At 41.0% G+C, this 57,747-nt stretch overlaps 2 protein-coding genes and 1 long non-coding RNA gene across 3 annotated transcripts; all 3 read right to left on the reverse strand.

Annotated features, from left to right (window-relative positions):
* Nucleotides 1-846: 846 nt before the first annotated feature.
* Nucleotides 847-40,107, reverse strand: LOC141014238 (protein NLRC3-like). Its single transcript, XM_073487951.1, has 6 exons — nt 39,994-40,107; nt 38,933-39,012; nt 36,951-38,820; nt 17,806-17,979; nt 1,859-2,032; nt 847-1,191 (listed from the first exon to the last, which is right to left on the reverse strand). The coding sequence occupies exons 1-6, from the start codon at nt 40,059-40,061 to the stop codon at nt 966-968; spliced, it is 2,592 nt and encodes an 863-aa protein (XP_073344052.1). The 5' UTR covers nt 40,062-40,107; the 3' UTR covers nt 847-965.
* LOC141014883 (protein NLRC3-like) lies at nt 19,380-21,603 on the reverse strand. Its single transcript, XM_073488821.1, has 3 exons — nt 21,599-21,603; nt 21,330-21,409; nt 19,380-21,217 (listed from the first exon to the last, which is right to left on the reverse strand). The coding sequence occupies exons 1-3, from the start codon at nt 21,601-21,603 to the stop codon at nt 19,380-19,382; spliced, it is 1,923 nt and encodes a 640-aa protein (XP_073344922.1).
* Nucleotides 22,762-25,596, reverse strand: LOC141014286 (uncharacterized). The gene is made up of 3 exons (XR_012180490.1): nt 24,868-25,596; nt 22,949-23,099; nt 22,762-22,825 (listed from the first exon to the last, which is right to left on the reverse strand). It is a non-coding gene; the product is annotated as an uncharacterized lncRNA (long non-coding RNA).
* Nucleotides 40,108-57,747: the final 17,640 nt, after the last annotated feature.

The following is a 57,747-nucleotide window of genomic DNA, read 5'->3' on the forward strand; positions in this document are numbered from 1 at the left end:
GAGACAGTAAAGTGATAAATGAGTGTTTACAGAGACTCCCTCCATCAGCTGTCAGTCAGAGATATAAAGACCAGCAGGACTTCAGTCCTGTTCAGACCACAAGTGGAGCGGCTGTGTAGCGTAGCCAGCTTCCTTTCAGCTCTCATGTTAACGTGTTGGAGTGAAGCTCACAGACCTGCAGACACTTTGGACATCAAGTCTGTTTACTCTGCAGGTTTCACTGAAGGACACAGTGGAAATAAACTGCTGACAGTCCCTGAACGCATCATTACTGCAGGAACAGAGAGATACTCACAGCTCACTTTAATGATGATTTACTGCTGTTAAAAACCAGAGTCTCACTCACATTTAAATATTTCATCTACTTTGGAAACATCACATGACAAATATGTAAATATGGAGTCTGTTATAAAAATATCTGGACAAATCAAATGACACATGGGCAGATATAAATATAACGTTAAAGGTCCTACACTGAACAGTAAAACATCAGCTGTGGTTTGTGGACTTCAGCAGAGGTTCTGGTCCGTATACAGACCACATGGTTACTAAATGTAATGATGGTTCTCTGAAATAAGAGCCAGTGATTTGCAGGCTTCAGTCAGACTGATCTGAGAGCTGTGACAAAGAGGAACTGATCAGTTGTTCAGAGTTGAAATGAGAGAACAAACACTTTGAGATCAGATTTGATGCTCCGACAGTTTGATGAATGAGGACACTGTCTCTATACATCCTGTGATGCTGTCAGCTGTGATCCAGCTTTATTTCCTGTAGACATGAACACAACAACAACAGTCGTCTTCACATCAACTCAAACACATGATCGCAACAAGCTTCTGGCTCGTCTGATTGGCTGACTGCTCTCTCTCTGTCTTTCTGTCCAATCATGAAGCCTGTCACCGTTCTCCTCTCACAGCTTCACTGAGGAAAGCAGGAAATACTGGATCTTTACTTTGATACTGTGTTTAGTACAATACTGCTGAAACCAGCATGAACTGACTCCAACCCTCTACTGACCTCAGAATCTCCAGTCTACAGTCTGGACTCTCCTTCAGATCACACAGCAGCTTCACGTCTGAATCCTGCAGGTTGTTTCCCCACAGGTCCAGCTCTCTCAGATGGGAGGGGTTGGACTTCAGAGCTGAGGCCAGAGAAGCACAGCTGATCTCTGACAAACTGCAGCTCATCAAACTGTATAAAGAATAAATGATGTAGACAAAAATTAATTTATAATCCAATCAGGTGTGTTCAGGTTTTAAATGTGTAGCTCAACATCACTGTGTCCTCATCAATGAGCTTTTCTCTAAAATGAGTAGAGTAACTTTGTCATTGTGTTATTGTGGATCATCATCAGCCTTCTACAGACATCATCCACATGTCAGCACAACATTCATACAGCTGTTCATGTCAACACAGATTAATAACATGCTGCTGATCTCAGTCAGGTCTGTTATTAGAGGAGAAAAAACTGAATTTTCCTCTTTTGAAAATATGCTTTGATCTGTGTGTGTTCTGTAGGATCAATATCAATGATCAGACATTATTTGTGAAAACACATTGACATCAACAGAAATCTAAATATTTCTACTTCAGCTTCTCAACTTTATCAATTTAAATCAAATGTTAGTTCAGTTATTCTGTTAACAGATTAAATTATAAACATTAATTAACTTTAACAACTAACTGAACATTTTCTACAGTTTCTTGAAGAAACAGAAGTCTTTTGTGACTGAAGAAGAAATTTAGTTCAAGAAAGTTGAAAATATGAACCAAAGGAAATCTATAACTTCATCAATGTAAGTTATGTATGAATGTAAACTCAAATATTAGTTAGCAGTAACACAGTCAGTGAACTGACCTCAGAGTCTTCAGTCTACAGTTTGGACTCTGTAGAAAATCACACAGCAGCTTCACTCCTGAATCCTGCAGCTCGTTGTTGTCCAGGTTCAGCTCTCTCAGATGGGAGGGGTTGGACTTCAGAGCTGAGGCCAGAGAAGCACAGCTGATCTCTGACAAACTGCAGCGCCACAATCTGAATAAAGAATAAATGATGTAAGTTTAGGAGACAATGTTCCTGCTTGAAATCATTCAGTGTTTAATAATCTGTTCAGAGCTGAAGAAGGTTCAGAATGTAGAAGTTTAGAAAATGGAAACTCCAAACACCTGAACCCAACAGGATGCAGGTTCAACACTGTCAAATACACAAGTGACAAAACAAGTATATGGTTACTCAAGGTGCCTAAATGTGTCCAGTTCATTACTGAGGAAGTCAGTGGTAGAGTTTATGATTTGAATTCTTGGATATTAGAAAAGCTGGTGTGCAAATTTTTATTATGGTCCCAGTAATATTTGTTGTTAGCGTGCACTGAAGTAGCAGATCACATGATATTTTAATGCAGTTTTAATCAAAAAGGTTATATCCTGACACGTCAGAGTGAGTAAAAAGACTTCAAAGCACATAAAATGTCTTTCACTTAAATTCTGCTCCTCGGCTCTTTTCTAATTCAAGGTTTCAAGTTTTTATTGTCAATTTCTCCACATGTACCAGACATACAGGAAAATACATTTCTCAGTATCCCACGGTGAGAGAAATGAAGTGCACAAGTACAACAAGATGAATGCAGACATTTCCTAACACTAAAGTATCAATAAGGTGCTCGACAGAAATAAAGACATTTACTAACATTAAATAGACAAGAAAATATATTAAAAGAAACTAAAAAAAACAAAACTAGTCGTACACGTAGAGCATCTTTATAATAAAGATCATGAATTGATAACATGAAGCCTTTTATGTGATAAGCAGGACGCTGCTTCTTCTGTAACAATGAAGTTAAAAGGACCATAGACTTGTGTGATTATATGTGGGGAGGGGTTTTCTTAAGCCTGTGGTCTGTGCCTGTGTGTGTTTGCTGCACATCTCTGAGGAACAAATACAGAAAAACACAATCACAAACAGCAGTGACACTATTTCTAGTAAATTACCAGTGTTTTGTCAGATTCACTCACAGAATCCTGCCAAAATAGGACAGATGGTGAAAGGATATGGAGCCAGATCAAAGCCAAAAGGTTTGTTCATTTGGAAAAAAAAATGTATTGAAAAAATAAAATTTGAACTAAAAAGTTCAAGTTTTGATCTTGAATCATAAAAAAATCAAATACATTTTCAAAATAAAAAAAAGTGAAGGAAAAGGTTCATTTCAATTTAAATATGATTTGGATTTAATTCTGATATTCTTTTGAATAAATTATTTATTTTCTATTTTCACTTATATCATTTCATATTTGAGGTGTTATTTTTTCATCTGGCTCCATGAAAGGATCAGTAGAAATCATAAGCTGGCCATGGAGGACCACAGCACGGGGCGCTCGGTCTGGACAGCCCAGTTGGACACCTAAAACAAGCAGGTAGCACTTGGCAGCACGTCAGCCTCCTGCGTGTCCCACACAAGTGAGAGAGGAGACAATTATCAATAAAGGGGAAAGTTTCACACAAAGTTATGTGAATTTTGGAAGCAATGTTTTCTTTTTGGCAGCTGTTTCACCCATTTTCAGGGGCAAAGTGAGTGGAGCAGAGCATTAGTGACACAGGGACGAGTGGCAAACGTCAGGCAGGGTTGTTGGCACATGCTCAACTCTCCCTCTGAGTTGGGTTGCCAGGTACCACGACACATACCCCCACACAGGACCTGAGAAGACCTTTTTGATTTGTATCACTATGAAAATGGGAGATTAATAGAGATGTGACGATACACTCAGCTCACGAGATGAGACGATACACGATATTGGGTTCATGAGAACGAGACATTAACATTTTTTTAAGTTACAAAATGCAAAACAATGCAGGTCCATTTTGAAATGTTTTAACTAGTAATCATCTTGTAATGAATGTGACTTCAGCTCTACTTTGTGACTGAGTATGAATTATCATATGCAGTAAAAGACACAAACAATATGTAAGAACTGTAAAAGGTTTCACCACAAACTCAGCTGACTGGCTTCTCTCCTGTATGATTTCTCATGAGTCTCTTCAGACCTTATAACTGTGCATGAACTATGTGTGAGCTTCTAACTTCTAATTGAAGCTGTGTGACCTTCTAACTGAATTCCTCTCCACAAATTGAAGGTGAAAAATAAAAACAGTATGAATAACAAAAATGAATAACACTAAGTTTTTCTTAGTCATCTTGTTTTAAGTGCAAACAATAATCAAAGTAGTTCTCTCTCAATACTTAAAGTGCAAACAGAGACTGACATGATTTCCCTCCAAGCATGATACAGAGCTGAGAGCTGGCTACAACTACACTGCCCAGCCTAAGATATGGTCACGTTCTTGTTCAAGAATATGAGCATGTCTACGTTTTCTGGCAGCAGTTGAGACCTTTGGGCACTAACTATGTCTCCTGCAGTTGAAAAGACACGCTCACTTGGAGCGGAGGTAGCAGGGATGGAAAGGTATGCTATCTGTGTAGAGGTTCAGGACCACTGGGATGGTGAACTTTGATTCCCATGTGTGGAGGAGTCGCCAGTTTTCCACCATGGGAAATGGCCTCATGTCAGCTGCAATGAAAACGCTGATGTCTTTCGTTATTGCTGTGGCTCGAGCACTTGACTGTGGAAGTTGAGATGTAAAAGCATTTGTCAGTGTTGTCCGGCCTTTCAGTGTTTTCTTCACAGGCACGGTTGATTTCAGTAGAGAGCTGTGGTGGTTCTGTAGGTGTCTTTGCATAGTGCTCGTGTTAGCCGCGGTGTACGGCACTATTTTCTTACAGTTCTTACATATTGTTCGTGTCTTGTCTGTCAGTCTGTCGCCGTTTATTGTTTCCATCAGGCACCAAAATGCTGCCACACAAACGATTTGAAAGTGGCGGGGGCATCCTCTATGTTAATTTTGAGTTCAACGTCAGACACGTTTTAATATCATGAGATCTCGTGCCACAAGATCTCGTCACACCCCAAGATATTAACAGGAGAAATTACGAAATGGGAGAAATTAATTTATAATCCAATCAGATGTGTTCAGGTTTTAAATGTGTAGCTCAACATTACTGTGTCCTCATCAATCAGCTTTTCTCTAAAATGAGTACAGATAAGATGAACCTTTCTTGATCCCTGTAGGAGAAATTCAATTTGACACTGCAGCACAAAGGAACAGTGTGCAAACAATAACAGATAATAGCAGCTCGAGGTAGGAAGTGACTAAGAGAAAAATTAAATAGAATGAAATGAAAACATACTCCAAACACACACACACACACACACACACACACACACACACACACACACACAGTAACTTTGTCATTGTATTATTGTGGATCATCATCAGCCTTCTACAGACATCATCCACATGTCAGCACAACATTCATACAGCTGTTCATGTCAACACAGATTAATAACATGCTGCTGATCTCAGTCAGGTCTGTTATTAGAGGAGAAAAAACTGAATTTTCTTTTAAACATCTTTTGAAAATATGCTTTGATCTGTGTGTGTTCTGTAGGATCAATATCAATGATCAGACATTATTTGTGAAAACACATTGACATCAACAGAAATCTAAATATTTCTACTTCAGCTTCTCAACTTCATCAATTTAAATCAAATGTTAGTTCAGTTCTTCTATTAACAGATTAAATTATAAACATTAATTAACTTTAACAACTAACTGAACATTTTCTACAGTTTCTTGAAGAAACAGAAGTCTTTTGTGACTGAAGAAGAAATTTAGTTCAAGAAAATTGAAAATATGAACCAAAGGAAATCTATAACTTTATCAATGTAAGTTATGTATGAATGTAAACTCAAATATTAGTTAGCAGTAACAGAGTCAGTGAACTGACCTCAGAGTCTTCAGTCTACAGTTTGGACTCTGTAGAAAATCACACAGCAGCTTCACTCCTGAATCCTGCAGCTTGTTGTTGTCAGTCAGGCTCAGCTCTCTCAGATGGGAGGGGTTGGACTTCAGAGCTGAGGCCAGAGAAGCACAGCTGATCTCTGACAAACTGCAGCCCCTCAATCTGAATAAAGAATAAATGATGTAAGTTTAGGAGACAATGTTCCTGCTTGAAATCATTCAGTGTTTAATAATCTGTTCAGAGATGAAGAAGGTTCAGAATGTAGAAGTTTAGAAAATGGAAACTCCAAACACCTGAACCCAACAGGATGCAGGTTCAACACTGTCAAATACACAAAGTGACAAAACAAGTATATGGTTACTCAAGGTGCCTAAATGTGTCCAGTTCATTACTGAGAGTCAGTGGTAGAGTTTATGATTTGAATTCTTGGATATTAAAAAAGCTGGTGTGCAAATGTTTATTATGGTCCCAGTAATATTTGTTGTTAGCGTGCACTGAAGTAGCAGATCACATGATATTTTAATGCTGTTTTAATTAAAAAGGTTATATCCTGACACGTCAGAGTGAGTAAAAAGACTTCATGTAAGTCTTCAAGTCAAAAAAGTCAAACTAAGTCCACAAAAGTGATCAAAAGTCAACATGTAACATTTCAAGCACATCAAATGTCTTTCACTTAAATTCTGCTCCTCGGCTCTTTTCTAATTAGACGTACAAATAGAGCATCTTTATAATAAAGATCATGAATTGATAACATGAAGCCTTTTATGTGATAAGCAGGACGCTGCTTCTTCTGTAACAGTGAAGTTAAAAGGACCATAGACTTGTGTGATTATATGTGGGGAGGGGTTTTCTTAAGCCTGTGGTCTGTGCCTGTGTGTGTTTGCTGCACATCTCTGAGGAACAAATACAGAAACACACAATCACAAACAGCAGCGACACTATTTCTAGTAAATTACCAGTGTTTTGTCAGATTCACTCACAGAATCCTGCCAAAATAGGACAGATGGTGAAAGGATATGGAGCCAGATCAAGGCCAAGAGGTTTGTTCATTTGGAGAAAATAAATGTATTGAAAAAATTAAATTTGAACTTGAAAGTTCAAGTTTTGATCTTGAATCATAAAATGTTTTTAAAACATTTTCAAAATAAAAACAAGTGAAGGAAAACGTTCATTTCAATCTAAATTATTTGGATTTAATTCTGATTTTCTTTTGAATAAATTATTTATTTTCTGTTTTCACTTCTATCATTTCATATTTGAGGTGTTATTTTTTCATCTGGCTCCATGAAAGGATCAGTAGAAATCATAAGCTTGCCATGGAGGACCACAGCACGGGGCGCTCGGTCTGGACAGCCCAGTTGGACACCTAAAACAAGCAGGTAGCACTTGGCAGCACGTCAGCCTCCTGCGTGTCCCACACAAGTGAGAGAGGAGACAATTATCAATAAAGGGGAAAGTTTCACACAAAGTTATGTGAATTTTGGAAGCAATGTTTTCTTTTTGGCAGCTGTTTCACCCATTTTCAGGGGCAAAGTGAGTGGAGCAGAGCATTAGTGACACAGGGACGAGTAGCAAACGTCAGGCAGGGTTGTTGGCACATGCTCAACTCTCCCTCTGAGTTGGGTTGCCAGGTACCACGACACATACCCCCACACAGGACCTGAGAAGACCTTTTTGATCTGTATCACTATGAAAATGGGAGATTAATAGAGATGTGACGATACACTCAGCTCATGAGGACGAGACGTTAACACTATTTATTTATTTATTTTATTTTTTATTTTTTTTGAACTTTATTTTTATTAAAGAGAAACACAAACATTCCTTGACAACATCACAAATTATGTATGACAGTGCTAAAGACAAGAAAAAACAAACAAAAAACAAAACCTTTTGGGCCCAGAAAGCTTAATAATACACATGAATGAAAAATAATAAATACATAGATAAATAAATAAGTGGACAGTTAAGACATTCCAGCATACTGTGGGGTTCCCCTCAGTTAGAGAGGTATCTTGCTATAGGTAGCCACCTCCTCACAAAAACATCAGACCTTAATTGTAATTTAGCAGTTAAAGCCTCCATTCCATACACCTCCCTCAGCTTCTGTTTCCACTGTGCCACTGTAGGTGGCTGTGGATTCATCCATTTTATTGTCACCATTTTCCTAGCAGTCATCAAGAGTATATGTAACAAGTGCTTTTGGTCTCTAGTGTACATGCCTTCAGGAGTTAGATCGAAAAGAAACTGACTTGGGATAAATGGTATATTAATTCCCAGAACTGTATCTATCCCGTTCTTTACCCCCTTCCAAAAAGGAAGCATCACTGGGCAGTCCCAAAATATGTGTGAGTGGTCGCCAACCACTCCACACCCTCTCCAACAGTATATTGCAGCTGGGTTATCTACAAATTTAGAAACCACGGAAGGCACCTTAAAGAACCTTGTCTTCGTCTTCCAATCAAACTCCTTCCACATGTTACTATTGATACCTTTATGACATCCAATGCACATTGTTTCCCACTCCCCATCCTCAATTATAATATTTAACTCCAGCTCCCATTTGTTTTTAATATAAAAAGTATTGTCTGGTATATCTAGTAACAAATTTCTGTATATATGGGAAACATGTTTTTTATTGGGTAGTTGATGTTTAATTATATTAATAAAGTAAGTTTCTATATTCGTTGGAGCATTTTTAATTATATTCCAATCTGTATGGTTTGTGATGTAATTCCTTATCTGAAAATACCGGAACATATCACTTTGGGGTAGAAGGAATTTGTCTTGGAGATATGAGAATGGCTGTACACCAGTGTCACATAACAACTGGTCAATAACCCTCAGATTTCTACCTGCCCACCTCTTAAAAGTGATATCTGTTGTTGAGGGGGGGAAATCCGGATTTCCAGTAATCTGCATAGCCCTTGAGAGGGCAACTGTTCCTCTAATTCTCTTTTGGACTGTCGACCATACTTTTAAGGTGTGTTTCACCCATACATTTTTAATTTTTAATTTCTTCTGGGACTGCTTGTTTAGAAACACTAAAGTAGATAAAGGTATTGCTGGTAACGAATTCTGCTCTATGTTCACCCATCCCGATTCTATGTCATTGTTAATCCAAGCTACCACTGCTGTCAGTTGTGCTGCCCAAAAATAATATTTTAAATTGGGGAGGCTGAGTCCACCCTTATCCTTCCCAAGAGTGAGTGTTTTAAGTCTCACTCTTGGTCTCTTATTTTGCCATATAAATTTACTTATAAGCTTGTCCAGCATATTGAAGGCTGATGTTGGGATCCCGACTGGGAGAGACTGAAACAAAAACAAAATTCTAGGAAGTAGATTCATCTTAACAGCCTCTACTCTACCCAAAAGGGATAATGGTAGCACATCCCATCTTGCCAATTCATTTTTAAATATCCCAAATATTTTTTTATAGTTCGCCTGGTATAGTTGTGTTACCTGGGGAGTGAGTGTGATCCCTAAATATCTGAAACCCTGTTTAGATCTGCGAAAGGACACTATATCATCAAGTTGGCTAGGCCATGTCCCAGACACCATCATCGCTTCTGATTTACTAGGATTAACTTTATAACCGGATACTAGACCATATTCATTAAGACTTTGTAGAAGAACAGGAACTGAGTGGACAGGATTTTCAATAAATAATAATATGTCGTCCGCGTATAGGGATATTTTATGTTGGTTTCCACTCTCATCCCTTATTCCTTGTATAAGCGGGTTACTTCTAATCAATTCTGCGAGCGGCTCAATGCTAAGAGCGAACAGGGCTGGCGAGAGCGCGTCCCCCTGCCTTGTCCCCCGTCCCAGATCAAAGAAATCGGAGCATTGGCCATTAACTCTGACTCTTGACTGCGGATTCATATAAAACACTCTAATCCAACTCAAAAAGGTTTCGTTAAAGCCCATATGAGCCATTGTTTGCTCCAAAAATGTCCAGTCCAGTCTATCAAATGCTTTCTCAGCATCTAAGCTGAGAAGCATTGATGGAGTCTTTCTACCAGAAGCAATAGATTGTAGATTTAAAGCTCGTCTGACATTATTAGTGCCCTGCCGTCCGGTTATGAACCCTGTTTGATCAGAGTTTACTAATTTACGGATGTGTTTTTGTATTCTATTTGCCAAGATAGAAGTCAGGATTTTTAAATCCTGGCAAAGCAGACTTATCGGCCGATAGCCCGTACATAGAGTGGGGTCCTTTCCATCTTTGTGTATAACTGTGATAATTGCCTCTGACCAGGTTTTTGGGGGGTCCCTTTCATTCAGTGCATAATTATATACTCGACATAAAATTGGGGCTAGTTCGTTAACAAAAACTTTATAATATTCCCCAGAGTACCCATCGACACCCGGGGATTTACTGTTCTTTAATTTAATAATACTATCTATTATTTCCTGTACTGTTATGGGAGAAGATAGCGTCTCAGCTTCATCCTGTGACAATCTATTCAACTGGATCGAGTCCAGGAGTTTTGTTATTTTCTCCTCCTTCCCTATTAATTCTTGACCTTCATATAATTTTTTATAGTATGCAGCAAACGCCTCTGCTACTTCTTTCGGTTGGGAGGTAATTCTGTTTGTGTCAGGGTGTTTAATTTTAGGTACCACACGGTTCGACTGAGCTTTCCGTAACTGAAAAGCCAATAATCTACTTGCTTTATTCCCCATTTCATAATATTTTCTTTTCACAAATCTGAGCATTCCCTCTGCTTTATATGTGAGTAAATCATCTAATTTTTGTCTCTCTTGTTTTAGTGATTCTAATGTATTCCTTTTTCTCGATATTTTGTGTTCTTTTTCTAACCTAATAATTTCAGTCTCCAGTTCAAGTCTCCTGGCTTCTCTTTGTTTTTTTATTCTTGATGTAATTTGAATGATATGTCCCCTCACAACAGCTTTGGCACCATCCCATAAAATAGATGGAGTAACATCTCCGCTATCATTTATATCAATATATTCTTTTATCTTGTCACGTAATTCCTGTTGGATTAGGGGGTCATTTAATATTGAGACATTAAGTCTCCAGTATCTGAATTGTTTTTCTTGACCTAAATTTATTTTCATCTTAATGGGACCATGATCTGACAAAGTTATGGGTTCTATCTTGCACTCTGTCACTCTATGCACATCAGCCTTTGAAACAAGAAACATGTCTAATCTGGAGTAACTTCCATGAACTTGGGACCTATATGTATAGTCTCTGTCTCTGGGATGATGATATCGCCAAACATCAATCAGGCCCAATCCCTCCATCATTCCCAGAACAGTAGCTGCTTTTCTAGTTCGAGGTCCCTTCTCAGCAGGTAGTCGGTCCATACTTAAATTTAGTACACAATTATAATCCCCCCCAACCACTATGATTCCCTTCCCTTCATCTGCCAGTTTGGAGGCTATTTTCTTAAAAAAAAAAGGACAATCCTCATTTGGTGCATACAGATTCAAAAATGTAAATCTATTTTCCCCAATCGTACCTATCACCATAATATATCTGCCTTCCTTGTCTTTCAATACTTTTTCGCAGTTAAAAAAAACATTCCTTCTAAATAGGATAGCAACCCCCCTTTTCCTCCCTCCTCCGTAAGATGCACTGTATATTTGTTCCACCCAGTCCCTCTTTAATTTCAGGTGTTCTGCCTCAGAGAGATGTGTCTCTTGTAACATTGCGGCTGAACATTGTAAAGCTTTGAGTTGGTTAAGTATTTTCTTTCTTTTAATTGGATTTCCCAGACCCTTTATGTTGTAGCTAACTACAGTCAAACCATCCATATTACACTTCTTTTAATCATTACTGTCATGATGCTTTGTAGTCAACTTATAAATGTCAAGTGCACCATCACCTGTTATAAAAGTCCTATCAGTTGTCAAGGAAGAAACACAAAAAAGAACAGAAACTATGTACAATTTCCAATAAGGAACATCAGAAATCGAACACAACAACCTGGCTTCCAAGTCCTCAACTGGCCTGTCTCCAGTAGTGGCCAGTCCCCGTGTAGAACTGGGCAGAGGGTGGCGGGAACCCTCCGGGATAATGTCACATTGTGCGGCAGTCCCACTCTGTAGGGTTAGCTGCTGCGGCCCTACAGTGGCAGAGTGTAAATCACTCATAATGAGTCAATTGCAGCTGATGCCACAAACCAAAACGACCAGATAATATACTGTTATTACATTCTGGACTCAGCAAAGTGTAAATAAATATTAATAAGAGAAATATAAACTTGAAACAAGGTTTCAAAAAAAAAAAAAAGATGTATATAAAATATATAGCCCAACAACACCACTGTAATTGGAGGGTAATAAGACCATTTAACTTTAGCCCATCTAAAAGTGAATTATTCACAGCTGCTCATAGCTGTCTAAATAAAATGGAAAAACCTTACTTTTTGCACAATATTCCCAGTCACTTCAAGGGAAGAAAAACCTGCATTCTTCTTCTGTAAGCATGTTGACATTCCGCCCTCCTCGGTTGGCGGCCCGTGTCTCCCACCTGTGTCTGGCCAGCTCTCGCTCTACTTTATCCCGCTCGTCAACTCGGACCTGGATGTTGAAATCCTTAAGCACCGGCGCTGCGTCCATCACCGTCTGGAAAGTTTTCTCCTCCGATCCCACCATCATCCTCAGTCGGGCTGGGTACATGCACTTTGCTTTAACGTTTTTCTCCTTCAGCTGTTTCACAACGTATCTGACCTGAGCGCGTTTCCTCTGCAGCTCCGGCGAGTAGTCATTATCAAAGTAGATCTGCTTTTCACCCATCTTCACCGTGCGCTGTCTCCAGGCTTGCTGCAGGATCTGTTCCTTCACTGTGTAGTCCGCGAATTTAATCACGATGGAGCGAGGCGGGTCATTTTCTTTTGGTTTTGGCATAAGTGCTCTATGCGCCCGGTCAATCCTGATGTCGGCTTCAGTTAGTGGCAGATTAGTCAGCACCTTCGGCAGTAGTTTTTTAATGAAGGAGACCATGTCTCTCCCCTCGCTTCCTTCAGGAACCTGATACAGCCTTAGGTTTTGCCGTCTGTGTCTGTTCTGAAGATCCTCACACCGTTCAAATAATTCCGCCTCACGCTGCAGTAGGAAGGCGATGGCTTTTCCGTGGGTTGCGTTGGTCTCCTCCGTCGTTAATATACGCTCCTCTGCGTCAACGACCCTCTTTTCCAAGTTTGTTAGTTGTGCACTCAAACCTCCAACTGATGTTTCAAGCCTTGTGAATGATTCCTTGGTTTGGCCTTTAAATTCCTTTACGTCCATACTCATCTGCATAATGTCCCCTCGTATTTCTCGGTTTGACTGGGCGATAGCTTGAAGCATCTCCTCCAAGCTATTCACGGCAGTATCATTGCTAGCGCTAGCTTCGTCGGGATTAGCAGGCTTGTTAGCATCAGTCGGTTCCGACGATTTCTCATCTCCTTCTTTGTTTCTAAAGTGATATCTGGCGAGTCTGTCACTAGCGCTCGTCTTTGTGGTGTCGTTAGGCATGTTTTTGCTGAGTTTTGTTCATATATCGATTTGGTAAGTTGGTTAATCAGCAGAGCTCAAACTTTTGCGTCCTACATGAACATGGCGCCGCCGGAAGTCCCCTCTAGTCCTCACTATTTATTTTTTTTAAGTTACAAAATGCAAAACAATGCAGGTCCATTTTGAAATGTTTTAACGAGTAATCATCTTGTAATGAATTTCACTTCAGCTCTACTTTGTGACTGAGTATGAATTATCATATGCAGTAAAAGACACAAACAATATGTAAGAACTGTAAAAGGTTTCACCACAAACTCAGCTGACTGGCTTCTCTCCTGTATGATTTCTCATGAGTCTCTTCAGACCTTATAACTGTGCATGAACTATGTGTGAGCTTCTAACTTCTAATTGAAGCTGTGTGACCTTCTAACTGAACTCCTCTCCACAAATTGAAAGTGAAAAATAAAAACTATAAATAACAAAAATGAATAACACTAAGTTTTTCTTAGTCGTCTTGTTTTAAGTGCAAACAATAATCAAAGTAGTTCTCTCTCAATACTTAAAGTGCAAACAGAGACTGACATGATTTCCCTCCAAGCATGATACAGAGCTGAGAGCTGGCTACAACTACACTGCCCAGCCTAAGATATGGTCACGTTCTTGTTCAAGAATATGAGCATGTCTACGTTTCCTGGCAGCAGTTGAGACCTTTGGGCACTAACTATGTCTCCTGCAGTTGAAAAGACACGCTCACTTGGAGCGGAGGTAGCAGGGATGGAAAGGTATGCTATCTGTGTAGAGGTTCAGGACCACTGGGATGGTGAACTTTGACTCCAATGTGTGGAGGAGTCGCCAGTTTTCCACCATGGGAAATGGCCTCATGTCAGCTGCAATGAAAACACTGATGTCTTTCGTTATTGCTGTGGCTCGAGCACTTGACTGTGGAAGTTGAGATGTAAAAGCATTTGTCAGTGTTGTCCGGCCTTTCAGTGTTTTCTTCACAGGCACGGTTGATTTCAGTAGAGAGCTGTGGTGGTTCTGTAGGTGTCTTTGCATAGTGCTCGTGTTAGCCGCGGTGTACGGCACTATTTTCTTACAGTTCTTACATATTGTTCGTGTCTTGTCTGTCAGTCTGTCGCCGTTTATTGTTTCCATCAGGCACCAAAATGCTGCCACACAAATGATTTAAAAGTGGCGGGGGCATCTTCTATGTTAATTTCAAGTTCAACATCAGACACGTTTTAATAACATGAGATCTCGTGCCACAAGATCTCGTCACACCCCGAGATATTATCAGGAGAAATTACCAAACGGGAGCACAGCAGGTGAAAGGCTTAAAAATAGGGAAAGACTCCTGTCTCACTTCCTGGTAGACAGGACGTAGACACCTGAACACAACAAGATGGAAGTTAAAATACAACTATTAGTTATGTAAAGATATAGTGGAGTCATGGTGTCCTGAACACAGAATGACGTCACACTCTCAGTGTGTGTGTTGTGATCTGAGCTGTGTGCATGTTAGTGCATGTGAGTGCCTCCCTGTCGCCTCATTTTGGATCCCACTGCTTATCTTGCTAAGATTGGCCCTAGTCTGCCTCTGATTATCTCACCCTGATATTCTTACCCTAACCCAAACCAGTCTCACTCCTCATGTCTGAACCAACAAAGGCAACAGCAGTAGGATCCATAATAACGCCTCTCTGTCGTCCCTGGTACTTTCTTAACATGGTGGCAGGGACACAAACTTTATCATATTACAGCTAAACAGTGAAAATATATTTCTGAGAGAACGAGGAACTTGATTCATATTTGGTCAACACTGCCTCAACACTGACAAACTGCAGCCCCTCAATCTGTATAAAGAATAAATGATGGAGATGAAAATTAATTTATAATCCAAACAGATGTGTTCAGGTTTTAAATGTGTAGCTCAACATTACTGTGTCCTCATCAATCAGCTTTTCTCTAAAATGAGTACAGATGAGATGAACCTTTCTTGATCCCTGTAGGAGAAATTCAATTTGACACTGCAGCACAAAGGAACAGTGTGCAAACAATAACAGATAATAGCAGCTCGAGGTAGGAAGTGACTAAGAGAAAAATAAAATAGGATAAAATGAAAACATACTGGAAAACACACACACACACACACACACAAAAAGTAACTTTGTCATTGTGTTATTGTGGATTAGGGGTGGGCGATATGGGCAAAAAATAATATCTCGATATTTTGGGGGATTTTGGCGATAACGATAATCAGTCGATATCCTTTAAAATTCAAGAATATTTGTGTCCAGACCGATCCACTGAAAACGACTGAAAACGCTGTAGTTCATATTCCAGGCCTATAGGTGGCGCTTGAAATTCACCAAAAACGGAGAAGAAGAGACGGCACAAAAAGCTTGCGCGCTGTAAACAAACAGACAGTAGACGGAGAAACCGAACCCAACAAGAAGAAGACGAAAATGGCCAGTGCAAGGAAACCAGAATCATTTGTGTGGACCGATAATGAGGTCGAACTGATGCTGCGACTCACACTCGACTACAAGGCGAGTAAGTTGCAAGAAACACGAACACAAGCGCGTAGTCCGCCATTGTTGTTGTTGTTGTTATGAGACGTCGCGGGGTTCAGAGGTCGAGGGGTGGGGCGAAGCCTGCCATGCTGTAGACAGCGCTGCTGCACCGTGTATTAAGTGGATGTGAGGAGTTTCCGCGTTCGTTTCAATATTTTTGGCGAAGTAATTTAAATACTCGATAATGGAAATTTGCACATCGTCAAAAAAAAAAAAAGACGATATTATCGCCAACGATATATATCGCCCATCCCTATTGTGGATCATCATCAGCCTTCTACAGACATCATCCACATGTCAGCACAACATTCATACAGCTGTTCATGTCAACACAGATTAATAACATGCTGCTGATCTCAGTCAGGTCTGGAACTAGAGGATCATCATTAAATAAGACATGTAGGGCTGTAAAGCTTGTGTAATTAAAGGAGAGGTCCACATTCACTCAAGTCTGTATAAAATAAAAAAACAAATTAAAGTTAAAATACATCTTAAAACTTTTACAAACATTTGATTTATTTGCAATGAATCATATGTTGTGTTGCCATCTACTGGTCAGCAGTAATTCACAGTCAACAAAATTCTTCAGCCTTGGAGACAATTGGTCTGTAAGTAATGTGTATAAATAATTATCAAACACATTTTTTTTTAAAGAAATTTCAGGTAACACTTTACAGCACAGTACACAAAAATGTGACAAGTTACTAAGAAACGAGTGAGGAATGAATCAAACGCCCTGATAATCAATGAACTGGTAAGAAATCTCTCTTTTTTCTTTTTTTTGAGGGTCGTTTGGGTTTCAGAACAAACTGAACTGAACTGTCTACTGTAGCACTTGATCAACGACTATTACTTCGACTAAACATAAAAAAGAAACGTGAAAGAAATGTCCTTTGCTTTGTGGATTTTGTGTGTTTTTCTGAGTATTTAAATATATGCATGAGAACGAGCTCGACCCTCCCTACACACTCAAAACTCCTCAACACTGAACAGACAGTGACTGATGTCAGTCTGATGTTTCACTTCACTTGTTGGGGAACTCAGAAAGTAACTTAGCATTAAGTAATTATTACGAATGAATCATCACTAGTGTTTGTCCTCTAAGCAGCTGGTTTATCAGGAACGACTCATGAAGAAAGTGGTCAGTATGTTGATTCATGGATATTTATGAACTAATCATGACATCATTTTTTATTAATATAGTATCTCCCAGTCTGTTCTTCAGAAACTCATCATTATCTATTAAATATTGTAGTAACTACTCTCATTTTGTGTAGAACGTTGTAAAGTGTTACTGAATGTCATTTTATGAACTTTTCTATTGTTTTGGTCAAACTATGAGTATGATACTGATAATGTTTGTCAAATGATGAAGTCAAAACAGTTTGAAACATTCTGTTCTGATTAACATTTGATATTTACATCAGTGGTCCAGCTGATCTACAGCAGATGGATAAATACCACCACAGGTAAGAGGAAACAATATATTTTTATACCATGGTCTGGGTGAAAACTGGATCCTGATTGGCTGCAGGCTGTCCATAAACTTTTGATATACCAACACCTCTGGAAGTACTCGAGTAGTTCCAGTGAAACTGTCCGTTCTAAATTAATGATCCTGTTTCTAAAATGAGTGGGACTGGCATCAGCTGGATGCTAACACTTACAAGTTAGAAATAAACTGAATGAAAATAAATAAATAAATAAAAACACTGAATAGAGTCCTTCAGTGCAGCCTCCTCTGAACACCACAGGATGGAGCCACTTGGATACACAGAAAATGTCTCAAAGAACTGACATTTCTTCAGATTTATGCTGCTGCAAATCTTCAGAGTTAATTAACTAAACTGTTTAAGTCTCAGTGAAGGGCTTGAATTGAATATATGGAAAAACAAGACAATGAACTGACCTCAGACTCTCTAGAGCACAGTTTTGACTCTCCAGTCCAACAGACAGGAGCTTCACTCCTGAATCCTTCAGGCTGTTGAAACTCAGGTCCAGCTGTCTCAGATGGGAGGAGTTGGACTTCAGAGCTGAGGCCACAACTTCACAGTGAGTCTCTGAGAGTCCACAGTTAGAAAGTCTGTCATGACACAGATATTACAAAAATGTTATTATGAAAGAGGACACTTTATATTTACTTCATGCATTTGATGTCAAAACAGTTTGAAACATTCTGTTCTGATTGACATTTGCTATTTACATCAGTGGTTCAGCAAACCTTCATCTGATCTGTGTTTGACATGAAACAGTTATTCTCATCGCTCTCTAAAACCTGCAGACTTTAAATCTTTGTTTTATTTTAAACTTGCAGATGAAGGAAGAGAAAATGTGGTTACATTTGGGTTTCCATGATGTCCACAGTCTGTCAGTGTGATCTGATCCTGTGTCTTTTGCCAAAAAGTTAGATTAGTTTATGCCCAACACAGTGTTAGCATGAGGGTGAGAGTGCCAAAATTAACATCATCGCACGTCTTGTGTCGAGCATGTGGGCTCCACAAATCATGTTGCTGAATGATCGTGCACCTCCCGAATTCAACATGGATGAGTTGGAAGTTTGAAAAACCATCTTAGAAATCTACATTTACATGATTCATATTTTGCCAGCTGATACAGATGTGATTCAGAACAGTTGACTTCTATAAAGACTTGTATGATTTACACTTTTATGGTGTTGCCATTGGTGATTTTGATTTATACACCTACTGTCTTTTCAGATGCTATTGTACATTGCAGTCCTGAACATTCACAATTCTTTATTCTTCACGTTTCATCTAGTTGTTGGTTCAGTTTCGGTGTATTCCTTTCCAGCTGTATGTCTCTTCTGTGTAACTACACTGAGAGCAATGATAAACTGGAGTCAGATTCCTTGTATGTCCACACATATTTGGCCAAATAAAGCTGATTTTGATTCTACAGAACAAAAATACATGAAGATTAAAACTAAATAAGAGTCAATTCAGAAAAAAATCTCATGTCATGTATAAAAGGTAAAGTAGAAGCTTTAATTTGAGCTGGAACTTTTTGGTCCATTTGCTCACTGTGAAATGTCTCTAAACCGACATAATGAGAACAATAACTGCATGAAAGAAATTCTCAAGGACTTTAGAAACATCACATGAAAAATGATACAGATCTTTTTTTAAACTCTTCAGTATAGTGGTTAAAAAAACCTCTTTCATTAGTTTCACCAGGGTTTCTTCTGTCACCCAAAGAAAGATTCATAGAAGAAAAACTGTCACATTTAATGATCATTAGAAATAAATGGAATAACTGAGTTCAACAACCTGACAGCTATAAACACATCCAACTGAAACATCTACATTGTTGCACTCATGGTAAGTGAAACATTATTTAAAATAATGACAATTGTATTTAAAAATGTAAGCGCTATTTCAAAATAAATGATTTTATAGTTTGTATATCTGAAGAATTAAACTGCTAATCTACACTGATTTATAATGTTGATAATCACATCTGGACTCACTCAGCCGTCCTGCAGTTCCTCACAGCTGGAATCAGTCTCAGTCGTCCCTCCTCTGATGTTTTGTACTTCTTCAGGTTGAACTCATCCAGAACCTCCTCTGACATCTGCAGCATGTAGGCCAGAGCTGAGCAGTGGATCAAAGAAAGGTTCTTCTCTGATCTGTTCTCTGACTTCAGGAACTCTTGGATCTCCTGATGAACTGAGTGGTCGTTGATCTCCATCAGACAGTGGAAGATGTTGATGCTTCTGTCAGGAGAGACATCATCTCTGTCCATATTCTTCAGGTTCTTGATGGCAATGTTGATGATTATTGGACTGTTGTGTGTCCGACCCAGCAGACCTCCTAAGAGTCTCTGGTTGGACTTCAGAGAGAGGCCATGAAGGAAGCGAACAAACAGGTCCAGGTGGCCATTTTTACTTTCAAGGGATTTCTCCATGGCGCTCCTCAGGAAGTCATCCAGGGATGGGTAAGGGGTCTCATGGAAAAAGAAAGACTTTGGTTTTGAGTCTTTTAGGAAGTCCTCCAGTACCTCTGTGTTCCTGTTGGTGTAACAGTTGAAGATGTAGACTGCAGCCAGAAACTCCTGAACGCTCAGATGAACAAAGCAGTAGACTGTTTTCTGGAAGATCACACTCTCTCTTCTGAAGATCTCTGTACAAACTCCTGAGTACACCGAGGCCTCTGTGACATTAAGACCACACCGCTCCAGGTCTTCTTGGTAGAACATGATGTTTCCTGTCTCCAGCTGTTCAAACGCCAGCCTCCCCAGCTTCAGAAGAACTTCCCTGTCAGCCTCCGTCAGCTCCTGTGGACTCGTCTCACGTCCCTCAACGTACTTCTGCTTCTTCCTCTTTGTCTGAACCAGCAGGAAGTGTGAGTACATGTCAGTCAGGGTCTTGGGCAGCTCTCCTCTCTGGTCTGTAGTCAACATGTGCTCCAGAACTGTAGCAGTGATCCAGCAGAAGACTGGGATCAGACACATGATGTGGAGGCTCCTGGAGGTCTTGATGTGTGAGATGATTCTGCTGGACAGATCTTCATCACTGAACCTCCTCCTGAAGTACTCCTCCTTCTGGGCGTCAGTGAAGCCTCGTACTTCTGTTACCCTGTCAACACATGAAGGAGGGATCTGATTGGCTGCTGCAGGTCGGGAAGTTATCCAGACGAGAGCCGAGGGAAGCAGCTTCCCCTCGATGAGGTTTGTCAGCAGGACGCTGACTGATGACTTCTGTGTGACATCAGACACGACCTCATGGTTCTTGAAATCCAGTGAAAGTCTGCTTTCATCCAGGCCGTCAAAGATGAACAGAAGTTTACAGACAGCGAGCTTCTCTGCTGTCACCTTCTGTAATGTTGGATGGAAAACATGGAGCAGCCTGAGAAGACTGTACTGCTCATCTCTGATCAGGTTCAGCTCCCTGAACGAGAGCAGAACCAGCAGACGGACATCTTGGTTTTCGGAGCTCTCTGCCCAGTCCAGAGTGAACTTCTGCACTGAGAAGGTTTTTCCAACGCCAGCGACGCCGTTGGTCAGAACCACTCTGATGCGTCTCTGTTGGTCAGGTGAGGCTTTAAAGATGTCGCTGCACTTGATTGGAGTGTCATGGAGGGCCTCCATCTTGGAAGCTGTCTCTAGCTGTCTCACCTCATGTTGGGTATTAACCTCTTCACTCTGTCCCTCTGTGATGTAGAGCTCAGTGTAGATCCTGTTGAGGAGGGTTCCACTTCCTGTTTCATCACTTCCTGTTTCATCACTTCCTTCAGTCACACGTTCACATCTCCTCCTCAGACTGATCTTATGTTCATCTAACACCTCCTGCAGAACACTATCAGCTGAAAGAGAAGAAAATATTCTGGGATTAAATTGAGAGCAAGAATCTCGATTAATTAAAAAAGTTCCTTTTTTCAGACATGAAGACATCAGCAGACAGATGTTCAGTCTTACTTTGTACAGTGTTGGTCTGACTGACTAACACTGGACAGCAGGACAGCTGCTCCTCCACAGAAACACTTCCCTCTGTCTTTCTGAAGAGATAAAGGAAAATCAACCTGATTAGAAACCATAGTTTTATTTATGTTTAGCTTTGACTAAATCAAACTAGGAGATACTCTCCTCTTGATAAGACAACAATCTCAGTCACAGCAGGTCGAGCCTCACAACGCAGTGACTGATGTTTCAAACTGTAAATGCTTTTATTGATAAAGATGTTTAACCTCATTAGTCACAACAGATCTATGTTGAGGATGACAGAAGCTGAAACCTGTTTTCTGTAGGATGGCTTTGGGTTTTGTAAACAGCAGGGTGACTGACTTTGGTTGCGTCTGATATTTACTGACCACCCTGCTGTTTAGTTCACTGACATAGTGGGCAGTGATTTTTAGGATGTCTCAAACCTTTGTAGAAAACCAGTAACACGTGAACTTCATACTGTCTGAGGAAATATTAAAGCATGCATTCTTTGATTCCCAAATTTATTTAGTATAACAAGCGCTTTGCTTGTTAGCTCGATGCTAAGACATAATGGATAATTATATTAATTACTTAATGCAGCAGGAACAGCTTAATGTCGCTGTTTACTTGAAAAATAGTCTGTTTACGCAGTATAGCAAGACGCTGCTGAAATAAAACTGACTCACATGCAACGTACATTGCTATTGGAAATATGACTCATGATATATTGTCTCTAAAGTGACTCGATTTAACAGCTTAGAACTGAATTTACATGTTTTGTTATTAGACAGAGAGTAAAGTATCAAAAGGTACCGTTGGGTCCTGGTATCGGTTCAGATGTGAACAGTATCCTACTCTTGTCAGACTTGCAGAAGCAAACAAATACATTTTCTCTGGCAGCCTGACATCATTTTTCAGACTTTATCTTTGTGCTCGTCCTCATCTGGACGTTCCAGTGGTGATTCTCGGCTTTTCAACAGATCATTTGATCCTTTGACAGTAAAGATGTTGGGATACTTTTTGGCTCGTTGTCAAACTCAGGAATTTATTTCTTCCATCGCAACAAAACACACTGTGAGAGTCATCATCAACTTTCAGGACTGACTGACTAACAAACACTATGAATGGACTTGAGCAACTCACTACCCAACATTAACACTACTGACAACCCATAATGCAACACTCTGTAGGAGCCACTGTCACACCAGTTCATTCAAGAACAATCTGATGCTGCTGATATGTAATTGTATAAAGTATAAAACACAAACCACTTTTTCTAATGTAATGTCCAGTGAAACAAATAATTCACGACAATCATTTAATGGTAATGATAAAACTATATAATATATATATTTATACACATCTCTTACTGTGTGTCTGAGGGTCCAGGTCCATTACTGAAGTTCAGAGGAAAATCTTTGGACCGGTCACTCTTCATAGACAGACAGCTGGAGACTGGAGACTCTTCTCTCCGTCTGTGGTACTGACTTCTGGAAACACCAACATGTTTGTATTCATTTCATGTGAATCACTGTTAATTATCAATACACATCTAAATACACAAACTGGTGATACTGAAAGTTTGGTGATTAAAAACATGGCAGTCTTCTTACTGTGTGTCTGAGGGTCCAGGTTCAGTACTGAAGTCTGGAGGTGTTTCTTTGGACCGGTCACTCTTCATAGACAGACAGCTGGAGACTGGAGCCTCTGCTCCGTCCTCCTCTTCCTCCACACAATCACTCATCTTCTGCACTTCAGAAAGCACTGAGGTAAATATGTAGCACATGGAAGGAGAACAACATGAAGACAAGGAGGACAAACAGGTGAAACAAGATGCAGAGGAGGAGGGTGTAAAATGGAGATGGTGAAGCCTGCAGACTCATCACCCAATGTGACGCTAAACAAAAGTGACATTTACAAAGATCGGCCTCGTCTCTGTCTAATTAAAGGGACGTCCCTCAGTATGATGTCCTGCTCTGTCCACTCAAAGCAGAGACTCAACTAACTGCCTGCACACTTTCTCTGTCAGTTGTTGGTTGCTTCCTCCATTTTTCATGTACCTGGATCACCTGCTCAGGTTTGTGCTGAGATCAACTTATGACCTTCTCTGTTATTCTTTGCTCAATAAAATGTAACTTCACTGAATAGTCCTGCAATAGATGACATGTTTTCATAAGCTTCTCAAATACATACGTGTTTTGTGATATCTCATTTAAATTGGTGTTTATCAAATACAATGATTGATTATTTTGAAATCTTTTGCTTGAAATTAGCAAAACTAACAAAAACAGCTTTGCAATATGGTTTCAACCTCAAACGTTAGAGGCTCATAGTCCTTAGTGTTAAATATTAACACGTTATGTTAATATTTAACAGCAACCCTGATCCTACAATATTAATTGTATCTACACTGATACAACACAATATCTTGAAGGCGTGTGCAGTTTGATCCGAGTCTATAAAAACAGACCTTTGACCGTTAGATGTTAAATAAGGCTGAACCTGCTGATAATGATTCACCGTGTAACTATTAAATCATTTTGTCAGCTGTACCTGAAGTGGTGGACAAAATATTGAATATAAAATTCAATCCAGTAAAACAAAACCACTGTCGTCTTCTGGACTTCAGTCAGTCTGAGAGGTGACCAGTAACACTGACAGTGAGCTCACAACATGAGAAGCAAACGAGTCTGTTCAAGAGTCTCAACCAAGACCGAGGAGAGGAAAGTATCACATATACACCACATACAGTCAAAAGTACTGATCCAGATCAGAGGACTTTGACCACAGAACAATATTTATGTAGAAATAAAACTCACCCTGTCTCTGACTTCTTTTCCTGCTGCTGCTGCTCCGTCGACTCAAAATGAAGTCTGACTGACTGAACACATTCACTTTTATTGTTTTATTGTCCCTGTCCTGTTTTCACATACTGAACCCTGAACCACCTGGTCAGTGTTGCTCCTCCTCTTGTCATTTACTGGAGATCACATGTGAACTTTAATCACAGTTTCTCCGTGACTGTCTCCCTCATAAGTAAGATACATAAACCAAACACAGCAAACTGAGTTCAGATCAGTGTCAGACAAACTTCCCCTGGTCAGCTGAGTTCACCTCCCTTGAACAATGTTTGTGGTTGTGGATCAGCTGAAGAAGTGTTTGGTACCGTTCAGCTCTTCAACGTGAGCTTTGTCCTGGAGCAGCTTCTTCACAGACATGTTGCTGCTGCAGTCGTCTTTGTGACACCAGAACAACTTTGTCACTTTCCTGATCGACTCTTTCCATAAAAACACACATCATCACAAACTCATGTGGAAGATGGAAGCTACGTTTCAGGACATCTCTTCACGTTTCACTCAGATAACTAAACTAAATAAACTCACAGAGTTATTTTCTGGACTAAACAGAACAATTCACCCGTCCAGCTTCTGGGTTCAAGTTTCTCTCTGACAGAACCGAGACGAGCTTCATCACCTTGTTAACTCTGTTAAAACACTTCATTCAAACTGGACACACATGAAATCAAACTCACCAAGTCTCGCTTTGTCTTTGCACAACCACGTCTGCTTTGGTGAAAATCAATCATCAGCTCACAGAGTAAAAATGTGGAAATATTCAGGCTCCGCGCCGTTTTCGTTTCGCCGCCACTGATGCCCGACTCGTCCTCTCTCCTCTGCCGCTTCACGTCTCTCCTGTCCCCGCCTGTCGTCTCTTCTCGTCCCCGGAGTCATAGTCCTGATCGGATCCACACCGTCCCCCCTGTCTTCACACTGACCTCTGTCGGCCTCAGAGCTTGTGTCTGGTCCCGGTCCGGTGTTCACTGGGAGGTGGTTGAGCCCGGTTGAACTGAGCCCCGTTGCCCGCAGCGACTCCCCTCGTGCCCCGCGGTCCAGGCAGTAACGGCCCGCTGAGCTAATGAGCTAACGGCAGCGAGCTAAAGCCAAGAACAGCTGCTACAGCCGCTGCTGCTCACTCCGCTGCTGCTGTCTGACTGTATTTGTTGAGCCGTCTTACAATTCTGCTCATATTTTACAAAAATCACACGTTTATCTGCGCAGCGACCAGAGTTTGTTGGTTAATGCTACAACGGTTATTTCAGCCGCTCGGCCGCCATCTTGGCCGCAGCCGCCGGTTCAGTCCCGTCTCATCCAGCCAGCGAGCGAGTCACGAATACAGTCCTGAATTAGTTTTCCTCCGAGTCACACTGAGCTCAGCTTTAATAGAATAAAACAGCAGCGGACTCACAGCAGCCTCGTTTCTTTCTGTCAGCACGAAGCTTCAAATGTTGAACTTTCTCTCATCTTTTCTTCTGTCAGTCCAGAGGCAGCAGGGGAGAGGAGCTGCGCATGCGCGTCAGCTGCACCTGCAGGAACAGGAAGTAATAATTACTAAATAAAATGAAAACAGTCTTTCTGTCGACTCAATATTTCTTTTGATCATTTGTATTTTATTATAATACAGTGTGTGTTATTTTCAGTGTGTGCTGATTGTTTGAGGAAAGGATTTATGTGTTAAAAGGCCTCATAACTGAGGCGATGAAGGCAGCAGCCACTGTGGTAACAAGCAGCAGTTTGAAGGATTGTTACTGTGAACCAGCAAAGTCCAACAAAGCCTCCACCACATTTCTGAACCCTGGTTTCGGTCCGGTGCCTCTTTATCCACTGACAGATTCTCTGAGAAATTATAAAAGAGGACGACATCGATTTTGTTTTTTGTCTCACTTGATGTTCTTCATGGTGTTGGTGACACACATCAGTCATTTGAAGTAAATACATGTGTGCTGACCGACACTTTCTGGTGGTAACACACCAACAGATGCAGCCACGTGTCAGGAAACACAGTGAAGAAGACGACTGGCAGCGAGCAAACATGGATATTGTTGTGGAGACAGAATGAAGACTGAGGAACCAGAGGAAACATCAACATGTTTTGTATTTAAGAAACAAACAGGAGAGAGAAATATTATTTTAAGATGCCACAAATGTCCACCAGACTAATTCCTGCTGAGTGTTCTGGTGTCTGAACAAGATTGATGTGAAACATTTCTTTAAATCTTTAGTTTTCTCTAAACACAGTTTAGTGTCAGCTGCTGCTCCACACTTTTACTCTCATGTTGGATCGAGCTCAAAATGACAGTCCAGCTGCTTTTATTTGACACAAACTGATTTTTCATGTGGATTTAGCAAAGTGAGACTAAACTTCACATACTTTACAGTCAAACACAGGATTTGTTTGTTTTCTGTAAAAATCCAGATAGTTTTATATTTCTGTGTACTTGTAATTAGTTTTACAGACATGATTAATGAACATAAAGTGTAGAATCAGCATGTTAAACATCTTTTTAATATCAAACATTATAGAAAGATGAAATATGAAGCTGCTGACTTTGCACCAAAATCCAGACACAAGTCAGTCCAGAAGATTCAGTAAAGCCTCGATTGAATCAGACTGTGTTCAGATTTGATCCACTTCATTTATTATGAAATGACAAACAGCTGATATTAGTGGTAATAAGCAGAACTTCACTCTGCAACATCAACTTCTGCTGTTCATCAGAAACATGTGGAAATTAACTGCACTACTCCATCGCTCCACAGGGTGGAGCTGCAACAGGAAGCAGAACACAAAGATCCAATTAAATGTGTTAATCTGCAGTTATGTTGTCATAAAGACAGCTGATCTGGAGACAGTGAGGGATGTAACTAAGTACATTTACTCAAGATCTTTAGTTACTTTGCATGCATATATATATATATACACATATATACATATACACATATATATATATATATATATATATATATACACACACACTATATATATATATATACATATATATATATATATACATATATATATATACATATATATATATGTATACATATATATATATACATATATATAGATACACTGATGATACTCTGTCACATCCAGAGGAACACAGGGACGATGCTGGACTGGACATTGTGTGTGACAGTGGAGCTGATCTCAGAGCAGTTCACACTGCAGCACTGACAGTCATCTCCACTTGTTGTGATTGGTCCGTCAGTCACTGCTGGATGAAGCTCTCCTCTCCACTCCACCTCCCAGTAACACGGCCCAGTCAGAGCCTCTCCACCCACCAGCTGATGGTGCTGCTTCAACCTCTCTGGATCATCAGGACACAGCTGATCCTCTCAACACCTCCACCTTCTCACCACTCTGACAGAGACCACCTCCAGCTGATGAGAGAAGCAGAGAGACAGTAAAGTGATAAATGAGTGTTTGCAGAGACTCCCTCCATCAGCTGTCAGTCAGTGATATAAAGACCAGCAGGACTTCAGTCCTGTTCAGACCACAAGTGGAGCGGCTGTGTAGCGTAGCCAGCTTCCTTTCAGCTCTCATGTTAACGTGTTGGAGTGAAGCTCACAGACCTGCAGACACTTTGGACATCAAGTCTGTTTACTCTGCAGGTTTCACTGAAGGACACAGTGGAAATAAACTGCTGACAGTCCCTGAACGCATCATGACTGCAGGAACAGAGAGATACTCACAGCTCACTTTAATGATGATTTACTGCTGTTAAAAACCAGAGTCTCACTCACATTTAAATATTTCATCTACTTTGGAAACATCACATGACAAATATGTAAATATGGAGTCTGTTATAAAAATATTTGGACAAATCAAATGACACATGGGCAGATATAAATATAACGTTAAAGGTCCTACACTGAACAGTAAAACATCAGCTGTGGTTTGTGGACTTCAGCAGAGGTTCTGGTCCGTATACAGACCACATGGTTACTAAATGTAATGATGGTTCTCTGAAATAAGAGCCAGTGATTTGCAGGCTTCAGTCAGACTGATCTGAGAGCTGTGACAAAGATGAACTGATCAGTTGTTCAGTGTTGAAATGAGAGAACAAACACTTTGAGATCAGATTTGATGCTCCGACAGTTTGATGAATGAGGACACTGTCTCTATACATCCTGTGATGCTGTCAGCTGTGATCCAGCTTTATTTCCTGTAGACATGAACACAACAACAACAGTCGTCTTCACATCAACTCAAACACACGATCACAACAAGCTTCTGGCTTGTCTGATTGGCTGACTGCTCTCTCTCTGTCTTTCTGTCCAATCATGAAGCCTGTCACCGTTCTCCTCTCACAGCTTCACTGAGGAAAGCAGGAAATACTGGATCTTTACTTTGATACTGTGTTTAGTACAATACTGCTGAAACCAGCATGAACTGACTCCAACCCTCTACTGACCTCAGAGTCTCCAGTCGACAGTCTGGACTCTCCTTCAGATCCCACAGCGGCTTCATGTCTGAATACCGCAGCTTGTTTCCACTCAGCCACAGCTCTCTCAGATGGGAGGGGTTGGACTTCAGAGCTGAGGCCAGAGAAGCACAGCTGATCTTTGTCAAACTGCAGCTCATCAATCTGAATAAAGAATAAATGATGGAGATAAAAATCCATTTATAATCCAATCAGATGTGTTCAGGTTTTAAATGTGTAGCTCAACATTACTGTGTCCTCATCAATGAGCTTTTCTCTAAAATGAGTAGAGTAACTTTGTCATTGTGTTATTGTGGATCATCATCAGCCTTCTACAGACATCATCCACATGTCAGCACAACATTCATACAGCTGTTCATGTCAACACAGATTAATAACATGCTGCTGATCTCAGTCAGGTCTGTTATTAGAGGAGAAAAACTGAATTTTCTTTTAAACATCTTCTTTTGAAAATATGCTTTGATCTGTGTGTGTTCTGTAGGATCAATATCAATGATCAGACATTATTTGTGAAAACACATTGACACCAACAGAAATCAAAATATTTCTACTTCAGCTTCTCAACTTCATCAATTTAAATCAAATGTTAGTTCAGTTCTTCTGTTAACAGATTAAATTATAAACATTAATTAACTTTAACAACTAACTGAACATTTTCTACAGTTCTTGAAGAAACAGAAGTCTTTTGTGACTGAAGAAGAAATTTAGTTCAAGAAAATTGAAAATATGAACCAAAGGAAATCTTTAACTTTATCAATGTAAGTTATGTAGAATGTAAACTCAAATATTAGTTAGCAGTAACAGAGTCAGTGAACTGACCTCAGAGTCTCCAGTCTACAGTTTGGACTCTGTAGAAAATCACACAGCAGCTTCACTCCTGAATCCTGCAGCTTGTTGTTACTCAGCCACAGCTCTCTCAGATGGGAAGGGTTGGACTTCAGAGCTGAGGCCAGAGAAGCACAGCTGATCTCTGACAAACTGCAGCTCAACAATCTGAATAAAGAATAAATGATGTAAGTTTAGAAGACAATGTTCCTGCTTGAAATCATTCAGTGTTTAATAATCTGTTCAGAGCTGAAGAAGGTTCAGAATGTAGAAGGTTAGAAAATGGAAACTCCAAACACCTGAACCCAACAGGATGCAGGTTCAACACTGTCAAATACACAAAGTGACAAAACAAGTATATGGTTACTCAAGGTGCCTAAATGTGTCCAGTTCATTACTGAGGAAGTCAGTGGTAGAGTTTATGATTTGAATTCTTGGATATTAAAAAAGCTGGTGTGCAAATGTTTATTATGGTCCCAGTAATATTTGTTGTTAGCGTGCACTGAAGTAGCAGATCACATGATATTTTAATGCTGTTTTAATCAAAAAGGTTATATCCTGACACGTCAGAGTGAGTAAAAAGACTTCATGTAAGTCTTCAAGTCAAAAAAGTCAACATGTAACAGTTCAAGCACATAAAATGTCTTTCACTTAAATTCTGCTCCTCGGCTCTTTTCTAATTAGACGTACACGTAGAGCATCTTTATAATAAAGATCATGAATTGATAACATGAAGCCTTTTATGTGATAAGCAGGACGCTGCTTCTTCTGTAACAATGAAGTTAAAAGGACCATAGACTTGTGTGATTATATGTGGGGAGGGGTTTTCTTAAGCCTGTGGTCTGTGCCTGTGTGTGTTTGCTGCACATCTCTGAGGAACAAATACAGAAACACACAATCACAAACAGCAGCGACACTATTTCTAGTAAATTACCAGTGTTTTGTCAGATTCACTCACAGAATCCTGCCAAAATAGGACAGATGGTGAAAGGATATGGAGCCAGATCAAAGCCAAGAGGTTTGTTCATTTGGAGAAAATAAATGTTACATTTAAAATAACATTTGAACGTGAAAGTTCAAGTTTTGATCTTGAATCATAAAAAAAAATCAAAAACATTTTCAAAATAAGAACAAGTGAAGGAAAAGGTTCATTTCAATTTAAATATGATTTGGATTTAATTCTGATATTCTTTTGAATACATTATTAATTTTCACTTCTATCACTTCATATTTGAGGTGTTATTTTTTCATCTGGCTCCATGAAAGGATCAGTAGAGTCATAAGCTGGCCATGGAGGACCACAGCACGGGGCGCTCGGTCTGGACAGCCCAGTTGGACACCTAAAACAAGCAGGTAGCACTTGGCAGCACGTCAGCCTCCTGCTTGTGTCCCACACAAGTGAGAGAGGAGACAATTATCAATAAAGGGGAAAGTTTCACACAAAGTTATGTGAATTTTGGAAGCAATGTTTTCTTGTTGGCAGCTGTTTCACCCATTTTCAGGGGCAAAGTGAGTGGAGCAGAGCATTAGTGACACAGGGACGAGTGGCAAACGTCAGGCAGGGTTGTTGGCACATGCTCAACTCTCCCTCTGAGTTGGGTTGCCAGGTACCACGACACATACCCCCCCACAGGACCTGAGAAGACCTTTTTGATTTGTATCACTATGAAAATGGGAGATTAATAGAGATGTGACGATACACTCAGCTCACGAGATGAGACGATAAACGATATTAGGTTCATGAGAACGAGACGTTAACACTTTTTCTTTTTTTAAGTTACAAAAAGCAAAACAATGCAGGTCCATTTTGAAATGTTTTAACTAGTAATCATCTTGTAATGAATGTGACTTCAGCTCTACTTTGTGACTGAGTATGAATTATCATATGCAGTAAAAGACACAAACAATATGTAAGAACTGTAAAAGGTTTCACCACAAACTCAACTGACTGGCTTCTCTCCTGTATGATTTCTCATGAGTCTCTTCAGACCTTATAACTGTGCATGAACTATGTGTGAGCTTCTAACTTCTAATTGAAGCTGTGTGGCCTTCTAACTGAACTCCTCTCCACAAACTGAAAGTGAAAAATAAAAACAGTATAAATAACAAAAATGAATAACACTAAGTTTTTCTTAGTCGTCTTGTTTTAAGTGCAAACAATAATCAAAGTAGTTCTCTCTCAATACTTAAAGTGCAAACAGAGACTGACATGATTTCCCTCCAAGCATGATACAGAGCTGAGAGCTGGCTACAACTACACTGCCCAGCCTAAGATATGGTCACGTTCTTGTTCAAGAATATGAGCATGTCTACGTTTTCTGGCAGCAGTTGAGACCTTTGCGCACTAACTATGTCTCCTGCAGTTGAAAAGACACGCTCACTTGGAGCGGAGGTAGCAGGGATGGAAAGGTATGCTATCTGTGTAGAGGTTCAGGACCACTGGGATGGTGAACTTTGACTCCAATGTGTGGAGGAGTCGCCAGTTTTCCACCATGGGAAATGGCCTCATGTCAGCTGCAATGAAAACACTGATGTCTTTCGTTATTGCTGTGGCTCGAGCACTTGACTGTGGAAGTTGAGATGTAAAAGCATTTGTCAGTGTTGTCCGGCCTTTCAGTGTTTTCTTCACAGGCACGGTTGATTTCAGTAGAGAGCTGTGGTGGTTCTGTAGGTGTCTTTGCATAGTGCTCGTGTTAGCCGCGGTGTACGGCACTATTTTCTTACAGTTCTTACATATTGTTCTTGTATTGTCTGTCAGTCTGTCGCCGTTTATTGTTTCCATCAGGTACCAAAATGCTGCCACACAAACGATTTAAAAGTGGCGGGGGCATCTTCTAAGCTAATTTCAAGTTCAACGTTAGACATGTTTTAATAACATGAGATCTCGTGTCACAAGATCTCGTCACACCCCGAGATATTAACAGGAGAAATTACCAAACGGGAGCACAGCAGGTGAAAGGCTTAAAAATAGGGAAAGACTCCTGTCTCACTTCCTGGTAGACAGGACGTAGACACCTGAACACAACAAGATGGAAGTTAAAATACAACTATTAGTTATGTAAAGACATAGTGGAGTCATGGTGTCCTGAACACAGAATGACGTCACACTCTCAGTGTGTGTGTTGTGATCTGAGCTGTGTGCATGTTAGTGCATGTGAGTGCCTCCCTGTCGCCTCATTTTGGATCCCACTGCTTATCTTGCTAAGATTGGCCCGAGTCTGCCTCTGATTATCTTACCCTGATATTCTTACCCTAACACAAACCAGTCTCACTCCTCATGTCTGAACCAACAAAGGCAACAGCAGTAGGATCCATAATAACGCCTCTCTGTCGTCCCTGGTACTTTCTTAACATGGTGGCAGGGACACAAACTTTATCATATTACAGCTGAACACTGAAAATATATTTCTGAGAGAACGAGGAACTTGATTCATATTTGGTCAACACTGCCTCAACACTGACAAACTGCAGCCCCTCAATCTGTATAAAGAATAAATGATGGAGATGAAAATTAATTTATAATCCAATCAGATGTGTTCAGGTTTTAAATGTGTAGCTCAACATTACTGTGTCCTCATCAATGAGCTTTTCTCTACAATGAGTAGAGTAACTTTGTCATTGTGTTATTGTGGATTAGGGGTGGGCGATATGGGCAAAAAATAATATCTCGATATTTTGGGGGATTTTGGCGATAAAGATAATCAGTCGATATCCTTTAAAATTCAAGAATATTTGTGTCCAGACCGATCCACTGAAAACGACTGAAAACGCTGTAGTTCATATTCCAGGCCTATGGGTGGCGCTTGAAATTCACCAAAAACGGAGAAGAAGAGACGGCGCGAGCACAAAAAGCTTGCGCGCTGTAAACAAACAGACAGTAGACAGAGAAACCGAACCCAACAAGAAGAAGACGAAAATGGCCAGTGCAAGGAAACCAGAATCATTTGTGTGGACCGATAATGAGGTCGAACTGATGCTGCGACTCACACTCGACTACAAGGCGAGTAAGTTGCAAGAAACACGCACACAAGCGCGTAGTCCGCCATTGTTGTTGTTGTTGTTGTTGTTATGAGACGTCGCGGGGTTCAGAGGTCGAGGGGTGGGGCGAAGCCTGCCATGCTGTAGACAGCGCTGCAGCACCGTGTATTAAGTGGATGTGAGGAGTTTCCGCGTTCGTTTCAATATTTTTGGCGAAGTAATTTAAATACTCGATAATGGAAATTTGCACATCGTCAAAAAAAAAATGACGATATTATCGCCAACGATATATATCGCCCATCCCTATTGTGGATCATCATCAGCCTTCTACAGACATCATCCACATGTCAGCACAACATTCATACAGCTGTTCATGTCAACACAGATTAATAACATGCTGCTGATCTCAGTCAGGTCTGGAACTAGAGGATCATCATTAAATAAGACATGTAGGGCTGTAAAGCCTGTGTAATTAAAGGAGAGGTCCACATTCACTCAAGTCTGTATAAAATAAAAAAACAAATTAAAGTTAAAATACATCTTAAAACTTTTACAAACATTTGATTTATTTGCAATGAATCATATTTTGTGTTGCCATCTACTGGTCGGCAGTAATTCACAGTCAACAAAATTCTTCAGCCTTGGAGACAATTGGTCTGTAAGTAATGTGTATAAATAATTATCAAACACATTTTTTTAAAAGGAATGTCAGGTAACACTTTACAGCACAGTACACAAAAATGTGACAAGTTACTAAGAAACGAGTGAGGAATGAATCAAACCACCTGATAATCAATGAACTGCTAAGAAATCTCTCTTTTTTCTTTTTTTTGAAGGTCGTTTTTTGTTTCAGGACAAACTGAACTGAACTGTCTACTGTAGCACTTGATCAACGACTATTACTTCAACTAAACTTAAAAAAGAAACCTGAAAGAAATGTCCTTTGTTTTGTGGATTTTGTGTGTTTTTATGAGTATTTAAATATATGCATGAGAACGAGCTCGACCCTCCCTACACACTCAAAACTCCTCAACACTGAACAGACAGTGACTGATGTCAGTCTGATGTTTCACTTCACTTGTTGAGGAACTCAGAAAGTAACTTAGCATTAAGTAATTAGTACGAATGAATCATCACTAGTGTTTGTCCTCTAAGCAGCTGGTTTATCAGGAACGACTCATGAAGAAAGTGGTCAGTATGTTGATTCATGGATATTTATGAACTGATCATAACATCATGTTTTATTAATATAGTATCTCCCAGTCTGTTCTTCAGAAACTCATCATTATCTATTAAATATAGTAGTAACTACTCTCATTTTGTGTAGAACGTTGTAAAGTGTTATTGAAAGTCATTTTATAAACTTTTCTATTGTTTTGGTCAAACTATGAGTATAATACTGATAATGTTTGTCAAATGATGAAGTCAAAACAGTTTGAAACATTCTGTTCTGATTAACATTTGCTATTTACATCAGTGGTCCAGCTGATCTACAGTAGATGGATAAATACCACAGGTAAGAGGAAAACATATATTTTATACCATAGTCTGGGTGAAAACTGGATCCTGATTGGCTGCAGGCTGTCCATAAACTTTTGGTATACCAACACCTCTGGAAGTACTCGAGTAGTTCAAGTGAAACTGTCCGTTCTTAATTAATGATCCCGTTTCTAAAATGAGTGGGACTGGCATCAGCTAGATGCTAACACTTAATAAACTGAATGAAAATAAATAAATAAATAAATAAAAACACTGAATAGAGTCCTTCAGTGCAGCCTCCTCTGAACACCACAGGATGGAGCCACTTGGATACACAGAAAATGTCTCAAAGAACTGACATTTCTTCAGATTTATGCTGCTGCAAATCTTCAGAGTTAATTAACTAAACTGTTTAAGTCTCAGTGAAGGGCTTGAATTGAATATATGGAAAAACAAGACAATGAACTGACCTCAGACTCTCTAGAGCACAGTTTTGACTCTCCAGTCCAACAGACAGGAGCTTCACTCCTGAATCCTTCAGGCTGTTGTAACTCAGGTCCAGCTGTCTCAGATGGGAGGGGTTGGACTTCAGAGCTGAGGCCACAACTTCACAGTGAGTCTCTGAGAGTCCACAGCTATAAAGTCTGTCATGACACAGATATTACAAAAATGTTATTATGAAAGAGGACACTTTATATTTACTTCATGCATTTGATGTCAAAACAGTTTGAAACATTCTGCTCTGATTGACATTTGCTATTTACATCAGTGGTTCAGCAAACCTTCATCTGATCTGTGTTTGACATGAAACAGTTATTCTCATCACTCTCTAAAACCTGCAGACTTTAAATCTTTGTTTTATTTTAAACTTGCAGATGAAGGAAGAGAAAATGTAGTTACATTTGGGTTTCCATGATGTCCACAGTCTGTCAGTGTGGTCTGATCCTGTGTCTTTGGCCAAAAAGTTAGATTAGTTTATGCCCAACACAGTGTCAGCATGAGGGTGAGAGTGCCAAAATTAACATCATCGCACGTCTTGTGTCAAGCATGTGGGCTCCACAAATCATGTTGCTGAATGATCGTGCACCTCCCGAATTCAACATGGATGAGTTGGAAGTTTGAAAAACCATCTTAGAAATCTACATTTACATGATTCATATTTTGCCAGCTAATACAGATGTGATTCAGAACAGTTGACTTCTATAAAGACTTGTATGATTTACACTTTTATGGTGTTGCCATTGGTGATTTTGATTTATACACCTACTGCCTTTTCAGATGCTATTGTACATTGCAGTCCTGACCATTCACAATTCTTTATTCTTCATGTTTCATCTAGTTGTTGGTTCAGTTTCGGTGTATTCCTTTCCAGCTGTATGTCTCTTCTGTGTAACTACACTGAGAGCAATGATGAACTGGAGTCAGATTCCTTGTATGTCAACACATATTTGGCCAAATAAAGCTGATTCTGATTCTACAGAACAAAAATACATAAAGATTAAAACTAAATTAGAGTCAATTCAGAAAAAAATCTCATGTCATGTATAAAAGGTAAAGTAGAAGCTTTAATTTGAGCTGGAACTTTTTGGTCCATTTGCTCACTGTGAAATGTCTCTAAACCGACATAATGAGAACAATAACTGCATGAAAGAAATTCTCAAGGACTTTAGAAACATCACATGAAAAATGATACAGATCTTATTTTAAACTCTTCAGTATAGTGGTTAAAAAACCTCTTTCATTAGTTTCACCAGGGTTTCTTCTATCACCCAAAGAAAGATTCATAGAAGAAAAACTGTCACATTTAATGATCATTAGAAATAAATGGAATAACTGAGTTCAACAACCTGACAGCTATAAACACATCCAACTGAAACATCTACATTGTTGCACTCATGGTAAGTGAAACATTTTTTAAAAATAATCACAATTGTATTTAAAAATGTAAGCGCTATTTCAAAATGAATTATTTTATAGTTTGTATATCTGAAGAATTAAACTGCTAATCTACACTGATTTATAATGTTGATAATCACATCTGGACTCACTCAGCCTTCCTGCAGTTCCTCACAGCTGGAATCAGTCTCAGTCGTCCCTCCTGTGATGTTTTGTACTTCTTCAGGTCCAACTCATCCAGAACCTCCTCTGACATCTGCAGCATGTAGGCCAGAGCTGAGCAGTGGAACACAGAGAGTTTCTTCTCTGATCTGTTCTCTGACTTCAGGAACTTTTGGATCTCCTGATGAACTGAGTGGTCGTTCATCTCCATCAGACAGTGGAAGATGTTGATGCTTCTGTCAGGAGAGATCTTATAACTGTTCATCTCCTTCAGGTTGTTGATGGCTCTCTGGATGATTTCTGGACTGTTGTCTGTCTGACCCAGCAGACCTCCTAAGAGTCTCTGGTTGGACTTCAGAGAGAGGCCATGAAGGAAGCGAACAAACAGGTCCAGGTGGCCATTTTTACTTTCAAGGGATTTCTTCATGGCGCTCCTCAGGAAGTCATCCAGGGACGGGTAACGGGCTTCATGGCCATCGCTGCCTCTACCTAAAAACTTTGAAATCTTCTTAAAGGGAGACTTTGGTTTTGAGTCTTTTAGAAAAGCCTCCAGTACCTCTGTGTTCCTGTTGGTGTAACAGTTGAACATGTAGACTGCAGCCAGAAACTCCTGAACGCTCAGATGAACAAAGCAGTAGACTGTTTTCTGGAAGATCACACTCTCTCTTCTGAAGATCTCTGTACAAACTCCTGAGTACACCGAGGCCTCTGTGACATTAAGACCACACCGCTCCAGGTCTTCTTGGTAGAACATGATGTTTCCTGTCTCCAGATGTTCAAACGCCAGCCTCCCCAGCTTCAGAAGAACTTCCCTGTCAGCCTCCGTCAGCTCCTGTGGACTCGTCTCACGTCCCTCATCGTACTTCTGCTTCTTCCTCTTTGTCTGGACCAGCAGGAAGTGTGAGTACATGTCAGTCAGGGTCTTGGGCAGCTCTCCTCTCTGGCCTGTAGTCAACATGTGGTCCAGAACTGTAGCAGTGATCCAGCAGAAGACTGGGATCAGACACATGATGTGGAGGCTCCTGGAGGTCTTGATGTGTGAGATGATTCTGCTGGACAGATCTTCATCACTGAACCTCCTCCTGAAGTACTCCTCCTTCTGGGCGTCAGTGAAGCCTCGTACTTCTGTTACCCTGTCAACACATGAAGGAGGGATCTGATTGGCTGCTGCAGGTCGGGAAGTTATCCAGACGAGAGCCGAGGGAAGCAGCTTCCCCTCGATGAGGTTTGTCAGCAGCACGCTGACTGATGACTCCTGTGTGACATCAGACACGACCTCATGGTTCTTGAAATCCAGTGAAAGTCTGCTTTCATCCAGGCCGTCAAAGATGAACAGAAGTTGACAGACAGCGAGCTTCTCTGCTGTCACCTTCTGTAATGTTGGATGGAAAACATGGAGCAGCCTGAGAAGACTGTACTGCTCATCTCTGATCAGGTTCAGCTCCCTGAACGAGAGCAGAACCAGCAGACTGACATCTTGGTTTTCGGAGCCCTCTGCCCAGTCCAGAGTGAACTTCTGCACTGAGAAGGTTTTTCCAACGCCAGCGACACCGTTGGTCAGAACCACTCTGATGCGTCTCTGTTGGTCAGGTGAGGCTTTAAAGATGTCGCTGCACTTGATTGGAGTTTCATGGAGGGCCTCCATCTTGGAAGCTGTCTCTAGCTGTCTCACCTCATGTTGGGTATTAACCTCTTCACTCTGTCCCTCTGTGATGTAGAGCTCAGTGTAGATCCTGTTGAGGAGGGTTCCACTTCCTGTTTCATCACTTCCTGTTTCATCACTTCCTTCAGTCACACGTTCACATCTCCTCCTCAGACTGATCTTATGTTCATCTAAAGCCTCCTGCAGAACACTATCTGCTGAAAGAGAAGAAAATATTCTGGGATTAAATTGAGAGCAAGAATCTTGATTAAATCAAAAAGTTCCTGTTTTCAGACATGAAGACATCAGCAGACAGATGTACAGTCTTACTTTGTACAGTGTTGGTCTGACTGACTAACACTGGACAGCAGGACAGCTGCTCCTCCACAGAAACACTTCCCTCTGTCTTTCTGAAGAGATAAAGGAAAATCCCTCAGATTAGAAATCACAGATCAGTCTGACAAAAGAGAAGACAGACTGTAAACATAAGTATGTCTTCTCCAAGCTCTGAATCTGGACTGAACTCCCAATCACTAACAGTTTGTTTTTGTCTGAGTCACAGTGGAGCAGTTTGCATCATTTGATTTTAGTAAACAAACTTATTTTAATGGGAAATTTTATCACACAAACAAAAAGGACCACAAAACATGACCTCATTAGCAGCTGTTAAAAACTTAAACCATACTGGACAAAGAACATGGCCACGCTTAGTACAATATACCCTCCTCTTTTTTCAACAACTGTGTTTGATAAAAATGTTTGATGAAGATAAAAACAATGTCAGAGTGAAGATTTTGGGACAGTTTCCATGAGATACTTCCAGCCCTCATCAATGGAGCCTTTTCCTTTGCAAATATATAGAAGAATCCTCCTCACTTATCATTAAAGCAGAACATAAATCCCTCATTTGTGTAATTTATCTATCTGTAAAATACTTCATGCTCCTCATCCTGACATTCAGTGAAAGTTGTAATTCTTGGCTTTTTAACAGATCATTTGATCATCTGCAGTAAAGACATTGGGACGATTTCTGCTCGTTTTCATTCATCAGTAATTCTTCCATCGCAGCAAAACACGTTGCATCAGCCATCAAACTCCTGAAGGTTCAACTGAGCAAACTAAACACTTTTACACTTTTTGAATGAAATTGAAGTATCTCACTAGTCAACAATATTTAGGCTACACATCCCATGATGCAACACTCCGGTGTATTCAAAAAGAATATCTGATGTTGACATATAATTGTCTCGTCCCTACGTATACAAATACAAATAACAAAGTTTTAAAATGTGATTTCCAGAAAAAGAATTGTGTCCTGTATTTGGGGAGCTACAGTCATATAATGGTAATGATTTAAATGTATAAACTGAAGTTGGTATCAGATCTCTTACTGTGTGTCTGAGGGTCCAGGTTCATTACTGAAGACCAGAGGTAAATCTTTGGACCAGTCACTCTTCATAGACAGACAGCTGGAGACTGGAGACTCTTCTCTCCGTCTGTGGTACTGACTTCTGGAAAAACCAACATGTTTGTATTTATTTCATCTCAATACACAAATTGCTGATACTGACAGTTTGGTGATTAAAAACATGGCAGTCTTCTTACTGTGTGTCTGAGGGTCCAGGTTCATCACTGAAGACCAGAGGTAAATCTTTGGACCAGTCACTCTTCATAGACAGACAGCTGGAGACTGGAGACTCTTCTCTCCGTCTGTGGTACTGACTTCTGGAAACACCAACATGTTTGTATTTATTTCATGTCAATACACAAATTGCTGTTACTGACAGTTTGGTGATTAAAAACATGGCAGTCTTCTTACTGTGTGTCTGAGGGTCCAGGTTCATTACTGAAGTCTGGAGGTGTTTCTTTGGACCGGTCACTCTTCATAGACAGACAGCTGGAGACTGGAGACTCTGCTCCGTCCTCCTCTTCCTCCACACGATCACTCATCTTCTGCACTTCAGAAAGCACTGAGGTAAATATGTAGCACATGGAAGGAGAACAACATGAAGACAAGGAAGACAAACAGGTGAAACAAGATGCAGAGGAGGAGGGTGTAAAATGGAGATGGTGAAGCCTGCAGACTCATCACCCAATGTGATGCTAAACAAAAGTGACATTTACAAAGATCGGCCTCGTCTCTGTCTAATTAAAGGGACGTCCCTCAGTATGATATCCTGCTCTGTCCACTCAAAGCAGAGACTCAACTAACTGCCTGCACACTTTCTCTGTAAGTTGTTGGTTGCTTCCTCCATTTTTCATGTACCTGGATCACCTGCTCAGGTTTGTGGTGTGATCAACTTATGAGCTTCTCTCTGTTATTCTTTGCTCAATAAAATGTAACTTCACTGAATAGTCCTGCAATAGATGACATGTTTTCATAAGCTTCTAAAATACATACATGTTTTGTGATGCCTCATTTAAATTGGTGTTTATGAAGTTGTCACACCGCGGTGAGGTTTGTCTTGTCTTGGGTTTTTTGTCTCGTAACTTCCTGTTTTATTTTGAAATCTAACTCTCCTCTCGTTTCAGGTCACTTGCCCTTCCTCATGTGTCACCGGTCTGATTGTCTCACCTGATCCCTGATCGTTTCCACCTGTTCCCCATTACCCTCATGTGTTTATAGTCGGCGTCTTCCCTTTGTCTTGTGCCAAAGTGTTTCGTCCTGGTTCGTGCACCCAAGCCCTTTATCATAGTCATAGTCAGTTTTGCCACGAGTGTTTATTTGCCACGTAAGTTGTTTTCTGCTTCCTCCTTGAGAGTGATTTTTCATTTGATAATATTTTCTAGTTTAGAGTTTTTGTATTTTGTTGTAATATGTTTTCTGTCCTCCCGTTTTGGGAGCGATTTTGTGTTAGACAGTGTTAGATAGTTGTAGAACCTCCTGTTTAGGTGAGCCTTTTTCTTTTGTCCCATTTATCTTAGATTTGGTTTTCCTCCTTCGGGAGCGTTTGAGTTATTATCTAGCCTTTTGTTTTCCTCCTTCGAGAGAGTTTTGATTTCTAGTCTAGTTTTCTGTTTTCCTTGATTCTAGTGTTTATTGTCCCTCCCTTTTATGAGTGTTTTCCCTCTTTTTGGAATTTGTGCTCTTCCGTGATTTTTCTAGCCAGGCCTTAGTGATTAAGTGAGTGTTTCATAGCCTATTCGTTTGTCACTCTTCAAAGAAGGAGCCGAATTCAATAAAGTGTGCTTAAAGTGATATCCACTGCATCTGAGTCCTCATTTTCGTCCAGGCCTGACATTACACTTTGGCCAGTATGGACTCAGCAGGGATAGAACAGCTCACGGCAGCCCTGCGAGCCCAAGAAGTCCGGCTCTCCCGTCAGGGGGAATTCAAGATTGCATTCATGATTTCCCACCTTGCTGGAAGAGCCAAGGCATGGGCCTCGGCAGAGTGGGCCCGAGATTCGCCAGTTTGCAGATCCCGCACAGAGTTTGAAACGGCGCTGCAGAAGACTTTCGACCCGGTAACGACCGACCGGGAAAAGGCTCGGGAGCTGAGCGGGCTGAAACAGGGCAGTGACTCCGTATGTGACTACGCCATCTGGTTCCGCACTTTGTCGGCGGAGATTGGCTGGAATACTACGGCCTTATATGATGTGTTTCTGAAGGGACTGGCAGCTCCTATCCAAGACCTTCTGGTTCCCTTGGACCTACCCACAGACCTCGACTCACTCATCGCACTCGCAATCCGGACAGACAACCGAACCCGCCAACTCAGGCAGCAACGCATCACCAGACCCACAACTGTGGAGAGACCCCTACGCACTCAAGCACCAGTATGGTCGACCACCCGTCGATCACCGCCGGAGCAGCGTCATTTTCCCCCTCCAGAAGGAGAGGGAGAGCCCATGCAGCTGGGGAGAGCCCGACTAACACCTGAGGAGCGACAGAGACGTCTACAGGAGGGCCGCTGCTACTACTGTGGTGAACCCGGTCATCTCATCGCCACCTGCACTGCCAAAAGGACTATGGTGGTGAGTGAATTCAAGGTTTCAGGCATCCCCTCACGTACTCTCACGACAGTCCAGGTAATGCACCACACCACCACTGAACTCAAGGCGCTCATAGACTCGGGGGCTGATGAAAGCTTGATGGACTGGGAACTAGCAGAACAGCTGGGTCTTAACACGGAACTTTTAGCTAAGCCCATCAGAGCTAAAGCCCTTAATGGACAGGAACTTTTCACGATCACACACATCACAGCACCTCTCAAATTGTGCATTAACAATCACCAGGAGAACATTCGTTTTTATGTATTCAAGTCACCGTCACAGACTCTAATTTTGGGACAGCCATGGTTATATCGTCACAATCCCCATATAGATTGGAGAACAGGAGAGATCCTGGGCTGGGGAGGGGACTGTGTGAGCGACTGTATGAACCTCTCAGTTCGGGAGGAGGAAGTCACAGACATTAATTTGGTCTCTGTTAATCCCGCCACAGATCCCAACTACCCGGATCTGAGTTCCGTGCCTTCCTGCTACCACCACCTCAAGGTTTTTAACAAAGCCAAATAGGGCTGCAGCTATCGAATATTTTAGTAATCGAGTACTCTACTGAAAATTACATCGATTAATCGAGTAATCGGATAAAACGTATTTTTGCTTCGTTAAAGAGCAATTATGAATACACAAGAGAAAATAACATATTTCACTTAATAATGAATGACCAATTGGTTTCCTTTTTTAGAATCAACTGTTTTTATTTCTTAAATTCACAAGCAAGTATTTCGCAAGTATTGCTTTGACATCCTCGTACTTTTTCTCCATCTCTTTTGTGAAGAATGTTCTTGATGGAAGCTCGTACTTCGGATGGAAAGTTGCAACCATTGCTTTAAAACCACTGTCCTCTACCATACTCAGTGGGCGCATGTCTTTGACTAACATGTTTAAAATGCTCTTTGTTAGCTCAGCTGCTTGCTCAGGGCCACAGAATGGTGCTTTACAGATAAATTTGTCCATCCGAGACTGTGATGATTTACTGGAAAAAAGAAGAGAAATAATAATTAGTTAAATGATATTACTATGACTAAATGACTTAATACAGTAGGTTCATGGCTGTGCATTTATGAATTTACATCAGCTGACTAGGAATACTTTTTTTTTTTTTTTTAAAGATTTTGAGTTTTTGCAGTGTCCACAATTAAGACAACTACTGTATTGGAACACAATAACCACACACATAATCAATAGAGTGAGGCACACTGTGACCAGTGACCAGCTACTTAGTAGTTGACTAAATTTTAAAACTGCTTAATTAACTTTGTTATGTTTTTATTTCCATCTAGACTTATCAGCGCTGTCCTTTTAAATTTTAAATCAACCCTCTATGAAGTCATGTCGTCACGCTCGTAATAAACTAACCACAAACTTGACAGTAGTCAGTCATAATTAACAAAAACCTAGCCCTCTGCAAGGCTGGCGTTTATGTTCGTAAAATACATTAACGTTGATCACACTGATTTGCTACGTTAATATTACCTTGTCTCCGGTCCTCCGCTCGAGTCCAGGTGTTTTCTGCGGAGATGCTGCAACATAGAAGACGTGCTGTTGTGGTATGCAAGGGCCGTGTTACAACGAATGCACGTCACGGTGTTCTCCTTTCTTTTCAGTCGGAAATGCTCCCACACTTTCGACATTTTCTGTCTTTTTTTATCGCCTTTTTCTTCTGTTTCATCGTCGCTATTTCTCCTCGCCTCTGCCATTTTCCCGCTCCCTCAGTCAAACACCTGTACGTCCGCTTCCTCCTCCTCCTCCTTTCTTCCCCGGCCTTCCCTTGCGTAGGTGACGTAAGCACGTTGTGCCACATTGAAAGTAGTCCGTGCGGCCGCTTGAACTACAATTAAATTGACGATTCCTCGAGGCAGAAAAAAATCCTCGGACCATTTTTTGTAATCGAGGTACTCGAATTACTCGAGGAATCGTTTCAGCCCTAAAGCCAAAGCCCCATCACTCCCTCCTCACCGACCCTATGATTGTGCCATTGAGCTGATTCCAGGCTCCACCATTCCCAAAGGCCGCCTGTACGCGGTTTCTGGGCCAGAGAGGAAGGCCATGCGGGAGTACATCGAGACCTCCCTGAAAGCAGGGCTGATTCGCCCCTCATCATCACCAGCCGGAGCCGGTTTCTTCTTTGTGGGCAAGAAGGATGGCTCCCTAAGACCCTGCATTGACTACAGCCCACTCAACGACATACCTATAAAGAACCGCAACCCACTTCCTCTCATGTCATCTGTGTTCAGCTCCAACAGGCCAAGGTCTTCACCAAGTTGGATCTTCGCAACGCCTATCACTTGGTGCGGATAAGAGAATGTGACGAGTGGAAGACCGGGTTTAATACCCCTAGTGGACACTATGAGTACAAAGTCATGCCGTTTGGTCTCACAAATGCTCCTGCCGTATTCCAGGCCATGATTAATGATGTACTAAGAGACTTTCTCGACCACTTTGTGTATGTTTATTTGGACGATATACTTATCTACTCCCCTGACCTGACTAAAGACCAAGACCATGTAACCCAGGTATTGAAGAGACTATTAGAAAACAAACTCTATGTCAAAGCAGAAAAGAGTGAATACCATGCTGACACTGTCTCCTTCCTGGGCTTCATCGTAGCTCCTGGAAGAGTGCAGATGGACCCGGCTAAAATTAGCGCTGTGGTCAAGTGGCCCACACCTGATAGCCACAAAAAGGTTCAGCAGTTCCTTGGGTTTGCTAACTTTTACAGGCGGTTCATCAGAGGCTTTAGCGCAATAGCTGCTCCTCTCCATGCTCTTACCTCCACACAGGTGCAGTTCCACTGGTCTCCAGAAGCGGATGCTGCCTTTCGGATCCTCAAGAATCGATTTACCTCGGCCCCCATCCTCACCCTGCCAGACCCTCAACGACAGTTCGTGGTCGAGGTGGACGCCTCCAACGAAGGGGTCGGGGCCATCCTCTCACAGCGGTCAGAGCAGGATGGTAAGATGCACCCTTGTGCTTTCCTATCACGGCGGCTATCCAAGGCGGAGCGGAACTACGATGTTGGCAACCGGGAGTTGCTGGCGGTCAAACTCGCTTTGGAGGAGTGGAGACACTGGCTCGAGGGGGCTGACCATCCATTCATTGTCTGGACAGATCATAAGAACCTAGAATACATCAAGAAAGCCAAAAGACTCGATTCTCACCAGGCCAGGTGGGCGCTATTCTTTAATCGATTCTCTTTTTCTCTCTCATACAGGCCGGGGTCCCGAAACGTCAAACCAGACGCACTGTCTCGTCTCTTCGACCCCGAGCCTGTTGCCAAGGACCCAGAAACGATCCTCCCACTTACATGTGTGGTTGGAGCACTGGCCTGGCAGATAGAAAATGAGGTTAAGCAGGCTAATGGTGAGGCTCCGTCACCTAGTGGGTGCCCAGAGAATCGTTTGTTTGTCCTGGTTGATTTGCGCCCACAGGTGATCCACTGGGCCCACACCTCGCTGCTTTCCTGCCATCCGGGAGTTCGAAGAACGATGTTCGCTATCTCCCGGAGGTTCTGGTGGCCCTCCATGGAGCCGGAGGTCCGGGAGTACGTAGAGGCATGTTCGGTCTGCGCCCGAAACAAGACGTCCTCCGGGTCACGCATGGGTCTCCTGCAGCCTCTTCCCATCCCCTCCAGACCGTGGTCCGACATCTCGGTGGACTTCGTCACGGGGCTCCCGGTCTCTCAAGGTAACACCACTGTCCTCACAGTGGTGGACAGATTTTCCAAGATGGCTAGATTCATTGCTCTGCCAAAACTGCCCTCCGCCAAAGAAACGGCGGAGATCATGATGAACAATGTTTTTAAGGTTCACGGATTTCCCAAGTGAGTGTTTCATAGCCTATTCGTTTGTCACTCTTCAAAGAAAGAGCTGAACTCAATAAAGTGTGCTTATAAGTGATATCCTCTGCATCTGAGTCCTCATTTTGGTCCAGGCTTGACACAAGTACAATGATTGATTATTTTGAAATCTTTTGCTTGAAATTAGCAAAACTAACAAAAAAAGCTTTGCAATATGGTTTCAACCTCAAACGTTAGAGGCTCATAGTCCTTAGTGTTAAATATTAACACATTATGTTAATATTTAACAGCAACCCTGATCCATTTGACGAATTTATTTTATCTACACTGATACAACACAATATCTTGAATGCGTGTGCAGTTTGATCCAAGTCTATAAAACAGACCTTTGACCGTTAGATGTTTAATGAAGGCTGAACCTGCTGATAATGATTCACTGTGTAACTATTAAATCATTTTGTCAGCTGTACCTGAAGTGGTGGACAAAATATTGAATATAAAATTCAATCCAGTAAAATAAAACCACAGTCGTCTTCTGGACTTCAGTCAGTCTGAGAGGTGACCAGTAACACTGACAGTGAGCTCACAACATGAGAATCAAACGAGTCTGTTCAAGAGTCTCAACCAAGACTGAGAAGAGGAAAGTATCACATATACACCACATACAGTCAAAAGTACTGATCCAGATCAGAGACTTTGACCACAGAACAATATTTATGTAGAAATAAAACTCACCCTGTCTCTGACTTCTTTTCCTGCTGCTGCTGCTCCGTCGACTCAAAATGAAGTCTGACTGACTGAACACATTCACTTTTATTGTTTTATTGTCCCTGTCCTGTTTTCACATACTGAACCTGAACCACCTGGTCAGTGTTGCTCCTCCTCTTGTCATTTACTGGAAATCACATGTGAACTTTAATCAAAGTTTCTCCGTGACTGTCTCCCTCATAAGTAAGATACATAAACCAAACACAGCAAACTGAGTTCAGATCAGTGTCAGACAAACTTCCCCTGGTCAGCTGAGTTCACCTCCCTTGAACAATGTTTGTGGTTGTGGATCAGCTGAAGAAGTGTTTGGTACCGTTCAGCTCTTCAACGTGAGCTTTGTCCTGGAGCAGCTTCTTCACAGACATGTTGCTGCTGCAGTCGTCTTTGTGACACCAGAACAACTTTGTCACTTTCCTGATCGACTCTTTCCATAAAAACACACATCATCACAAACTCATGTGGAAGATGGAAGCTACGTTTCAGGACATCTCTTCACGTTTCACTCAGATAACTAAACTAAATAAACTCACAGAGTTATTTTCTGGACTAAACAGAACAATTCACCCGTCCAGCTTCTGGGTTCAAGTTTCTCTCTGACAGAACCGAGACGAGCTTCATCACCTTGTTAACTCTGTTAAAACACTTCATTCAAACTGGACACACATGAAATCAGACTCACCAAGTCTCGCTTTGTCTTTGCACAACCACGTCTGCTTTGGTGAAAATCAATCATCAGCTCACAGAGTAAAAATGTGGAAATATTCAGGCTCCGCGCCGTTTTCGTTTCGCCGCCACTGATGCCCGACTCGTCCTCTCTCCTCTGCCGCTTCACGTCTCTCCTGTCCCCGCCTGTCGTCTCTTCTCGTCCCCGGAGTCATAGTCCTGATCGGATCCACACCGTCCCCCCTGTCTTCACACTGACCTCTGTCGGCCTCAGAGCTCGTGTCTGGTCCCGGTCCGGTGTTCACTGGGAGGTGGTTGAGCCCGGTTGAACTGAGCCCCGTTGCCCGCAGCGACTCCCCTCGTGCCCCGCGGTCCAGGCAGTAACGGCCCGCTGAGCTAATGAGCTAACGGCAGCGAGCTAAAGCCAAGAACAGCTGCTACAGCCGCTGCTGCTCACTCCGCTGCTGCTGTCTGACTGTATTTGTTGAGCCGTCTTACAATTCTGCTCATATTTTACAAAAATCACACGTTTATCTGCGCAGCGACCAGAGTTTGTTGGTTAATGCTACAACGGTTATTTCAGCCGCTCGGCCGCCATCTTGGCCGCAGCCGCCGGTTCAGTCCCGTCTCATCCAGCCAGCGAGCGAGTCACGAATACAGTCCTGAATTAGTTTTCCTCCGAGTCACACTGAGCTCAGCTTTAATAGAATAAAACAGCAGCGGACTCACAGCAGCCTCGTTTCTTTCTGTCAGCACGAAGCTTCAAATGTTGAACTTTCTCTCATCTTTTCTTCTGTCAGTCCAGAGGCAGCAGGGGAGAGGAGCTGCGCATGCGCGTCACCTGCACCTGCAGGAACAGGAAGTAATAATTACTAAATAAAATGAAAACAGTCTTTCTGTCGACTCAATATTTCTTTTGATCATTTGTATTTTATTATAATACAGTCTGTGTTATTTTCAGTGTGTGCTGATTGTTTGAGGAAAGGATTTATGTGTTAAAAGGCCTCATAACTGAGGCGATGAAGGCAGCAGCCACTGTGGTAACAAGCAGCAGTTTGAAGGATTGTTACTGTGAACCAGCAAAGTCCAACAAAGCCTCCACCACATTTCTGAACCCTGGTTTCGGTCCGGTGCCTCTTTATCCACTGACAGATTCTCTGAGAAATTATAAAAGAGGACGACATCGATTTTGTTTTTTGTCTCACTTGATGTTCTTCATGGTGTTGGTGACACACATCAGTCATTTGAAGTAAATACATGTGTGCTGACCGACACTTTCTGGTGGTAACACACCAACAGATGCAGCCACGTGTCAGGAAACACAGTGAAGAAGACGACTGGCAGCGAGCAAACATGGATATTGTTGTGGAGACAGAATGAAGACTGAGGAACCAGAGGAAACATCAACATGTTTTGTATTTAAGAAACAAACAGGAGAGAGAAATATTATTTTAAGATGCCACAAATGTCCACCAGACTAATTCCTGCTGAGTGTTCTGGTGTCTGAACAAGATTGATGTGAAACATTTCTTTAAACCTTTAGTTTTCTCTAAACACAGTTTAGTGTCAGCTGCTGCTCCACTTTTACTCTCATGTTGGATTGAGCTCAAAATGACAGTCCAGCTGCTTTTATTTGACACGAACTGATTTTTCATGTGGATTTAGCAAAGTGAGACTTGGCCTGCTCAAGTTTTATTAAAAGTCAGAACAAACCCAGAGAAGAGTCCAGTCACTTTTATTTCTATAGAGACAGATGATAACAGAAGTGATCTCAGGGCTCTTTTCATACAGAGCAGGTCTGAACTGGCTCTTTATAACATTAACAAAGACTCAATAGTTCATAAAAACAGTGGCAACACTTTACACTTGATCTCAATTCTCATGTAACTGCATGTAGTGATCACGGCTCCATACTGATCATTTCAACTGGGACTTTAACTTTGTTGTTGTTGTGAAGGGAAAAAGCCTGAAGAAGCACTCAACACAAACAGACGTGAACATAAAACACATCAAAATATAATAAAAAGATGTCAAACAAACACTAAAACCCAGCACAAGCTCACCAAAACAATCTGTATCAAAAGACGGTTAAAAATCATTTTAAATCGAGTTCAATTAAATTATAATGACACTTGAGATGTTTGTAAAATGACGTCAGTCAGAAAGAAACTACTGACGTCACCAGTTCAGTTCTCACCGCACACAGAACCTGGATCCATTCACACAAACCAGTCTGGGTCCAAACAGTGGAAATGGGGACATCTGCTGGCAGGAAGCAGCTCCAGCAGGACCAGCAGAACATGAACGGTGCTGATGACGTTTGATTTGATTTGATTGGATTTGGATCAGTTGTTTTTTAAACTGTCCATAATGAGTCCAGCAGTGTCATTACCCACAATGCCACTTTCTGCTCTTTACACTAAGATGACAACTGCTGGTGAGAAAGCACATTTCCCAAAATGTTGATACATTTTCTATTAGTCTTTTTTTAATTTTCCATTTCAGGAGTTCCTCCCATTCACAAATTACATCTAACTAATTTAAATGCAGTTTGTCAAATTTCCTTTTTAAGGTTGTTTTTTCTCTTCAACATGTAATTATGAGCCAAATATCAGACTAATGCAATAAAACAATTGTTTATGTGCCACTTTGTGTTTAATTGTAATTCTTGGTGAAATCATGGTCCATAGAAAAAGCTTCAGCTCTCAGTGACACAGTAGATCTGGAAGATGAGTCTGATGAACTGGTAGATTTGTCTGTTTTATGGCCTCATGCAGAACTTAATATCACATGTGCTGATCTTTAACTTTAACTTCAGACTTGTGTGCGTGAGGACGAGCAGTAAAGGACGTCCTCCACATTTCTAGATTCAGTCCTGAACTGTAAGTTCACTTCTCACTGTTCATATTACACCAGGTTGTGCTGTCCCTCAATCTGTCATCATTTATGTCGATATATTTTACAGGTTCGATGTTTCCACCAAACATTTGTGATATAAAATGGCCCCATGCAGCTCGTCTGTCCTGATCCAAGTCTCCAGATTCCTGCTCTTTCCTGCTGATTTCTTCTTCTGGAAAATGACAAAATTTAGCAAAATATTCCTGAAAACAAAAATCTTCCCTTAAAAACTTCATAATGTAAAATAAATATAATCAGGTTTCTACGTTTACACACTTTTTTCATGCTCCTATGTTTTATTGTTGATGGTCCCAGTGGGACTGAAACTGTAACTGTGCATCACAACCTTGTTCTGTGTTGTTGGACACATTTGAAGTGTTTCTGCTGTGAGGAAATCAAGTTTTTTAAATGCTCACTTTGTCTACATGGAAACAATGTTTTCAATTCAATTCAAAGCAGAGCTGAGACAGAATTTACAGCATTAATAAAAGACATTACCACCAAAATATGTGACTCTGGTGTTTAATATTTGTGCATTGTTTGTTTGTTTTACAACATTTCCATCATATGAGAAGACTGTGTTACAAAACTATAAAAATACTAAAGAACATCAGTGAAATCAACATGTTCTTCCTTTCATGGTCATCAGTTACAGCAACAAAACAATGCCATCATTCATTACATCATATATTACATCATAAATTCATCTGTTAAAATGTTGATTTTACATTAAAATGAATGTCAGTTAACATCTACAACATCTCTGATGTCTTATTCAGTGGCAGTACACACAGAGTACTGCATTAATCTCCACTGTTATTCAGGAATATGTGGAGATTAACTGCACCAAGGAAATATCCAATTAAAAGTGTCAATGTACGATTATGTGGTGATAAACACGCCTCGATAGATTAATGTGTTGAGGCTCTTTGTGTTGAGAAGATGTGAGTGAATAAAAGAATAAAGATCCAGGTTCCAGGTGGAGGAGGTGTCTGAGCGTGGAGCAGAAGGAGTGGAGGAGCGTCAGTGTGTCTGCAGAGACTGTGTAGAAGGACAGAGCAGCAGCAGAGCAGTCCAGATACACTGATGATACTCTGTCACATCCAGAGGAACACAGGGACGATGCTGGACTGGACATTGTGTGTGACAGTGGAGCTGATCTCAGAGCAGTTCACACTGCAGCACTGACAGTCATCTCCACGTGTTGTGATTGGTCCGTCAGTCACTGCTGGATGAAGCTCTCCTCTCCACTCCACCTCCCAGTAACACGGCCCAGTCAGAGCCTCTCCACCCACCAGCTGATGGTGCTGCTTCAACCTCTCTGGATCATCAGGACACAGCTGATCCTCTCAACACCTCCACCTTCCTCATCACTGACAGAGATCACCTCCACCTGATGAGAGAAGCAGAGAGACAGTAAAGTGATAAATGAGTGTTTGCAGAGACTCCCTCCATCAGCTGTCAGTCAGTGATATAAAGACCAGCAGGACTTCAGTCCTGTTCAGACCACAAGTGGAGCGGCTGTGTAGCGTAGCCAGCTTCCTTTCAGCTCTCATGTTAACGTGTTGGAGTGAAGCTCACAGACCTGCAGACACTTTGGACATCAAGTCTGTTTACTCTGCAGGTTTCACTGAAGGACACAGTGGAAACAAACTGCTGACAGTCCCTGAACGCATCATTACTGCAGGAACAGAGAGATACTCACAGCTCACTTTAATGATGATTTACTGCTGTTAAAAACCAGAGTCTCACTCACATTTAAATATTTCATCTACTTTGGAAACATCACATGACAAATATGTAAATATGGAGTCTGTTATAAAAATATTTGGACAAATCAAATGACACATGGGCAGATATAAATATAACGTTAAAGGTCCTACACTGAACAGTAAAACATCAGCTGTGGTTTGTGGACTTCAGCAGAGGTTCTGGTCCATATACAGACCACATGGTTACTAAATGTAATGATGGTTCTCTGAAATAAGAGCCAGTGATGTGCAGGCTTCAGTCAGACTGATCTGAGAGCTGTGACAAAGATGAACTGATCAGTTGTTCAGTGTTGAAATGAGAGAACAAACACTTTGAGATCAGATTTGATGCTCCGACAGTTTGATGAATGAGGACACTGTCTCTATACATCCTGTGATGCTGTCAGCTGTGATCCAGCTTTATTTCCTGTAGACATGAACACAACAGCAACAGTCGTCTTCACATCAACTCAAACACACGATCACAACAAGCTTCTGGCTCGTCTGATTGGCTGACTGCTCTCTCTCTGTCTTTCTGTCCAATCATGAAGCCTGTCACCGTTCTCCTCTCACAGCTTCACTGAGGAAAGCAGGAAATACTGGATCTTTACTTTGATACTGTGTTTAGTGCAATACTGCTGAAACCAGCATGAACTGACTCCAACCCTCTACTGACCTCAGAGTCTCCAGTCTACAGTCTGGACTCTCCTGCAGATCACACAGCGGCTTCACGTCTGAATCCTGCAGGTTGTTGTAGTCCAGGTCCAGCTCTCTCAGATGGGAGGGGTTGGACTTCAGAGCTGAGGCCAGAGAAGCACAGCTGATCTCTGACAAACTGCAGCTCATCAAACTGAATAAAGAATAAATGATGGAGATAAAAATCAATTTATAATCCAGTCAGATGTGTTCAGGTTTTAAATGTGCAGCTCAACATTACTGTGTCCTCATCAATGAGCTTTTCTCTAAAATGAGTAGAGTAACTTTGTCATTGTGTTATTGTGGATCATCATCAGCCTTCTACAGACATCATCCACATGTCAGCACAACATTCATACAGCTGTTCATGTCAACACAGATTAATAACATGCTGCTGATCTCAGTCAGGTCTGTTATTAGAGGAGAAAAAACAGAGTTTTCTTTTAAACATCTTCTTTTGAAAATATGCTTTGATCTGTGTGTGTTCTGTAGGATCAATATCAATGATCAGACATTATTTGTGAAAACACATTGACATCAACAGAAATCTAAATATTTCTACTTCAGCTTCTCAACTTTATCAATTTAAATCAAATGTTAGTTCAGTTCTTCTGTTAACAGATTAAATCATAAACATTAATTCACTTTAACAACTAACTGAACATTTTCTACAGTTTCTTGAAGAAACAGAAGTCTTTTGTGACTGAAGAAGAAATTTAGTTCAAGAAAATTGAAAATATGAACCAAAGGAAATCTTTAACTTTATCAATGTAAGTTATGTATGAATGTAAACTCAAATATTAGTTAGCAGTAACAGAGTCAGTGAACTGACCCCAGAGTCTTCAGTCTACAGTTTGGACTCTGTAGAAAATCACACAGCAGCTTCACGTCTGAATCCAGCAGGTAGTTGTAGTCCAGGTTCAGATGTCTCAGATGGGAGGGGTTGGACTTCAGAGCTGAGGCCAGAGAAGCACAGCTGATCTCTGACAAACTGCAGCCACTCAATCTGAATAAAGAATAAATGATGTAAGTTTAGGAGACAATGTTCCTGCTTGAAATCATTCAGTGTTTAATAATCTGTTCAGAGCTGAAGAAGGTTCAGAACGAAGAAGTTTAGAAAATGGAAACTCCAAACACCTGAACCCAACAGGATGCAGGTTCAACACTGTCAAATACACAAAGTGACAAAACAAGTATATGGTTACTCAAGGTGCCTAAATGTGTCCAGTTCATTACTGAGGAAGTCAGTGGTAGAGTTTATGATTTGAATTCTTGGATATTAAAAAAAGTGGTGTGCAAATGTTTATTATGGTCCCAGTAATATTTGTTGTTAGCGTGCACTGAAGGAGCAGATCACATGATATTTTAATGCAGTTTTAATCAAAAAGGTTATATCAAGACACGTCAGAGTGAGTAAAAAGACTTCATGTAAGTCTTCAAGTCAAAAAAGTCAAACTAAGTCCACAAAAGTGATCAAAAGTCAACATGTAACATTTCAAGCACATCAAATGTCTTTCACTTAAATTCTGCTCCTCGGCTCTTTTCTAATTAGACGTACACGTAGAGCATCTTTATAATAAAGATCATGAATTGATAACATGAAGCCTTTTATGTGATAAGCAGGACGCTGCTTCTTCTGTAACAATGAAGTTAAAAGGACCATAGACTTGTGTGATTATATGTGGGGAGGGGTTTTCTTAAGCCTGTGGTCTGTGCCTGTGTGTGTTTGCTGCACATCTCTGAGGAACAAATACAGAAAAACACAATCACAAACAGCAGCGACACTATTTCTAGTAAATTACCAGTGTTTTGTCAGATTCACTCACAGAATCCTGCCAAAATAGGACAGATGGTGAAAGGATATGGAGCCAGATCAAGGCCAAGAGGTTTGTTCATTTGTAAAAAAATTATGTGTTGAAAAAATAAAATTTGAACTTGAAAGTTCAAGTTTTGATCTTGAATCATAAAAAAAAAATCAAAAACATTTTCAAAATAAAAACAAGTGAAGGAAAAGGTTCATTTCAATTTAAATATGATTTGGATTTTATTCTGATATTCTTTTGAATAAATTATTCATTTTTTATTTTCACTTCTATCATTTCATATTTGAGGTCTTATTTTTTCATCTGGCTCCATGAAAGGATCAGTAGAAATCATAAGCTGGCCATGGAGGACCACAGCACGGGGCGCTCGGTCTGGACAGCCCAGTTGGACACCTAAAACAAGCAGGTAGCACTTGGCAGCACGTCAGCCTCCTGTGTGTCCCACACAAGTGAGAGAGGAGACAATTATCAATAAAGGGGAAAGTTTCACACAAAGTTATGTGAATTTTGGAAGCAATGTTTTCTTGTTAGCAGCTGTTTCACCCATTTTCAGGGGCAAAGTGAGTGGAGCAGAGCATTAGTGACACAGGGAGGAGTGGCAAACGTCAGGCAGGGTTGTTGGCACATGCTCAACTCTCCCTCTGAGTTGGGTTGCCAGGTACAAGGACACATACCCCCACACAGGACCTGAGAAGACCTTTTTGATTTGTATCACTATGAAAATGGGAGATTAATAGAGATGTGACGATACACTCAGCTCATGAGATGAGACGATACACGATATTGGGTTCATGAGAACGAGACGAGATTTTAACACTATTTTTTAAAAAAACTCTTAAAAATTTATTTTGATCAAAAGTTACAAAAAGCAAAACAATGCAGGTCCATTTTGAAATGTTTTGACGAGTAATCATCTTGTAATGAATGTGACTTCAGCTCTACTTTGTGACTGAGTATGAATTATCATATGCAGTAAAAGACACAAACAATATGTAAGAACTGTAAAAGGTTTCACCACAAACTCAACTGACTGGCTTCTCTCCTGTATGATTTCTCATGAGTCTCTTCAGACCTTATAACTGTGCATGAACTATGTGTGAGCTTCTAACTTCTAATTGAAGCTGTGTGACCTTCTAACTGAACTCCTCTCCACAAATTCAAAGTAAAAAATAAAAACAGTATAAATAACAATAATGAATAACACAAAGTTTTTCTTAGTCATCTTGTTTTAAGTGCAAACAATAATCAAAGTAGTTCTCTCTCAATACTTAAAGTGCAAACAGAGACTGACATGATTTCCCTCCAAGCATGATACAGAGCTGAGAGCTGGCTACAACTACACTGCCCAGCCTAAGATATGGTCACGTTCTTGTTCAAGAATATGAGCATGTCTACGTTTTCTGGCAGCAGTTGAGACCTTTGGGCACTAACTATGTCTCCTGCAGTTGAGAAGACACGCTCACTTGGAGCGGAGGTAGCAGGGATGGAAAGGTATGCTATCTGTGTAGAGGTTCAGGACCACTGGGATGGTGAACTTTGACTCCAATGTGTGGAGGAGTCGCCAGTTTTCCACCATGGGAAATGGCCTCATGTCAGCTGCAATGAAAACACTGATGTCTTTCGTTATTGCTGTGGCTCGAGCACTTGACTGTGGAAGTTGAGATGTAAAAGCATTTGTCAGTGTTGTCCGGCCTTTCAGTGTTTTCTTCACAGGCACGGTTGATTTCAGTAGAGAGCTGTGGTGGTTCTGTAGGTGTCTTTGCATAGTGCTCGTGTTAGCCGCGGTGTACGCCACTATTTTCTTACAGTTCTTACATATTGTTCGTGTCTTGTCTGTCAGTCTGACGCCGTTTATTGTTTCCATCAGGCACCAAAATGCTGCCACACAAACGATTTAAAAGTGGCGGGGGCAACTTCTATGCTAATTTCAAGTTCAACATCAGACACGTTTTAATAACATGAGATCTCGTGCCACAAGATCTCGTCACACCCCGAGATATTATCAGGAGAAATGACCAAACGGGAGCACAGCAGGTGAAAGGCTTAAAAATAGGGAAAGACTCCTGTCTCACTTCCTGGTAGACAGGACGTAGACACCTGAACACAACAAGATGGAAGTTAAAATACAACTATTAGTTATGTAAAGATATAGTGGAGTCATGGTGTCCTGAACACAGAATGACGTCACACTCTCAGTGTGTGTTGTGATCTGAGCTGTGTGCATGTTAGTGCATGTGAGTGCCTCCCTGTCGCCTCATTTTGGATCCCACTGCTTATCTTGCTAAGATTGGCCCTAGTCTGCCTCTGATTATCTTACCCTGATATTCTTACCCTAACACAAACCAGTCTCACTCCTCATGTCTGAACCAACAGAGGCAACAGCAGTAGGATCCATAATAACGCCTCTCTGTCGTCCCTGGTACTTTCTTAACATGGTGGCAGGGACACAAACGTTATCATATTACAGCTAAACAGTGAAAATATATTTCTGAGAGAACGAGGAACTTGATTCATATTTGGTCAACACTGCCTCAACACTGACAAACTGCAGCCCCTCAATCTGTATAAAGAATAAATGATGGAGATGAATATTAATTTATAATCCAATCAGATGTGTTCAGGTTTTAAATGTGTAGCTCAACATTACTGTGTCCTCATCAATGAGCTTTTCTCTAAAATGAGTACAGATAAGATGAACCTTTCTTGATCCCTGTAGGAGAAATTCTCTCTCTCTCACACA

The sequence above is a fragment of the Pagrus major genome, chromosome 19 (assembly GCF_040436345.1).
Source record: "Pagrus major chromosome 19, Pma_NU_1.0".
NCBI lineage: Eukaryota > Metazoa > Chordata > Actinopteri > Spariformes > Sparidae > Pagrus > Pagrus major.

Excerpts from the sequence above, each read along its gene's own strand:
- LOC141014883 (XM_073488821.1), bottom strand. Across the intron at positions 21,218-21,329 it reads TCAGACCAACACTGTACAAA|CTGATAGTGTTCTGCAGGAG; the intron begins GTAAGACTGAAC and ends CTTCTCTTTCAG.
- LOC141014238 (XM_073487951.1), bottom strand. The coding sequence starts at position 40,061 with ATGAAGAGTGACTGGTCCAAAGATTTACCTCTGGTCTTCAGTAATGAA. Across the intron at positions 17,980-36,950 it reads AGGAACTGCAGGAAGGCTGA|ACTTTCTAACTGTGGACTCT; the intron begins GTGAGTCCAGAT and ends GTGTCATGACAG. Across the intron at positions 1,192-1,858 it reads TGTAGACTGAAGACTCTGAG|TTTGATGAGCTGCAGTTTGT; the intron begins GTCAGTTCACTG and ends TTCTTTATACAG.